Source organism: Pteropus medius, unplaced genomic scaffold, assembly GCF_902729225.1.
Source record: "Pteropus medius unplaced genomic scaffold, Ma_sr-lr_union100, whole genome shotgun sequence".
NCBI classification, from domain to species: Eukaryota; Metazoa; Chordata; class Mammalia; order Chiroptera; family Pteropodidae; genus Pteropus; species Pteropus medius.
Window position 1 is genome coordinate 12,818,851 of NW_024352787.1, and position 72,089 is coordinate 12,890,939.

At 36.5% G+C, this 72,089-nt stretch overlaps 1 protein-coding gene across 1 annotated transcript; it reads right to left on the reverse strand.

Moving 5' to 3' along the window:
* Nucleotides 1-3,683: 3,683 nt before the first annotated feature.
* NAMPT (nicotinamide phosphoribosyltransferase) lies at nucleotides 3,684-35,536 on the reverse strand. The gene is made up of 12 exons (XM_039849466.1): nucleotides 35,518-35,536; nucleotides 34,835-34,938; nucleotides 27,223-27,379; nucleotides 25,749-25,852; nucleotides 23,706-23,834; nucleotides 18,438-18,596; nucleotides 17,705-17,841; nucleotides 13,818-14,043; nucleotides 11,827-11,946; nucleotides 9,586-9,726; nucleotides 8,871-9,005; nucleotides 3,684-6,690 (listed from the first exon to the last, which is right to left on the reverse strand). Exons 2-12 carry the CDS (start codon nucleotides 34,889-34,891, stop codon nucleotides 6,580-6,582), a joined length of 1,476 nt encoding a protein of 491 aa, XP_039705400.1. The 5' UTR covers nucleotides 34,892-34,938; nucleotides 35,518-35,536; the 3' UTR covers nucleotides 3,684-6,579.
* Nucleotides 35,537-72,089: the final 36,553 nt, after the last annotated feature.

Here is a 72,089-nt window from a genome sequence, read left to right on the forward strand (position 1 = left end):
CTTAGCGAAATGTTCTACTCTTGGTAACACTTATTAAAATGTTCGGGGTATTAATATTATATGGGGTATCAAAACACTGTAGAAATGTGTTTATCTTAATGACATTTATCCAAAAAACATTTGACTGCCTAATTTGTGTTGAATGCAGAAAACAGAGATGGAGAGGGAAATCTTACTTCGGTGGTTGGTTGAAACCCCAAATGAGGAAGACGATCAGGAATATAAGTTTTGACTTGTTGCATTTGAGTAGGTACCTGGGTGGAAATGCATCACAGACAGGTAGTAAAATTCAGAGGTCTGGGCTACAGATATGAATGTATGGAAACTTTAGTAGATTGGTGATAACTGAGACCATGTGAATGGCTGAGGTCAGCCAAGATAAACAGGGAGATAAATGGGGTATGCCAACATTTAAAAGGTAAGTAAAGAGGAGCCCCAGAGAGATAATGGACTCAAGATGTTAAAAAATAGAAAACAAAATAGTTTCAAGCAATGAATTATTAGCAATGGCAAATACAGGAGAGATCCTCTGGTAAGATAAAAACTCAAGATACTCTTTTGGCAATCGAGAGGTCACCGTTTTAATGAGGAATAACAATCAGACAGGAAGTGAGGCAGTAAATGGAAAGGAAATGTACACAGCTTGAGAAGTCTGGATATGTATGCGAGAAACAGGAACATGTTTATTTGCTGAGGAGAAAGGAATAGAAAGGGGAAGTTGAAGATAAGAGTTGGTTTTTCCTCAGACTTGAAAATCTGGTAGAAATCTTCAGGCTACTCAGGAAGACTAATCAGAATTAAACTTGTGGTCCATTCATCAGGAGAGTTCATAAGCATAAGAGTTAATCCATCTTAATAAAAACTACAGAACATCATCACTAGTTTAAATAAAAGAAGTAACAGCTCAGTAGCCAATTACCAAATTAAAGTTTTAAAAAAGTAGGCCAGGATAACTATTTTTAATTGAAAATTTTTTCCAACCAAAGAATGTTTTTTGTCTAAGATAAATATAAATCATTACAAGTCAAAATTCTATTTTTCTGAAGAGATTATGCTATAAACTCGCAGAAAAGTCAGTTGGCAGGCTACACTACTTGCCAAGAGAGCAACATGAGCCCTGAAAAGTGGTAAAAACTTCAGGTCCCTTGTGAATAAACCAAATAAGTCACCAAGAGTCCTGTATACCAAAGAGGTGATGGGTCAGTCAGCCCACGTGATAGCATGCAGGCAAATTCTTGATTTTGTAGGACTCATTTTCATGTTAGTTAAAAAATTTTGGTTAAGTCAGTAACTCGAATGGTTCTAAAATTCCTTTCGAGAACGCATTTTTCTGCTCGAGTAACTTAAATATTTTTAAAAGTTTTAATGGAATGAAGAACTATGAACCAAATAAAGATGGAGTGGTCTCTGGGGAACAGAACAATTAGAGAAACTTTTGAATAAAATGATAATTTAAAATTAAGTGGTGAGAACATGAATACATGGGAGAGGTGATTGATTTTAATTGGCTGCAGAACGCTTTGGCTGGTTTCTTTAAAACATAAAATGCAGATCTTAAAACAGTCAAAACAAAACAAAAATTTTAAAATGTATTTAAAGGCTTGAACTCTTGGGCCTATATCAGGGAAAGGGGTGTTTGTAGCAAGCTAATAAAACCAAGAAATTTTTGATTTAGATTATTCCTTCCTGCCCGGTAAAGGACATCAAACCGCTGGTAATTGTATATAAAGCACTTTTTAATCAGTTTGTATTTGTCACACATACCCTTCCAAGAGGCTGAATTCCTTTTGCAGGGCTGCCTGCATCAGTGGTCTCCACTGCCTCATCCCTTTGAGGCTTACATCCCTCCTGGTCCCTTCCCTTCATTCACTGAACACTCTGGCACCTGATTTAGCTTTACTCTGCAACTTCTGCCACCTTCCTGGAAAATTTTAGTGTCCACTCGTACAACCCACTTTTTTCTTTCAGGTTCCTTGACCTTTTCTTGTCTCCAATGATCTTTACTTTAGTTAGCCACTGCAAGGTCACACCTTGGACTCTACTACACCATGAACTCGCTCCTCTCAAATCACTAAATCCAAGCATCCTGGTCTCACAAGAGCATTTCTTATCCTCTAAACCTGCTTGTTCAACTCCCAACAGATCAGAGCTATCATCAGACTGTCCATCAAACTGTCTTCTCAATGCTTTGTGGTGGCTTCATGTCCTTTCTTCCCTATCCAGTTTAGATACCATGTAGGACCATTCCTTCAACAACTCGATTATTTTAGTAACTATTCAATTATTGTCTTTTTCTTTCAAACTTATCTAGCAAAACCCCAGTGTATCTCTATTTTCTCTTTGTCTGTAACCACACATCAGGAAAACAACCCCCGCCCCGCCCCAAATCCTAATAGTCAAATCTTCACTCTAAGTTCTCAATCACCAGAGTTGGGTCCTCCACACTGTTCTACTATACCTCTGGTCTCTTTATTCTCTACAATACCTATTTTAAAACCTCCATTTTAAAAACTCCAATCCCCTCTGGTTCTGACTTTGCAGAGAAAACCAAAGGCTGCACACGCACCTCTCCTCTCCTTTCTTCTAGAATAAAAACATCCCTCTAAGAGCCAATCGCTCCACCAGTGCTTTGGATCCCTCCCTCTACCTTCTTTGGAACCCAACACCATCACTGATCTCTTTGACTCTTATCTTCAACTTCGTCTTTCCTGGGTCCTTTTCAGAGATAAAGCAGTAGCTAAATTGCTACATTCTCTTTTTCACACTCAAAATTCAGTTGCCTAAGATAGCTTCTTTCTGACATCTGCCTCCTCTACTACCTGGAAGAGAAGTCAGATCCAATAGACGGGCTTAATTCCTCACTCTATTTGATATCTTAGCAGCATTCAACACCTGTGCATAAAAACTCCTTTGGCTTTCATGACTTTATTCCTCCAGGTTTTCCTTTCACCTCTTTAGCTACTGCTTGTCAGTCTCCTCTACCTGCTCATCTTTTGCCACTTAACTTTCAAGAGTTCCTATGTTTGCCCTGGGTCCTCTTCTCTTTATAGCAGAAATTGGCACATTTAAAAAAAAATACCGTTTAGTAAATAATTTTAGGCTTTGCAAGCCACAAGGTCTCTGTTGCAACTACTCAACTCTGTCACTGTAGCATGGAAGCAGCCATAGACAATAAACAATGGGCACGGCTGTACTCCAGTAAAACTTTAAATATATAGACGGTGGGTTGGATTTTGCCTGTGGTTTGCCAGGCCACTCTATACTCTCCCTAGAGAAGTAGCCTTTCCTGGTTCTCCAGTGATCATGTATACATCAAACTCCTACCTTGATATCCTTCTGTCCCCAAGGATCTGTATATCCAACTTATGTACACTTAAATGTCTCAAAGCATCTCAAATTTTAATATAGGAATTGTGCTCTTTCCCACCAAATCTGGTCTTTCTCAAGTGTTCTCAAAGTCATCTCAAATCTTAATATAGGAATTGTGCTCTTTCCCACCAAATCTGGTCTTTCTCAAGTGTTCTCTCTCAGTAAGAGGCACTGCCATTCATATAGTTGCATAGAGTAGAAAATAAGAGTCATCTTTGATGCCTCTCCCTCTCTCATTCTTTAATTCTTTGAACTGAAGAAATACCTTAAAAAGGCAAGTCTGGAAATGCCATTATTTGAAGAACACAGTCAAATTTAAGATTTCACTAATAGAGCTAAACTTTATTTCCATGTTTATTACATGTTTATCTTTGATGTTGAATACATATGAGATTTAACACACAACTTTGGAGAAAAGCTGAAATTCTCCACTGAATGGGTTAAAAAGGAATGTAAAACTACAAAATACTTGTTTAAGTGCAGAATTCTAAATTATGGCAAACAGAACAATATATACCTTGCCGCTTTTCTCTTTCTAGTTTTCCAAGATGGATTTCATTATAAAATATTTTTTCATAATAATTAAAGGAAATAAGGGATAATCATTAAAACCATTTTGCTTTTAAGTATATAGTACAAATAAAGAGTCTTAATACAGAACTCCTATCTCCTATTTAAAATACAAACACTTCATGATATTATGAATTGAGGGGGATAAACTGTTATCAGTTGCAAATCTAATGACGTAAGCAAACCCACACATGCCATTTGCTTTTGTCTGGAATAGTTAGGCTGATTTAAGGGTGATACACAGCAGAGTTCTATTTGATATCTATGTTAACCACTGCTACTCAGAATGGGGATGGCCTAATACTAAGAGCTTAGTGATGGAAATTCAGGATTAATCAGTTCCAAGTGGCTAAGAGCTAATAAAATTAATCATTCCAGTCCCCAATCTATGACCAAGTACAAATGTACAGATTTTAGCATTCACTGAAAGCTTTATAATCCTCCTCTAAATACTTTGAAACTGCTGCAATTCATAGTACACAAAGAATATAATCTACAATATAATTCCAATGTTTAAACAAAATCAAAATTATAGATGGTTATCAAAGTTGTTATTGGTAATAAATAGTTCCTTGATTCTCTATAAGCCCCTTAGCACATTTTGTGAAGGTGTGTATTCTTTTTAATACTACTAATCTTTAGATACATTAAAAAAATTCAGCTTAAAATTACTTTCTACCAGAAATTACAGGATGAAGTTCTTACTAAAAGTGAATAATGCTTATTGTTCTCGTTAAACAAGTGTTTGAAATTATTTGCAAAAACCTATATATTTTTTAATGATGCTTATAAAAGATGTTTAATAAAGGCAACTCACCTCTCATTAGGTTACTCTACTGATAAAATATTTTCTCATGTAACTGTTTAGAGGACATGATTTATGGCTTTTCAACTTTTAAAATTTCACATTTAATGTCATCTTGTTAAAGTGTTTCTAAATTAGTCTTCCAATATCAGATTCTTAAATGAGAAAACAAAGAACAAAAGAGACAAACTCTGTATCAACTTAGCCTCCCGTCCATGAAAATCAGTATTTCTCTTAAAATTCAATGCACACTCCTTTTCTTAGAATAGGGGTCAAGAAATTTTTTCTGTAAAGGGCCAGGTAATAAAACATTTCAGGCTTTGTAGGCAGCCATGTGGTCACTATTGCAACTACTCAATTTCTCCTACTGTCCTCAGCAGCCATAGGCAAGATGTATTTACAGAAAAAGAACAGTGCAAATGTGGCCTGCAGGCCATAGTTGTCCAACCCCTGCCTTACAAGACCTAAATATAAAAGAATCATCTAAAAAAATAAAAAAACTGGTCTCCAGTTAGATGTGATGACTGACTCAGAATCTAGCAGTTAATCACTCTTTGACATTTTGATGCTGAACACCTAGAATTTAGCCAACCTTCAGTTTTTGGTTAAGATCCTTCTATTCAAACTCATGTTGTCATGCTTTTCACTAGGGATAACTTATCTTCATTTAAGAACTTGCTTCAGTATTTATTGAGGGATTCAGTTTAAAATTAATAAGTGATAACCATACAATTTAATATCCAATTTAATTTTTAAAAATCTTAATGAAAAATATAACAGAATAAAAAAATTTAAAACAAGTACACTTACTATCCATTCCAGTAATTCATTAAGTCATATTAACTATAGAATAAGAAAAATAAATTCAGAAGTGTAATTACTTTAAAATACACTACTTCCACTTCTGTCAATATTTTACATTTATGTATATATTCTATAGTGGAAGCAGAAATTCTCTCTAAAAACATCTCCTTAAAATCTTGAGGTGCATATTATAGCCACAGGCAATATCTGACATATAAAATTGCAGTACAGGCCTTTCAAATTTGGCATTTTACTGGTACAATACAATGACCAACGTATATAATCACTGTACACTGCCTAGACATTCCAGTAAGAACCATTATTTTCTTTAATGTAGAATGATTAATACATATTCTACCGGGGCAGTGAGGTTAGTAATTCTACAGGGTATGTCCTGACATAATTTTCAAATTGTACAATAACACAAACAACTTTGTTAAGGCCATGTTTTATTTGCTGATTAATGGACAAAAGGCAATGTAATTTATTTTCAAGTATTTTCTTGAAAGTCTGTGCTCATAAAAATCATGAAAAGTTGGAAAGACTGTTAAATCATTGAAACTTTAAATATATCTTACACAATCTTGTTTGTACAAAAATACAAGTTAAATATAAACATAAAGCAATCATGATAATTTTATGCAAATCTGTTTTATGTGATCTTCAGTTATATATAAAAGTTTCTTGGTTCTGTTATTTGTGAAAAGATCAATATCAGATTAAATTACTATCTAGTGGCAAAGGGCCCTAAAAAGCTGACTTTAGCATTAATCTTTTACATGGTTAAGTGCATTTCTTAATTTGAGATCACCAAACACTGAAAAAAAAGAAAAAATGAAAGAGCAGTATGTCCATAAACCAACAAATAATTTGGCTGTAATGTATCATAAAACACAAGAAAACCTCACACATCTGTACAATAAACATCATGTATTACATACACACAGGTATATACGTGCGTGCATGCACGTAAATACACACATACACGCACACACATAGGCTAGCACACAGACCCAGTCATAAAACAAAGCCTAATGAGGTGCTGCTTCCAGTTCGATATTCAGCCTTGCATTTTTTCTTACTTCATCAAATGAATAGCTTTTTGTCACTTTTCCATTCTTGAAGACAGTATGGAGAAGATCCTGCACAAATACAACAATACTAAAATTTAATAATTAGACTACCAAGCAAACTACTTAAGTAATGAATGCTTCGATGAATTAGACTGACTAGTCAAATAGAGATGTTGATGGTGTTCAAATTATGAAATGATTTTATACACAAAGAATGCTGGTAGGGCAGGCAGAGCAAGGTATAATCTAAAATGGCTACATAGAAATATTTAACTTTTATGAATGGGAATGATCAAAATATTACATTCTGAAAACAATTTTCCTTAAAAGAAAAACCGAAAAACCTAGTTGACCCATCTTTTTTTTTTTCAAGACAGAAGATGCTTGTTGCTTGGTTGCCTAGAACTATCACTATCGGTGATAAGCATGACTGATAGAGCAGTAAGGAAAGTCTGCCAGATCTTCCCTTGTTCCCAGCCAATAGACCCAATACCAGTTAAACTCATCAACCTGCAATTTAATAAATTTCCTAGTCACTGAGTTGGGCCTTAAAACAAAAAACAAACAAACAAGCACACACACGCCTCTAAAAAACAAGAAACCAAAACTAAACAGAAACATAAATAACTACTAATTCTTGACTAATGCATAGTGACTGATTTAAAAAGACCACGTATATTCGAAAAGTCACTGATACACATAATCCATCTGATCCATGCAAGGGTAACAAATATAAATTGAGAAATTAGGACTAAATTCCCTTTTGGGTCTGTTAAAGCCATTCCTCTCTCACTAAGGAATTATCTAACTCTAATTTCTCTTTGAAAAATCCATCATGCCTAAATTTTTCCATCTAGTCTGAAGACTGTGAGATACATATGGCATTATCTAATATTTTTTGTCATTGTGTTGTTTCAAATCATACTGCTCTAGCTATAACATTTTCTTGCATAAAGTTCAATACGATCTGTCAAGGAATGGTGGTTCCAATTTTTAAATCAAAATGCTTAATTATAAATTGATTACTGCTTCAAATGTTCTAGAATATCATTCACATACTCTTAAAATCAAAGCCTTTTTTTAAGTAATAGTTATGACCATGTCTAAAATGATGTCAGTCCATCTGGACTAAACTAATTCAGCAAAGTCTTGATAGGTATAAGAGTTAAGTGAAGGCTACTCAAAGAACTGCATTAACAGACCATATAAAGGGATCTAATTCTAAAAGACTGTTTAGGAACATATATATTTTTCATTAAAGATAACAGAAAAATGTTATTTCATTAATTTTGGCTCAATCTTAGAAGAATATAACAAAAGTAACAAAGAATATTTGATATGGTATAAAGAATCTAAAGTAATAAATTAGTATTTGTTTAATGTAAACTTTTCTTTGAGAACAGGAATATACATGAGTAGTTTCCCTTTAAAAATGAGATTTTTTTTCAATCTAGTAGCTTGAGAAACAGAAATTTATAACTTTGAGTTCATGAATGTAAGTATGTTTTTGTATGTTAAAGGCCATTAGCTCATATGGACTTTAGCATACTATATATTTTTCCAGTTTGGTTGACCTGAATCAGAAAACTTGGTTGAGCCTAGGGGTCAACATTTATTAGTTATGTAATCTGAATCAAGTCACGTAGTTTCTCACATTACACTACTAAGATGCCATAATTTGCCTTTTTAGCCCATAGAGTTGCTGTGAGAATCAAATGAGACTAAAAAGAAAACATCAGGATTCCATTAAGTTTTTAAAAATGGAATTATATTTAACATTTTAGAATTTGGATAGCCCTTCTTTTATCCATTAAAATTACCAGAGTTTACTATAATGTAAGAAGTTATGAGAAGTCTAAAACAGCATTCTTTAAGTATTCCTAACTATTCCTCTTCAGAAAAGATTCATTGCTAACTGGCAGTAAGATCAAATACACAGTTTGCTTAAAAGCTCATCAGTCACTATGTGGAAAAACTTTTACTTTTTTTGAACGTTACAAAGTATTTCACCCAATGTATGTACAGGTCTCATATTTATGATCTAGCCACTAATATCTTTCATCTTATTTTGGTAGTCTAGGTCAGCTGTTATATATATTTTACAATAAAATTGTTTTGTCTTTCAAGAAAAAAATTGTTCTGAAAATAATTTGAAATCAAAATACAACATAAAAGTTTCCTTTCTTAATGTGGAGAGCCAAACTACTACTGTTACAAAAACAAAAAACCCAATCAGCATGGATACATACATGACCATATTCTTCAAGGTCTCCTTTTCCTTCCTCAAGTGTAACAAAATTCCCTGCTGGTGTCCTATGTAAAGATAATCGGCCCTTTTTGGACCTTTTGTTGGGATCAGCAACTGGGTCCTTGAAGACATTAATCTGTAATACGAATTAAAAAAGAGAAAAAGAAGACTGTCAGAAATGATCACTCAACTCCATTGGAAAAAAAGTATATACATCTAGGGTGATTGCTGTTCAGCTGCCTAGCAGCTTGGGTTCTACTGTTCTAAGGCTACTGGAACATGATTCTGGTATCATGACTCCAATCTCATACTCCACCTTCCTGAAAGTCTGTTTTGATAGTGTTTACATACTTGCTTACCTTTAATATACATTGGCTAGGCTAGCTGACACTCCCTCTCAAGTAATGCCAACTTTTTGACTTCAAAGTTATATACTGAAGTAGTGGGAAATGACTGATTTGCATTATGTCTCTTACCTAATCTCTCGCCTTATTTTTCCCCCCTTTTCCAAGTCTCCTTTTTTCTCCTAAGTCATGTTATTTATTATCTAATGTCTCTTTTTTTTCCTTGTTTCTGAGTCAAAGTCAGTGGTATCCAACAATATTAATAGTTCAGTTCAAGACCATATCATCCTTTGACTATTGCGTTCAATAACCGCATTCTACCTAGATACATAAAAAAGGTACTAATACAGGAGTAAAAGTAAAAGGACATACCCCAAGGCCATTGGTTACAACATAACTACACTTGAAGGAACAATTCAAGAGATCTCTTGTTAACTTCTGTAGCAAAGCTCCACCAGAACCAAAGGAAACATTTTCAATACTCCACTTTTTTTGTTTCATGCCTTCTACAATCTACAAGATTAAAAGATAAAGAAAACAAACAAGTAAAAATTAAGTAATTTGGAAGAGGAAGCAGGTAATTTTCCATGGGCCATACTGATGAATAAACTATTCTAGAACTGTTTTATAACACAGTAAATGATGATAGAAGACTAAGGCCTATACAAAATTATATCTCACCATTGTCTCTTTTAAAAGATACACCCACCCAAAAAAAACCAGCCTGAGGGATAGTGTGAAAGCAAAGGGTTTTGTTCAAAGTTACTGAATCTGTTGTTGTTGTACTATAATTGTGGTTAGGGTTGGGGAAATGAAGTAAATGAGAGGGAGTGAGAAAAAACTGGCTACAACTATCAAAGGTTACTTTAGTAAACTTCTCTCATCTGTCTCCTAAAGTTAGTGAATCATTAAAAATTCACCATATTCCCCTCAAATACTAAGAGTCTCAACCTAACTTATTATTTCGGACACTGCAATATAAAAATTATATAAACTCTAAGAACCTTTATCTTTTAACAAACCCATATTTAGAAAACTAACCTTTGTAAACCCCAACCATCTAATTCTACTGCTATATGTGAAGAGTCAAGATGGAAAAAACACAATTTAAAGTGATTCCTTAGACTGTACATAATCCTAGTCTCGAATCTTTATTATTATACATGAACCTTTAAGTAAACTTATGTATGAGTGCATCTGCATTACACAAACTATTCAATCTCTGCTTGTTCTGTTTAAGGTTTTACCAGTGCCAAAAAATATTTGTCTCAATATTTAGCTTCCTGTTACAGTTAAAAAGAAAAGTTCAAGTTTTGAGCTGTTTTTCAACTTTTAAAACACACATACATTCTCAAAGTTTATTTAAAACAAACAAACAAACAAAAAAAAACGGAAAACCAAAAAAAAAGAGGAAAGCTGAGACCTTTGGTTTTTAGAGAGAAGTTTAAATACTGATTGAAAGACTCAAAGAGCTCACCACTGGAACAAGGAAGGGCAGTGGGAAGAGAATGGGGCTAATGGGTTTTCTGAAACTGGTACAGTACTCCGATACCAAGATAAGAAATCTTTAATTCAGCTAAGCTAAGGAGACAACAGCAATTACATATGCCAGCTGATATTTCTATACTCAGGTCTTCCTCCTCGTGTGGACTTTTCTTCTTTCTCTTCCCTTTTCAAATGAAAGCCCCTAATGTCCCAACACCAAATATCTCAGAAGAGGTTGGGGGAGTTCCCACTTTTCTTAGGCAAAGCGGTCTGGGAGAGTTGGTGAAAGAAACCTTGTTCCTGTTATTGCAAGAGATCTATGCCAGATACAACCTTTGGGAACTCTAAATATATATTACCGCAGAAATAATGTTTGTTATATGCAGTAATTCTTACTTTTAAACAAATCTTTGGAAAACAAACTATTTATAGTATTGACCTTACTCTAACCACACCAAACTCAAACAGAAAAATCCTTTGATACTTGTATCATAAAAGTGGATACCATCAGAGACTAGTATATATTAAAATGTCAGTGGTTTACAATAGGAGACAATCCAAATTATGACATCAGTGATATCCTTAAATTTTATGGCGTACTTTGGGTATTAGTTAAAATGAAATTATAGCTCTTCAGAAGCTTATTTGAAAACAGAAGAGGCAAAAGTTTTAATATTATACTCTATTTGGTTAAATTTAACAGTAATGCTTAATTTAGAAGAGCTGACAAATCATTTTATAATTTTTGAAAAAGTATATATTGGGTTTGAGTTTCACATTGTTATAGATAGAGTACGTGAAACTCCATATTGAACAGGATCAAGACTTTGTTTTATATACAAGGAACATTCCTTCACTTGCATTTTCTTGTTTCATAGTGATATTTCTTTAGGCTCATGATGTAAGGTGGTCAGTAAGGACTGGAAATAGTAAATGTGGTTTGGTTGGTACTTAAATGCTTTAAGTTACTATTATTTATAAAATTTAAGCAATTAACAGAAAAGACATATACCATTATAAACACTTACAAAAAAATGATAATTAACTGAAATTATTAATGTGCTGTTTATCAAACTACACCTTAATTACCTGATTACCTTATTGGAACATTTAATATAAAACACATACCTCTTGTAAGGTATTAATATCTACTCCATCTCCTTGAATAACTCGAAGATAAGGTGGCAGCAATTTGTAGCCTTTTGAGTTCTCAGTAACAGGAAACTTCTTACCTAAAATATCCAAAACCTGTACAGAAAAATACATATCGAACACAAAATAACTAAAACTGAAAGTGTAAAAGCTTTCCAAAGTTAAAAAAATGACTGCTAGACAATGTTGAGAATATAAAATTAATCATACTTAAAAATACTTAAAAAATTTTACAACAATGTATAAGCCTTCTCAAATTTAGTCTCAATTCCTTTTGATTATGCTAGAAACCAGCATACTATTTTCTATCAATTCAATCTACATGATAAAGTGGCTTAAAACATAAGATTTTTCTCTTACATCTTTCTTATTATATAGATTCAGGAAAAAACCTTTAACTTAAGAGCTTAAAGCAGCAAATATAATACTTTATAGAAAGCATCATTTAACAAACTCATGATTATACTTTTGATTTGAATTTATTCTGCTTGTGCCCAACAGTTTTGTTTGGTTTAATTCTGATATAACTAATATAAATCCATTTGAATTACCAAGTTCAGAGAAATGATATGCAGAAATGAAGCATATATAATCCAGTTTCTCTGAAATTCTCCTCACTTAAAGATGACACCCATTTTTTTAAAACCAAATTGGATAATATGCAAATCATACCACTCATTAACTACTGAAAGTTTTGTAGCAGCTGAAATACCTAAACATTGATTTAAAATTTCTCAGAAATCTTGGTCAGAGATACAAAAGACTCATTAGACAAATTTTCTTCCCAATAATCACTCCTTTTTCCTAAATAAATTGGTTTATGGTTCTAACAATGAGAATATTCCACAGAAATGACTCAGTTTATTCTTAAAACTAGGTTTATACATTTTTATTAGGTAACAGGAAAAACATGAAACCTGTTAAGTTTGCTAAAACCAAACCTGTTGATCTTTCAGGCCAAGACTTTCAGATTGGCCTATTACTAATTAGGATAGAAAACGACCTCCCTTGATTCTACACGCCTCCCACCACTGCCTTTTTAGAACGCAAACCAGTGGGTTTCATTGACTTTTTTCTGAACTGCTGAAAGAAAAGACTTACTTCTAGCTCTTCTCAACATTTAATGTTCAATAAATACATTCCTTAAATTCCTTAGAGATGATCTCCAGAGCTTAAGGGATAATTTATCATCTAATCATTAGCTAGAAAACAGTGTAGTAAAGTGGGAAGGTGATCGCTAGAAACATCTTCAATGGAGACTTAGCTTATTCCATCTACAGTGGAGACTTAGTTTATGTTCTGTAACCTTGAGCAAGTTACTTTAACCTCTCTAAGCCTGTTTCTTTGTCTATATAAAAGAGAATATTTGTCAGAGGATTTTCATAGTGATTAAAAGTTAAGCACCTAACACAGTGTTTTCCTAGTAGTAAAGATCAAATAACCTGCTCTTATTAGTGTTTTTCAAAAAAGGCAAACCAAGTCCTGAACACTAAAAAAATGCGACATTGCTACATTAAGGATCAACAGTATCTCTAAAGAATCAGTATTTGAAAAGTATTTTCAAATTATTTTTATTCCACATCACCTTGCACATATATATTTTTTTGCACTAAAAACGTCAAAGGTATAACAATGATTTGTGATAATGGAAAAGAAACCATAAACTGCTAACCAAATCACAGGACTGGTTAAAATGGTAATGCTATTAATTAATTTTGAAAGTAGAACATATCTATTCAACAGTACTTAACTATCTGACAGTGGATGTAAGCTTAACTCTGGGTATCCCTTCTGTTATTAATGTATGACCTTGGGCAAATCTATTACTCTCTCTGTGCTGCAACTTTAAAATAAGTGGACTGGTCCAGATAGTTCTGTAATGGTGTATGTATAAATGCAATTAAAAGTAGTGTTGATGCAGCTGGTCTACAGGCATTTTAATAATCAAATTACGTATTAAAATTTACCTTTAATAAAGTGTCAAGAGGATTTCCAGAATCAGGTCTGATTATTAGTGGTGCCTCTGTACTTCTTGATACTATTAAATGTCTCAGATCTTCACCCCATATTTTCTCACACGCATTATAAATGTCATAGCTATCGCTGACCACAGATACAGGCACTGATGAAAACTGTGTTACTATATGTTCAAAAGCATCTTTTTCATGGTCTTTCCCCCATGCTGTTATGGTACTAGAAAACAAAATGAAAATAAAGATTTACTTAGGCAGACACATTATCTGTTCCTAAATGATATCTCATGTTTTCTATACTACATCATCAACATTGCAGAGAAAGTGAGTGATTTAATGAATGCAGATCAGAAGCTTAGTTGAACATGTGGGCCAAACCACCCCTTGACCAATTTTTTAAAATTCCTCTCCAATAGTTATTTTAGCTTTTAAGTCATATTGAACCAACTACAGTTTCCCCCATCTTTTTGGTATCCCTGAATCTACCCATTTAAAATCAGTGAACTAAAAAAGTACCTGCACTCTATTCACTATGCCTAGATGTTAGAAAAAATGAACACATGCTCCCATTATTTGCTAGGCGATGTAATTACTTGGCTCCCTTCTGTGAATTTTCGAAACCATATACCAATAACAGTAGGGACATACATTTGCTGTTCTTTTACTTTTCAAAATCTTATACTTAAAGACAATTACTCATACTATACCATACATACATACATACAGTTGACTAACTCTTAACCTGTTATATCTTCAAATGTCCAGTAATAGGTAGTATTTTATTTCATTTACAGATTATCCACTACCAATTAATATTTGCCCAGGGAATAAGAATCTTAATATCTAGTTAGAGCAAAGCATAATTAAGATGGGAAACAGAGTGTGAGAATTTCTATAGGGCAAGAATGGTTATAGTCATTTTTACAATGTTCTCAATACAATTCTTATTGAACAGATGAATATATGTAACTTAAGTACTTGCTGGTTAGCTAATGTATGATTTTTAAAATTCTTAAACAGAACACTAATAATGAATTTGAAAATTGCTACTATTTCCTCATGCCGAGCAATTTTCCTTTCTCTCTGATTTTCTAGTCTGCCTCTACCCCATTTTCCTAAGTAAAATAATGTAAAGACAATTCATTTATTTATTATAGAACCCCATGTGACTATAAGTTTATCTCAAAACTAATTGAAGAGCCATACTAATTTATGTTTGAAACTGTCATTTTATTTTTTTCTAAAAGACTGGAGTAAACAACTTTCCCACACTGTCAATGGTATGCTGGGAATAGCAGAGTTATGTACAATTCAGGGTTATAAAGACTTAGCTACCCAGATACCTCTCTTGTCTAAAAAGGCAAGATAGCCTATTTATATAAAACTCATTTTATAGTGAATATCCTTCTAAACAGTTACAGAGGCAGCTAGTAGCTATGATGCCAACTCTCTATCAAGAAATGCTACTGTCCTCTTTATTGTGGAGAGAATTAAGCTCAAATATCAGTACTGGAGAGCTTTGTAATGGAAGAAAAAACTCCTATAGTTACAGGTCATTCCGGTTGTTACATCAATTCTTCTAGTATAGTATTTGGTATATGGAGAACATAAATATCTGTTCAATGAATTCTATTCATGCTATTATTACAATTTACAGCACCAAATTAAATGTGATATCTTTCCAAAGTCTGAGGGAAGAGTTATGATACTAAATACTTCTAAGTCCAGATTCATATATTCCTTAAGAAAATATTTATAACAATGATGGCAGTGCTCTAAATTTTAGAGTTCTCTTAAAGTTATTTTAGATGTCAGTTCATTTATCCTCAATGACTTTCTGATGTTGGAGATGTAAAATCTTAGCTCCTCCTTTTGTCTGGTTGGATGAAGGAACTGAAGAACAGAGAGATAAGTGACTTGCCCAAGGCCACCCAAGTATGTCAGCTCTAAGGTTACTCAGGTTTCCCAACCTGTCAGTCCAAAGTTCTACTGACAATACTATGCTATTGTTTTAAGACTTTTCTATTTAAGATCATCTGAAATATTCTTATATATCAAGGAGTTGAAATTTACAAATATAGTAAATATTATGTGACTATAAATATAATATGGATTTTCACTGTTTTAACATGAAAGCCCTAAGATATTATCTTTATTCTCAGATTTATAATACCATACTCTTATTACTCTGATACAAAACCATTGGTCAAGAGTCTGTTATATGGATACTACGTTGTTTTTAAAAGATATACATATATCGATATGTAAAATAAAAATACTGCAACTTTAAAACCTTTAGCTAATGAAAAATATTCCCAGTTTCACTACTCTTAAATGTGAAAGTATTCAACAAGGCCCTATTAATACACCAATGCTCATAAATGTTACCTGAAAATCTAATCTCTACTGGGCCCCAGTTCAAATCATCAAGTTCTAGGCTAGCAATTTCATCTCCCAAGCCACCGATCATGTTTATCCACTTCTTTCCATTCATTGACCACTTGGCTCTAACCTTGTTATCTCTCTAAACTGCTGCAATAGCTTTCTATAAAGCCTTCTACCTTCTTGTTTCTCTTTTTTCCAATTTAGAGGATATTCTACCAAAATAATCTTAAAATATTTCTCTAAAATATTTCACTTCTTTGCTCAGACTTCAGTGCCCCCTCCCACTTAAAAATGGAATTAGAATAACCATGAATTTGAGGGCCTTTACTAGCCTGTCTTCTCGGTCTACCCTATGTTGCCTACAAAAATCTGTTTCACTCCTGATTCTCTAAACACATTCACACACTCTTTCATTCTTGCTCTTTCAGGACAAATACCTGATACATGTTAGGCATGCAATAAATAGAGAATGAGTGATTTCCCCCATCACTACCATTAAATTTTACCATTCCTTCAAGAAGTCAAGATTTCACATACCATCTCTATAAAACCTTTCTTGATCTTGCCAGTGGAATAATACAAACCAATGATCCTTCCTTTCCTTTCCTTGCACCACTAAAACACTTTAATTGTACCTCTTTAAAAGTAGTTAATCGACAGAGCAGAATGTTGCTAGTGCACTATTTTTATTCTGAAGATAGGGTCAGTTTTTTATCTTTCTATCTCTTGTAGCACTCAGATTGCCTTGAATAAAAGCTCAGCTTTATTCTATAATCACTGCTGGTTTTGGCACGCTGCAATATTCAAGTATGCGTAGAACCTGATAAACCTCCTCAAATAGTAAATAAATTTTGTTTTAAGAACCAGAAATAAACTTTGGCATACATTTTTCAAACTCCGCTAACTTTCAACAAAGTTAACTCTAGGACTTGAGCAGCTGCTGCTTAGATTATAACTGCCTTCTAGCTTAACTTGAGATGGTTTAGTAAGATCAGATACGAAAGCCTAAGAAAAACCTGAACTGTCTTCCTTTTATCAAAAGGGCTTACTTGGTCATCTACAATTGAGGGTACTGGGTCCAGATGACAATTTCTAGGGCAAAGATAGGTGAGGTCATATAGAAGAGCAGGGAAAGGGAAAAAAGTTAACCAGATTTTACAATGAGTGCTCCTAGACTTAATTTAACAAATAAAATCTATCTGCATATGGCAATAAAAAAGTCCTTAACGTAAAATCTATATGGCAATATAAGAGTTGAAAAAAAGCTGTTAAATTGTTTCTATCAGGATAGTTAAAAGTTTTCTACCTCTCTGATACTAATTTTTGCACAAAGTGTAATACTGAATTTGTATTACTTAGATTCATGAGGATTTACTGGAATATGTGGCTTTGTAGTTAAGCAAAATATCACCGAATTACAAATACAAGAGTGAAAAAACTTAGTAGTTTTAGAAAACAAATGTTTAGATAATAGGAGGATGAAAACAGAATTTTACCTGTGTTCTGCTGCTGGAACAGAATAGCCTGGAACAGGATCTTTTGTTCCATAGTATTTTTTAATTAAAGCAATTCCTGCTACTGTATCTGTTCCTTTGAAGTTAACCAAATGAGCAGATGCTCCTACACCAGCAGTCTGAAAAATAAACCATGCATTGAAATTAAAAAAAGAAAAACCCATTATTTGAAGTACAGAGCATAGCTCCCAAAGGAATTATTGTTTTGTTATTCTTAGACAGTTAACTAATTTCAGAGATAATAATTTCTATGATAAAGATCTAGTTTTTCCTAAATATTTTACAACTTTAACTCTTATCTCCTCAAAGAGAACTATTTAATATTGACGCACCCTCACTTCTCATCACCCTCTTTTCTCTTACTCTGCCTTGTGCTTCTCTGTAGCATTATATGACATTTGCTATATTATGTCTGTCTGTCCATCTGTCTATTAGTCCATTCATCCAATATATAAAGGATAAGAACATTTGTTGAAAGCTATATTCCATGTACTTTGAAGAAAGGCTGACACATAGTAGATACTTAATACACTGACTGAATCTCTGGAATTTCAAAATGTAGCCTACATAGAAGACCAATAATTTCCCAGAAAGTTTATAATTGTAATCCCATTATTTCCCAAAACATTTATAATGGTAATATATTGAGGACAATCCACATTTTATTTATAAGGTTCCACATTTTATTTATGAGTTTCATTTCACAGTTTTTTACCTCTTGGGAAGAGACTCCTCTGTAGCCAAAATCATGCAACTTGTATTCCAGACCATCTAAGTTACCAGATGTTTCTAACAAATATTTGGCCAATATTTTCTTCTGTTCTCTAGAGTTTGTGGCCACGGTGATTGGATACCAGGACTGAACAAGAATAGTCTGTAATAATAAAATTAATCACATATATTAATACAAAAAATATTGGGTTCTTTCTGAGGAAAACCTAGCTTTCTCTGGAGATACGTCCTGGACTTCCATACTATTGAAAATACCATTTAGATATTTCAACTGTGTAACAGGATGCCTACACATGCATTCCAGATACAGTGCATAGCTCGGCTCTCAAACCAGCAACATGAAGGAAAAACATACCAGGTCCTTACCAGTAAAAAATATCAAATAACTTAATTTCTATCCAAAGCTCCAAAGAAACAAATAAAATTTAGAAAGACAATCTATGAAGAAGGACCAACTTTTAAAAAGATTTTCAATCTGTCATGGACCAACAGTTTTATAAAATACACTCACACTTGGATGGTGAGGCAATTACCATAAAGTCTTCTAAATGCTTATCCTTGATTTCTGTATTTAATGTGAATCTACATCAAATAGTTCATGGACCAGCAGTGGTCCATGGACTACACCTTGAATAGTATAGGTCTAAAGTTATTCATTTACTCTTCTAGATAGTCTTTGATCTAATTTTTCTTTGGAGCTAATATGACTATTGGTAGGTTATATACTTGAGATACTTTTGCTTAGCACTAGAGAATTTTATTCACTGAGTTATGCTTTAAGTCCTTGACTTTTATCAAACATCATTATAAGAAGGCCACACAAAACATTTCTGTGTATGTTGTAAAATTGCGAGGCCACTGTCTATTTTATAACTTAGTACCTATAAGTTCCCAAATGAGGAAATGGAAGAACTGCTAGGTTCCTACTTTCTGATCAAACTGTCCTTCTGTTTCCTTTTTTCCCCCCTGACTGCCAGGAAACTCCAAAGTTAGGTCTGATGTTTAATAATGGCAACCATGTTAATTATCATGGCTTGGGAATGCATTCCTTCTTCAAAGATCATAATTTTCTATTTTTATTTTATAAACCAGATAGGCTGTTATTAGAAGCAACCTCAAATTTGTTTTAGAGGGAGCTACTAAGATGACAATAGTGTCTGAGCTCAATCGAAAAGGTATTTAATATTTTAAATTTATAAAATGAGCTTATACTGAATACTAGTGTTCAATAAATAAAATAAGTAAAAACAGAGAGACTATTTAACTTTGGACTTCCCAACTCGGTCACCAAAGAAAATGAAAACTGTAGCACTAGATTCCTATGACTGATTAAATATGGCCCCAAATCTTTGCAGCTCCTCTCATCAAGAGAGTGTTTCTTCATTCCTTGATTCTGGGCTGTCCTTATGATTTGTTTTTAACCAATAGAAGGTGGCAGAGACCATATTGTATGACTTTCGGACTTCTGTTTCAAGAGATTTTGCAGTTTCTATTCGTGTTCTCCTAAAACCTTGAGACTACCATGTTGTGAAGGATCCTAAGTTATAAAGTGAGGCCCCAGACACAGGAGTAAGGCCATTTTAGTATGTCCTGTCCTAGCTGAACCCTCAGCTGAATGCAGATGCCAAGGTCTAAGCAAGACCAGAAGAGAATCAGCCAGTCAAACACAGAATCATGAGAAATACTAGTTGTTTTACTTTAGGGTAGTTTGTTATATAACAATAGAAATCTGATGCAACTCCTAACTTAAACTCTATAACCAATCACCTCTAATCTCTAAACATTCTGCTTCTGAACTTACTCTATTGCTCAATGCCTCCATTGCTCAATGCCCATGATTATCCTACCTCTAAATCTTCAGCTTCTCTGACTTACTCTTCATATCATCACTGGTTATCATTTCAAGTGAGAATTTTGTTCAGGTTGTGTCATTCTTTAAAATCCTTTAATGACTATCTACTGTCCATAGAGAAAAAAGCCAATTCATATAGAAATTTGCTTTGTTTAGCCTCTAAAGGTTTATCTCCTACTATATTTTCCACTTTTGTGCTGCAGTCCCCTTTGGGCATTTGCTATTCTAAGAATACTGTGCCATTTCCTCAGCTCTTCCTTTCCTTATTAAAGTTTATTTGTTTTTTCCATTTTATGTTTCCTTAGACAGAGTCACCTATTTTTCTGCTAATTCAGCATTCTTACTTATGTTAGTAGTTAGTTAAGAATGAATTGCTCCTTCTCCAAAGGTCCTTAAATAAAACATATCTTATTCTAATTTCTGTGCCCAGCATTTTTTGTATATAGCTGGTACTCAATCAATGTTCATTTGCTGAATTAATTTCAATCAACGCTAACATTTTAATTTAACTTAGATTGATATTATCTAGGAGTATGAGGTAGATAAAACATAATGTGAACAACTCTAGTTGAGTTATAAAGGTAGAAGATTGACCTTACCCCTCGAAAAATGCCAGGGAAGGAGAGAAATAACTATCAGACACAGTGATCCTTCACATCACCATTTCCTTTCCATAGTCCAACAAAATCAGCTTAAATTATACTCTTAATAAAATCAGTCCCCTTTAAAAAAGATCACTGTAGGTGTAAGCAAGGGAAAAAAAAGGCAAGTTAGTTTGGGTTAATCCAAGGTCTAATAAAGTAGGCCTTGTTGGAAACTCTTCCAAAACAGCAATTTGCTCATATAAATCAAGATTAAATTTTTAGCTGAAAACTAAAACTAGAGTAAATGAATCTGCAAATTTCATTTAAGATGTATTTATAATAACGTTACTGTGCAGGATAAAGAATTTTATGGTGTGGTACAGTAGTAAGGGGACTGGCCTACCCTGTTAACTAGTCCGTTCACCTCTTAGGGCTCAATTTCCTCATCTGTGAAATGAGGACATTTGATTAATGTAATAGTGTTTAAAGTCATCTTTTCTAACAGCATAAAGTTTTGTTGTTGTTGTTGTTGTTTTTGTTGGAAGAGACGGCTAACTGTAGCCCAATATGCTCATTCCTTAGTCCCGCATAAGTCTGAGACACCTCTGTAGAACCTTTAGGCTCTCTTAAATATGTCTTAAAATCTGATTTGAGGACTAAAATTTATTCTAGCACTACTATTGAAATTGATAAAGCTATTCAATAATTTTCGTGGGTTTTAAAATTCAGTATATGGTGAATAACAATAAAAAAATGTTATTAGTAACTTTGAACATACACTGGGAGATAGAATTGGAAGGAGCACTATTTAGTACTATTATTTAAAATGTTTTAAATCAAGGATGGCCTGAAAAACATCTTCAAGTTTGTAAATAACAAGTTTATTGGATTTGGTAACAGATTTCACATACAAGGTGGTAAGCTTGGATTGGGGATGAGTAAGAGTAGGACAAATCTCCTATAACCCCACATAAAATCCCACAAAGGATACAAAGTTACTATGAAGATGTCTCTTCTGGAAACCCAGCATTGAGAGCAAATACAGTGTCTTATAAAACATGGATCTATTAGAAACTATGATAAGGAATTGTGTCAGACCATTAATTTTTGTGCCAAGGTAAAAATGCCTGAAATTATTTAAAATAATATACCTTAGAATAGAAGGTAAACCTGATATAAGTTGTTTCAGGTTATAAGCAAATAAAAACAAGGAACTATGTACTTTTTCTTTTCTTCAAAATCTAACAGTCTCATACTGGATTTCATGTTTAATAATTTTTAAATTAAAAATGATATTTGTATATTTGCTAACATACCACTGCTCTAATATCTCTATATAAAATTTTGTACTTTATGGTTTTTTAGTGAAATAAACCAAAATAATAATTTTAAAACGGATTTTTTTAAAGGCTAGTGTTTTTTTACTTTCTGAAGAAGACAAAAACTATTTATTATGTACATACAGCAAGATAGACTGGGAATGAGTTCTCTATGTCCATAAATATTTGCTTTATGGAAGTTCAATTAGACATGAGGGAAGAGCACTTATTGATTAAATTCTTAACTAAAAAGAAACAAGCAAAAAAAGATTATCCATAGATGATGATTTTCACAATAAGATTTATGTATTTAGGGTCTTCTGTCATTGAAAGTAAAAAGATAGACTAGATGATGTGGTTAAGAACTCATTTACTGTTGTGTTTTCATAATACCATCTCCTCGAAATCAAATATTTGCCAGTACAAACACTATAACAATTGTGAAAAACTAATAAGATATATTTTCTCTTACTTTGAGTTCACAGTTAATTCAAAGTTTTAAAACATAGCAATCAACTTTTTTAGTTAATTGTACATTTTTTTTCGGAGACTATTAGCTTATTATTAGTTGATGGCCCATTAAGAGTCTAATAAGAAAGTTTTAAATTCCTTGTCAACTTAGCAAAAATGAATTTCAAACATATTCTTGGACCTCTTACTTTTTCTAAATTTTGTTCAGTCTTTACAATGAACCTCAAATGTATTATTTTACAATATAACAAAAAAAGTTTAATGAATAAACGAATAAGATAAAGAGTCAATTCTAAACATCTCTCAAACTGAAAGTTGGTATTTCTATGGTCACTTTCTAAAATATTTCCTCTTATAGATAAAAGCTAAATTAAGCTGTTGAAGGGCTAGATTATTAATATCAAAACTATGAGCATATGAAAACATAACTGCTTAAGTATAGATGCAAGGAAAAACAAAAAGGCTTTAACATAAACTCAGATTCTATAATGTAGCTTCCTTTTGTGCTTAGGAATTAAAATAATAAGCAAATCTTGAATGTATTTAGATGAGAAACATCAGGTGGTACAGCGTAGGTCCTTAGTTGATAAGAATGAAGAAATCAGCTATTAAAAATTTGAACAAAATTCCTTTAGTCTAACTGGAATAGAATGGCCATAAAATGAAATGTTTTAAGTTACTAAAAATGTACCTGTGGTGTTTTTCTAATTTTTGCTCTACGATAATATATAGTAAGGATTGCAACAAATAAAAAAGACGCCAACTGACCTTTAACAGTAATAACTAATAATTTGATTTAAATAAAATTTCAGAACATGAGATTTCACTGAAAGAAACCTTTAAGATTATTTAGTACAACTGTTATTTTATAGATGAGGAAATTGAGGACTTGAAAGGTTTATTAAATTGTAGATTACGTAGCTTTATTAGTAATTAAATTAGCAATTTTTAAACTAGAATCCCAGTTGAATGTTTTTTATATCTTCGATTAATGTTAAATCAGAATTAAAAACAAAACAATTTACCTCAATCCAATTTGTAAGCCAGTAACACTCTGGATCTGTGTTTTCCACTGTGAAGAGAACATTTCCTCTGGGAATGACAGAGCCCTCAGGAACAGCTTTTACCTCTATTGGAAGATGCCCATCATATTTCTGGTAAGAGACAATAATGAATTTATTTATTTAAAAGATGATATGCAGTTACCTGTTTTAATAAGGTTCTTTATAGTTTATAGAAGCCAATCTTATTGTGTTAGAAACTGCAATTGCAGATGTTAATCATCTAGTCAGAATATCCTTAAGCTCCTGAAATAAAATTAGCTAACAGCTTAGGCACTGTTATTAATTTTTAAATTTTATGTTGTCAGAGTGCTTCTACTATGAACATTTATCACTATAAGATAGAGATAATTTCAAGTGCATCAAAAAAGGTTGTTCCCCTCCACTCTTTCAAAAAATAAGAGTTTATTCCAACATATTCCAAAAACACAATCTTTCTTTTAAGTAGGTCATTTTCATAAAAGGCTAAAGAGTGAAAGATAAAACAAGAGACTACTATTAAAGAACAAAACGCGCAACAAACAAAAGAGAAAAGAATGATAGATCCCTGCTATTAGAAGAAACTTAAATAGTTTTCTCTTTATTCTGGTAGTAGACCTGAAACCATTTTGGTAGTAGACAGACTGAATCATTAAAGTATACTTTCTAGAGCTTTGCCATTCAATATCCAAGCACAACAATTCTCTTAGGCTGAGAATATATTTGCTACATTGTAAGCTACTAGATGTTTAATTACACCTTCCCTCTTTTAAAGCTAAAAGGTGTGGCTAACTTTTGGCTAGGAAGGCAAGTTGTTTCGGAAATCCTCAGTTTATTTATATAATTTGGGACAAAGTAACTAGGTAAAAGAACAATGTGTTTAATGAGAAGAACTGAAGGCCTCATGATATAACAGAAAAAATACTGCCTTAGGGACTTAAAAGTAGGTAGGAGACCTTGGACGAGTCATTTAACATCTCAAGGTCTCAGACCCTATGCTTGTAAAATGGGGTTAGACAAGAGTTATCTCTAGAGAACCTGTGAATCCCTAAGATTCTCTGAACATAAAATCAAAAGATTTATCACCCTGGCCACTGAAAATTATATTAATAAGCATAGCACCTAACTTATCTATTACTATTATTCTCATAGCAACCAAATGAGATAAGTGCAGGAGTTATACTCAACATATTTTACTAACCTTACTATGGAAAAACTACAGCATGAGAGTGCTTACCTGACTTCTTCAAAGACCCATAAGCACCAAATAGTAAAACTCAATGTTACAATATAGGCATGAAAGTTAAGGTATTTCTAATTATTTTATGTTTAATAGTCTACAATGGAAAAGATACTCATTCTTAGATGTAAATTAATTAACTAACACTTAACACTGCAAGATGCCAATAGATCCAATTCCCAATCTATCTTTGTAATAAAGAAAACCACTAGAGGACATTCAACCCTTTAACTTAATTACTACGTCTTTGGATGCCCAAAAATGTAAGCAGTAGATCCAAACATGCTAGATATGAATATTACAGTGCAACAAAGAATAAAAATCAACTTCATGGATCTGCACCAAACCATTTTAACTACTGAATAAGGGAAATTTCCTAGAACTATTGTGTGTGCGTGTGTGTAGTGATAGACTCACAATATCTATTTTCTTAGATAATCTATAGTAAAAAAAATAGACCTAAATTTTGAAATTGCCAAATAAACATGCCCCTTTTTAATTAGTGTATTTTCAAAGAAAGGACTAAATCACCTTTCTTAAATTACAATTTATTATAACAAATTACTTAGAACTGCTTTAGATTCTAGATACTAATGATCTGCCACGCCCCCCCAATGTAAATGTTATCCTTATCTTTACACTAGAATGTCAAAAACAGTTATATTTGGGTCACAGACAGAAAAGAGCTGTAATTATACATCTCGCCTTCTATTCAAATTCTTCTGCAAGAAATTTTGAACTAAAAGCAAACCCGAAATAATGGATCAAAACATGAAACCATTATTTACCTCAAGAATGTAGTTCCATCCCTTTTCATTAAAGACATCATCTTGGAAATGCTCTTTGTACACCTCTTTGGCTTCCTGGATCTTCTCTTTGGTCACTACTTTACCTAAAAGGATAAACATCTGTTTACATTTCAAAAAGCATTCTGTGAATTGCTGAGTTGTCACAGGATTAATATCTCTAGCTATTTCACCCAGTCTCTGGATAAAAAATAAGAAGTGAGAGGTAAATAACTCACTCAGAATCAAAAGCAGAGCCAGAAAAGAAATTTGCACTTTTAATCATCACTCTAAGCATGTTAATTTCTTATTTGAAAAGTAAATGTGTAGAAATTATTACATGTATATTTTTTTAAAAAATCACAATAATAAATTAATTTCTAAGAAGACATTTTTTCTATCGCTATTAATTTCTATACTTTTCAAATTTGAGAGAGTAAGCCTTTGATACAGATGATTTTCCAGGTGAATCTTCTCACTCACTCTATTTATAAAGGATGCCTTAGGGCTGAAAATCCAATAATTTCCACAATGACTACATTTTGTCCCCCAAATATACTTTTAGTAAACTTTCTTCATCTGTAAAATGAGGATAACAATAGTAGAGTACCTGCTTATAGAATGGTTGTGAGGACTAAATGAGTTAAGACATATGAAGCACTTAAATTAATGCTGGCTTATAACAGGCAGTCAACATATTTTAGCTAAAATTAATAATAACTAATATGAAGTCTTTTATCTGTAGGACTTAAGTGTGACTAGGAAACTCATTCAAAATATCTTGGGTAGTCTTGCTTCAAAGAAGTACTTTTGATATCCAAGTAGGTTTTCAATAGTATAACATATCCAAACTATCTGATCGTAAAACTGCCAAGATTATGGTGATTAGCTGTATTTAATTCTGATGATTCTTATTTGAAAAGGTTAGAGATAAAATTTCCCCCAATATAGAGAACTCTGTTCTCTAATTTGCTTTCAATTAAGAAAGCAAAGAAACTTACTCTGGGGAATTTTCTGCTTTAATATGCTTTACCACGCATTTGAGACTAAGTTCATAGTTATAGATAGTTTTGAAAAAAGGCCTTAAGGTAAAACTGACTAGCATAAAATATTTTAATTATAATTGCTACCATAATTCGAAACGAGTTCCCAGGTTAATAACAAATTCTTTATTTTGAATTAAATGACTGAAGTCTATTAACAAACCATATTAGCCACAAATATTAGTGACTTTTCTAAACTTATTCTCGAACTTATTAGTTTTAGAATTTTTTCCTCATATTTAGAACAGCAAGCACATACTTCAAATTATAAGATTTAATGCATTCGAATTAGGAGATTTTTAAAAAATTCCAAAAGAACTTCTAAAGTCATTAAAGTAATTAAATATCAAAATTAAACCATTCAGAAAGTTCCTTCAAATAACAGAATATAACAATTTAAAAGCAGTGTTTTAAATATCCGGGACAAATAATACCTTTTAAGTACTTATTAAGAATGTACTGCAGCCCATAAAATACCGTTTCCTCATATTTCACCTTCTTTATTTTGGAGTTTTCTGTCTTCTTTTCACGGCATTCAAAGTAAGAATAAACTTTGCTTGTGTTGGGTGGGTATTGTTTATAGTGAGTAACCTATATAAAAAAGAGATATTTGAGTTAGAAAACACAAGAATAGGCTATGAATCACAACAGAAAGGGTTGGAAATTATTGAAAGCCAGAGAAACTATACTTATTTGCAATTGATTAGCTTCTTTTCTTGGCTATGAAAAATAAAAAATAAGTATATTTATTAAGATACTTTAAAGAGTTCAGTATCTTAAACTCAAAACCACAGGAGAGCATTAAATTTTAGAAAAGAGCAGACTGAACTTAAGAAGTGCAAGGCTTCTAAGCCATATACCTGGAACAAAAGTACAAAGACAGATATCTCACTTGATCTGGGGGAAAAGTCTTCATTGGGGAAAGAGAGATGCAACTAGCTGCCTGGTGGGCACACACACAATATAAAAGAATGAACTGAAAGAAGAATTTGGTACTGTTACTATCTAAATGTGGTATGTTTGTTAAGTCAATAGTAGTGATTTCCCATGGCTCTACTTCTTCATCTGTATAATGAGGTAGTGAGAATGATGTCTTCCAGTCTTCATAGTGACACTGAAAACCTGAATGAATGCATAAGCAGCAGCAGCAAAAAATTAAAAAAAAAAAAAAAAATCTTGTTTTGTAATCTTTCTTTTGCTCAAATGACCTCTGAGTTGGTAAATAAATACAATGCAACATCAAATCCTTATATATTTAAAAATATGAAGAGGTATTATCACATATTTCCATGAATTTGGGTAAGAGTTACTGTTCAAAATTTATGCTTTTGTTTTAAGAAAAAGTGTTCATTAAAATTTCAATTTTATTATATCTTAATGTGGTTAAAAAAGTAACTTGAAGAATAATGTGTATTTGCCCAACTGAAAGAGTAGGAATAATAATGCCCTTAAGCTTAAAAGTACTGGGTGGTGAATAAGGGTAACGGTGCAATACATCTTTGCAGATCAAGTTTCATGGATGACCACTGCAAACATAAACCATTTTTCCTGTTTAGCGCTGATCTGAAGTTTGGGAAAACCAACATTTTCCTTGTTTGGCTGCATAATTTTAATCCTAGTAAAACTTGGTTTTAACTTAAAGCACAAAAATTCTAAGATGAATATACCCTGTAGAGAGAGCAAAAAATCGCAAATATTCAAAATAATTTAGTTGCCTCTCTAATAGAAGCAACTTTGCAACTCTATAAAAATAGCACCCTCATGTTGCCTACAAGCAATGCTGAGGGTGAATCTTAATATTAATACGTGGTCTCACTGCTAAGTCAGGCAACAGATTAGAACTTTCTGTTGTACCAGAGCCTCATCAAAATTTAGTAATATATGCTAATGTCTTTTTGGTTAGAACCCAGGGACTGATACCACTGTAAGTTTAAGAAGATTTAAGAAGTAGATATATAAAATAACTAATACAAAATCCAGAGCAATTAAATCAGGCAATTCACTACAATGCAAATATATAGACATAAATCTATATCTCAATGATATCCTAGTAATAAATGATTACAATTTCAACTATTTAAGAAACTAATTATAAAGATACTGCCACCTAATACATAGCGACACTGAAAACCTGAATGAATACAGTTCCAGTTCTGGACAATAATTAAATGTGTTTATAATTTTGAAGCTTTACTTTAGCTATGTTCTTCAATAATGGTACTTGAAACCTGTGCATAAATATTCAGAATACCACCTCTGAAAATAAATGCTATTAAAAACACAAAATTGTCTAGGCTGCTAAATTAGAAATAAAGTATGATTTCTAAAATCTTCTTTGAAGAAACTTAAGGGAACTGTTTTAGAATTTAGCTAAAGCATCTAAGTTGTCTAGGCAAACTCTCCAGCAATTAACCATGAAACATAATTTACTATTAATCATCTACTAACACCCAATAGTTTTACAAAACAATAATAGTATGTTCAGATATTTATATTGGTGTATAACATTGTTTTAAGGGAAAACTTTAAATGGAGCTTCTTAGTAAATACTATTCTAAAAATACAGCCAACAGATGTTTTATAGTAATTTTAGTTTTGCTAAGTTTTCTATTTCTCTTCATTTTATTTTCTGCTAAACTGTTCGCTCTGAACCCCTTGGAACCTTAACCAGAAATTGAGAAGATATAGTAGAAACTGAAATCAATAAATTATTATTTTATAAATAGTTCATTCATTCACAAATATACACTCTGTACCCACTATGTATCAGGCACTGTTTCAGATTCTGAGGACTTGGAAGTAAATAGACTGAAGTGGTTTCTATTTTCATGGAACTAATGAGAGCTGAAAGATCAGAGAATACACAAATGAGCAAGACCTAAACAACGAAGAGATAGGAGATGACGTAAAGGATAGAACAGAATAAAGGTCAGAGTGGTGAGTGCTTAGAGAATGGGGAGGAGGAGGTACATGGTACAAGTCAGAGAGAAATGCAGAGACAAGATCATGTAAGGCTTACAGGTTACAACAAGGAGCTTGAATTTTATGTCGACTGCAGTGGGAAGCCATTAGTATGTTTTAAGCTGGAGGGACTATGATCTGATTCACATTTACAAGGATCAGCATGGTGGTAAAGTAGAGAATGGATTACAGGGTGACCAGAGTGGATGCAGGAACATATGGTAGGAGGCTACAGCCAAAGACTAGGTTAGGTGAGACAACTGGCTCAATATCTTTGGAGGTAAAAGAGAATTAGGGTGATGAGATCTGGAGAATTAGGAGGGGGAAGAATTAAGTTTGTCTCCTAGATTTTTGGCTTGAGCACCTGGGTGAATAAAGATGCCATTTACAGTGATGGGGAAGGCCTTGGAAGGAATGAATAAGGAAATTAAGAGCTCAAATATGTTAGGTAATACTAACAAAAAGTTTCATAGTATTCAAAATTACAGAGCACTATAAAAAGGGAGCTCTTAAATCATGATTTTTTTTTTTTAACCACTGCTTTGGTTTCTATCACTGTAGAAAATGGTTCTACAATAAATTTAAAATTATTTACAAGATTTTTCATACTATCTTCAGCAAACCTTACCCCTAGAAATGTTTCCTAAACTGGCATGGCCTTCCTGCAGCTAACAGAGCACTGCCAGCACATAAATAAATGAGTGGTAAAGAACATGGGCACACAAGAAAATGTAGCTCTTTTGGTAAAACTTAATTTTAGTTATGTGATTAATTTACTTCATGAAAAGAGAAGCCTTTAAAAATTGGAATCCCAAGGCTAAATATCCTTGTCCCAAGTATGACATTTAAAGTATGAGAAATATTTGTTGTACAAAATCTTTCTGTGAGAGCAGTCTAATTTTCTCCTGAGCTTCTCTAGATTTCCTATAAGGCTGAACAGATCTTACCAAGAGCTTTCCTCTCACAATGGGATCACATGACCAAAGGCAATTACTACTACCCCACTTTTTCAGTTATAATTTTATTTTTAACTGCTAAGAAATAATCACAAGTCAACATTTTAACAACATCATGTGCATAAAAGAGCACATGGGATAACATAACCAAGGTCACAGAGTAAGTTATGTTATCTACATATCTAAGGGCACTCTAAAGAGGATCCACTCAGCCTTACGCTGGCTAAGACTTTCTGCCTCTTCAAAGCCAATATGTTAGAAACAGCAAAAAATAAAACGAAAATCTTTCTTCTTTTCAATATTATTTAAGACTTCTCAAGCGCTGGAAATACTTCTATTTCTCCAGAAAATAATACATTGCTATTTGGCTTTAAAGCAATAACAATGTAAAAAACAGGCTTAAGGATTTTTGGATATTATTTTAGAGAAGGGGAGAAATTGTAAAGCCATCAATAATCATTACATTGCCTCTTCCCTTAAACCTCCTGACACAGAGTTCCTGGCAACTTGTATCTTTCCCTGACACTTCAAAAAGAGATTTCATCATCTGACGAAGAAGACATCAGCTTCTGCTATTTAATGTTTTGCAATATTACTGACCTAAATTAATTTTCCTATGAAGTGTATTTATGATTTAAATATAGGATTTTATTTCTGTTGCCTAAATTTTTCCTATAACTCAAAATAAAACTTACTGGAAAAATTACATCATAAGAATGCATAAATAGTCTCTGACATACAAACTACAGCAGTACTTCACTCCTCACAAGGCTCAGGCTGCGCACTGTGACAATATTTAAGTGTCCATTTAGAAGCAGTGAAAGGGAAGCAACTATGACAAATAGTAAGGCAGACACTGGGTAGCCCAAGTCCCAGGCAGGACTAACTCGGCCATAAGAGGATTCTCATATTTCCTCAACTCTTTTCCTTCAAAAAGCCAAAGCTTTTAAGATTTGTTATTCTGCCACTGACAAGGAAGCAAAATCTTTTTTAAAAAAGTTGTCTTGGGTGCCTAATCACCATAAATTATACAGCCTTTCATAAATTCTCTAAAATCAACTTTCACCCATTTGGATTGTAAGAGACATCTCTTGTCTTTTAGAATACTTAATAGGTCTACCATATTTATTAAATGAATGATAAAGTGCAAAGTTTTAGATAACTAGTTTACAAATTACCTTTTGAGAAGCAACCCACACTGGACAGCATAGTTCCTAACTAATATTTGATGTGGTTTAAAGTGTAAATTGCTTAGAGATTACTTTTGTGCACTATATATTTTTTTCAACTACAGCTCAATTGGCGTTTTATTTTAATCTGCTAATAGGTAAAATGTTCAGAAATGTTAAAACAATTCTCTGCTGTAGTTTGTTACATTTTCTACATAGGAGCAAGAGAAAGGAAGAATGGAATAGAAAAGCATCTTTTAATGATCTAGTTATTTGGATATTGACCAATGGCTATCTCACAGGTAAGTGAAAAAAAAATATCCTGCCTCCTTTACAAAAAATTCCAAATGCTTTTCAAGCACTTCAATGGCTGAAGCCAGTCCAAATGCACCTTTCCCTAGCCGGATTAGCAAAACATAAATACAATCCAGTAATAATTTTGCTTTAAGCCATTTTGAAAATGACAGAAGATTATTAACATTTAAGTGTCTTTTTTATTTGTACCAAGAACACGGGATGAAAATGGAACACCCACACTTACTTGTTGTCCTAGCTCCTTATTATGTATCATAAGGAATGATTACAGAAATGGATATATATTTTAAATGCTCCTCCTTTGGTCCAAATTGTCCTAAACCCTTTCGAGAGGATACAAGTAAAAACAAAACACTCATGTTGTCATGGACTTGGACACTGTCCCACCTTGCAAAAAACCTTTTTGTAGTCCTTAGACAACCAAAGATCCCTCCTACAGTTTTAGAAAGAAATCAACAATATGCTGCTCTCTTCCAGTTAAAGCCACTAGGTTCTTTAATTGGTCCATTGTTTGTAAGTGCTGATAAGAATATGTAATATACTCATGAAATTTCCAAATAAAAGTTTCATTACTTGTAACCTCAAGATTATAATTTCTGTCTCTTCTTCACCCAAGAATAGAAAAAGGCAAAAATGGAATACGGCCTATAAGGACCACTAAAAATATAAGGAAAATGAAACTTAAAGACTAAAAATGTAAGTGTGGAATACACAATTTATTTTACTGTACAGCTGTAAACCATTGGTATAAAGGCATATCAACCTGAATGAATCCTCATGAAGAGATTTTTTGGGGGGAAAAAAGTTTCATATTAGAAAGGGGATAAACATACAAGTATGACTTGAAAAGGGATAGGAATAAACGTTAAACAGATGGGAATTCTAATGGAGCAGTTAAGTATGCCCTACTAGATTAGAAAACTTTAAAGTAACTCACTTTCCTAATTAAAGCATACCAGGAAATTAACGTTGAAGCAATTTTACATTCCTTATGTATAATGGCTAGAGGAATTACAAACCAAAAGAACTTGTATTTATTTTATTTTTAAAAGTTAGACCAAACATCCATCTACATTTCCCATTTCAATTAAATCATGTTGCTACTTGAAAAAATTTTGAAAGTTAAAGATTTAGTTAAAAAAATTTAGTTAAGAAAAAACTATGAATGAAACCACTCTAAAATCACTATTAAAGATACTCAAAACACTATGATTGAACTAAGAGAACACAGAGGAAGTTTCTGGGACATGTAAATCATATCTGATAATACCATAATCTGGCAATAGTGTATATTTCTACTTTAAATTTCCATTTAAGAGACCACTCGTTAGTGAAACTTGGTTCTACTTTAAATAATAATCCATCTAAATTATTCTAATTGGGAAGAAATGGACAAAACAAGTAAAACGAGACTCTCCAAGATACTTGTAATATTTAAGAAAAGAAAAAGAAAAAAAATCACAGCACAAAACAAAAACATGAGAACAATGTTTTACCACTGTATTCCAAACCATCATGTTGCTTAAGTAAAAACTAAAATTTATTTCGCACAAGGATTTCTGGTTCACATTTCATCTTTTAAGTGTCCTGGTTTACCAAGCTTAGCAAAGTAAATCATATAATTCAGTCATATAATTTGAAAACTAGAGGAAAGAACTATCACATTTTTTTCTCATCATTCTTTCCTAATGGGTGTTTCAAATAAAATAGGGCAGATATACATGCAAGTGTCCAATGTGCATATGAACACAATGTTGTGCCATTTCTCTCTCCTATAAGTTCTCCAAGGTTAAAACTATAGTTCATTTAACTCCTCGAGTTTCACTTTCCTTTTCATAGAAATCCTGTAGTGGCCCTAATGGAATAAGGGCAGATTAGCCTTTGCAACACGGAACATAAGTGACCACTAGGAGCAAAGCAGTTTGAAACGGAGCCCAGTGGAGTGGTACCGGGGAATCCAGCACCGCTACCGGGGACAGATAAGTGTTCTCCGTACCCGGGCCACAGGCAGAGGACCGTGGCTGGCTAATCCGGCACCCCTACCAGGACCTCGCCCACACCTTCCTAGAGAAGAGACGTTATCTTCCCAGCAAGAGCTGAGTGCACCCGACTCAGCTCCGTGGAGGAAAACCCCATTTCTCAAACCCTGCGCCCTCTCTCCAGCGCCGAGCCCCAGGGGTAGTTGTTACCTAACTGACCCGCTCCTCGGCCGACTCCTCGCCCGGGCCAGTCCAGCCCGGCCGGGGGCCAAAAGGGCGCGCTCCCGGGGAAGGCGTGCGCTCGGCCGCTAACGCCCAAACCCGCCCGGCCCCGGGCCCGCTGAGCCAGGCGGAGCCCCGACCCCCTAGCCCCGTGCTGCAGGCGAAACCGCCCGCAGGCGACGCCGGCTCAGCCCGCCTCAGCCCCTCGCCGCGCCCCCCACTACGCACCGCCAGGCCCCGCCTCCTGCCGTCCATCCGTCCATCCCTCCTCCATCCACCTCCTCGCCACTGCAGCGCCAGTTTCACCTGCCCGGTGCGGCTGCCCGCGCCTTCTCTCGGGGCTGCCCCGCACCAACCTCAGACCACCCCCAGCCCCCCGCAACCTCGCGCCGTCCCCAACGCGCCCTCTCCTCCTCCCTCACCTGCCCCGCCCCGAGCCTCTACCTTGTAGGAGTCGGTAGCCAGGAGAATGTTGAACTCGGCTTCTGCTGCAACATTCATCTCGGACCAGAACGTGGGGGCCGCGTGCCGGGGGCTGCCAGCCGCCACTGCGAGGAAGGCGAAAAATGGGCTTCACCGCCCGCTGTTGCTTAAGTCACTGCTCGGCCGGAGGGGGAGGGGTAGAGGAGGAGGAAAGCAGAGCGGGGAGGAGGGGCCTGAGGAGGGCGGGCCCGGGAGCTCTGACGCAGCGCGGATAGCGGCGGCTCACGCGCTAGCAGTCTGGGGACTCTGATAGCCTACTCACCTCGGCTCTCCCGTCTCCGCCCCCTCCCCTTCCCCTCCATCCCTCTGGCGGGGACGCGAGGGGCGGGGCAAGGTCGCGCGTGCGCAGCGCGCAGGGGGCGGGGCTGGGCCGGGAGGACGTGAGGCACGCGCTCTTTCTCAGAGACGCCCACCCCGGGAACCCGGGCACTCGCTTTGGTTTCATTTCCCCGCCCGGCCCGGCGGGGCTGGGCAGGGGCATTTCCTACCTCGATGAGCGGGTTTGCCCGCCCCGCGGGCACCTTCCTTCTCTCTACCCAGTCCTGGCTCGTCTTCTGAGTCCTCCTGAAGTCACGCCACCCGGCTGGGGCCCAAGGAACCTCCTCCCTCTGCGGGCTACCCGTCCTCGTTGCGCAGTTACTCACCTTTGTCTCCGGTTGGATTAAGGATCGAGCTTTTGGCTCCCTCCTCCTTGTCACTCCTGATCTTCCTAACCCTCTCTTTAAAATCTGAAGACCTACGGTGGGGAATAAGGTCTGGGGTCCCCGTTAATCTGACATGTCGAGTCCGCTTTCTTCCGGCTCTGTGGCTCAGCTCTTTGATCCTTTGAGGGGCGTCTTGGTTTATACCGCGCGGAAAGGCAGGGGTTGGTTTCATTCTGCACAGATGAGACTACAAGACATAATTGAATCTAATATTGCCAAGAAGTAAACGGCAACGGCCCACGTATTTGACAGGGTGCAAAACTGATTTATCGTGCTTAGAATTGTTAAATCTTGGGAAACGGGTTGTCAACTTCCAAAAACTGCAAGTGAAACCACGTCGATGACTTCACCCAAATGACGACTATCCAATCGCGCAGTTCTCATACGTGGTTGCATTTAAAACTAAGATTCCATTTGTCCTCATGGTTAATAGCTGCTGTTGCTGTTATAATTTTAAATTTAGGTTTTACAAGATACGAGTAATTGTAAAGAAAGCAGTTTCATGAAAACTGGTATAGGAACTTTATAGACTATGTCCTTTAAGTTATTGGACGTATCATTTTATGGTGGGGGTGGGGCTACGACTTGAGGGGTATTCATCACAAGAAAACAGACCTCTTCAATTAAAAGTAACCGGTCCAAACTAGGTTTGGGAGTCAGTACAGATTCCTGACAATTCTATGTACAGAATCCATCTGTACATAGATTGAATAGTCAAAATTCATAGAAGTGGTGAGATAATTTTTGGCACTTTCTAAGGTAGTAACTAATATGTTTAGAATTATTTTCAGCAACGTTTAAAATAAAAGAGGCTTTTTTTTGGTTGACCCTGTGTTTACTGGGAAATTCACTTTTAAAAACATTTAAATAAATAAATTATTTTTTTTATTTTGGGAGATTTTGTTTGTTCAAGCGATGCAGTTCAGAGAAGGAAAATGATCTTTTTTGCTCCTTTTAATTTGGTGGGGTTTTTTTATTCATTTAAAATTTTCATAACCTACTTTACTTAAATGACAATTTTTTTGTTTGTTTCGTTTCCTGGAATTCATGTATGTATAACTGACCATTGTTCTAAGCTGCCTAATACAGGGGCAGGGAGTATTCTGATTACAAAATGGGCTTTGTTTATGATACCATTTTTGTTTTTAGAAAGGAAAATAAACTTTGATCTTACAGTATTTGAGTCGAACTTGAAGTTTTAAGATGAGAAAGTTTAATATCAGTGTGAATAAAGTGTCAATATTACATCGACATTGCTTATTAAATGTAGAAATATTCATTAAGGCCTGTACACATATTAGTGACTTAAACCCAGACAGCAATTTCCAGAGGAAAAGAGGAAAATGAAGTCATGTTACCAATAGAAAATCACCATTTGCCTAAGATAGAATTAGATATACTCTGTATGTAACTACATGTTTAAGCAGGACCAATTTTGAATTAGGGTTTAAAACTATGAAGTTAACACCCACCAAATACAAAGTCAAGATTTCAATTTGAAATGACCTTCCTCGAAAGACAATTTAATAGCTAGTATTTAGTATATCTAGTAGCATGTAAAAAATCTGAGACTTTCTCATGGGTCCTCGCAGCATGATAAATCATGTCTAGTACAAAGACTCAAACGGGCCCTGTCACTTCATTTAAGACCCTGGGTTAATCTATCATTCCTACCAAATAGCCAGTCAAGCAGGGTGAATTGGGCATCCAGCTCCTTGTTTATATCCCGTAGAGTGCTATATAATGTATGCCTGCAACCTATACATTAGATCAGGCAAAGTGGATGTTACTGCACCATTCTTATTTCCACATTCCCTTCCGGACAGCCTTTGGTGCACTTTTGTATTTCTAAGTTGCCTCAAAATTCAAATCTTACCTGATTTCACCTCAGGAAAAAACACTGAAATGATAGATGTGGACTCACCCATCTGCAACTCCTGACGATGGTCAATGGTGGTATCCATCACCCTTTATGACTTCCTCTATCCTTACCAAGCAACAACAATTGTTACAAAGACAAACGTAAAAGAAGAACTTTTTAATTTAGTAAGACCTTTTTCTTATTCAAATTTCCATGGCCCTTTGGGGACCTCCCAGAGTTCTAATTTCCTAAGGAAAAGGCCTCATCTACAGAAAGACACAGGTCTTCATCAATCCTATTATCAGTGCTACCCACACCTGAAGCATTCTTTATGACTCAGTCTGCCGGGTCCTCTACAGTCACATTAAGACACAGAAAGCTGCTGAGTCTTAATCTAAAAGCACTAGAGTGATAGAATAACTGTAACCCTACCTACAGGACAAATTAGTGCATGTACATGGATTGTTCATAGGCATTGCATTGCAAAATGTTCTTGTATACTTTCTGTGGTGTCCTTGTGGTCTGACTGTGTTATGCTATCCTAACTAAATATTTGCCCGGGCAATCCTGGCTTCAGTATCTATCTAATGTTAAACTCTCTTGAAATCTCATATCTTGCATGGCCAGTCTCAGTTTCCAACTTTTATTAATCATATTTTTGGTTTCCATTATATCTAAACTTTTTTTTTAAATTTCAACCAAATAAAATGGGAAATAAAGGTAGAAAGCAAAAAGAAAAGTTTTGAATTCATGTTTAAAAGTAAGGTAAATGTGGATGTACATGTTTTGATGCTATGTGTGGGGATTTAGGTGTTATAAATTTTGCTGGTGGTTATTTTGTTTAAGACTCAATGGCCAAAATCAATGACTGATAGAATGAGACGGAAGTATGAGATTGTCAAGATCTTTTAATGCAGTGTTTTCCCATTTTGCTCAGCAGTTATTTCAAAGGTTTACCTCCCTACTCCAACTCCTTGCCTCCGAACAAGTCCCTCACTCTCAGCAGATGATAGAATCCCCTATGTTAGTATGAAAAACCAAGAGGAAACTTCTAAACAATAAAAACGATGAGAGCTGAGATCTGGTCTTATTTAAAAATCTATTCTTAGAGCCAAGTATAGGGCCAAGCACATAGAAGGGGTTCAGTAAATATTTATTGAATGAATGAAGGAGCAACTTCTATCATCAACAAAAGCAGGATGGGCCTTGTGGTAGATGGCTTTGTTTGCCCATATTCAAAGCCCCTCTCTATTGTATTATTTGCCTATATTCATTGTCTCTCTCTACTGTATCATTTACTCATATTCATCATCCCTCTCTTATGTCTCTCTTCTGTTGGCCTCAGACATGATCATGGGAGTTGCTTTAGCCATGAAATGTTAACTGAGGTGATGAGCATCACTTCCCAGCAGAACCTTTAAGAGCTCATGCATGGTTTGTCATTCTCTCTTTTCCTTCTGCTGCAAACTGCAGTTCCAGATAGGGGCTGGTCCACATGCTTAAATCCTGAAATGTGGACAACACAAAACTGAATCAGAGCCAGCTGGCACAGGATATGTCATGTGAATGAGAAATAAACCTTTCTTGTTGTAAGCCATGGAGATTTTGGAAGTTGTTACCACAGCATAACCAGGTTTATCCTGACAGATATAGCTCTCCCCCTACATGTTTTTATTTTTTCTCCAGGCTCAGGAAAAGAAGTGTCTCTCCTTCTGCCCCAAGTTAATCTCTCACACCTGTCAGCCAGGTCCATCCCACACCTTCCCCTCCCCTTCCTTACCCATCTCCTTAAGTCCTGTTCATTGGTCATCACCCCTCTCATTTCTAGACCTTCAGACACCCCCTTTGTCTTGATTTCTTCTTGTTGTATAAACATAACTGAATTTCATCTTAAACAATAAAACCAAAAAACTCCCTTTTCCAGTTATCACATTTCACAGATATTGGCTAGTAACACCAGAAAAAAAGTTTCTTCATTTAACCATTATCCTTTTTGATTTTCCATCTGACAGCAGGGTAAGAGTGTTTTCTCTAAAGGAAGTCTGAAGCACAGTCTACCTGCTATGGAACTTGGCTGTAGGTCCCCAAAGAAACTACCTGTTAACTACCTTAAAATTTTTCTGGGCTTGAGCTAGATACCCCTTTCTTTTTCAGTGGTGAATTTCCTGTTCCCCTATAGCACCTATTAGTCAGAAATAAGGAAACATTTTGTATTCCATCTTTGTCTAGGGGTGTTGATCATATCATCCTGGGACCAACTATCAGTCTCAAAGAGCTTTCCCCATTTTTTCATGAGAAGCCAAGGTGCTCCTCATACATAGAGGGAATCTTTGTGGTCTGCTGTGAAATTTAGAGTTCTCAAGTTGGGCATGGGGACTGGATGCCTCAAAGACACTGGTCCAGAAATAGTTCTAGTAGGTCACTCAAAGCTGATCAAGCTACAGAAGACCATGGAACACTAAATAAACTTACAAGCAACACATTGGTTTCTTCAAGCGAAAATTTAGAGAATTACAATGGGAAATAAACCTGACTCGACAGTGAGATCCTGTTATCTATATAGCAGGTTCCTTCTGAAAACCAGTTTACATAGCAACAATTTGTTTGACAGATACAGAAAAAACACTGAATGTTAGATGCTCTCAAAAGATATCTCCATTAAGCCATCTAAGCATTGAATATTAGCTTTCTTTATTCTGGGGATATTTCTGTCAAGGTTAGGGCTGTTGGTCTCCTAGAATCAAAACGCCTTCCTCTTGGATAGTATCAGAAAACAGTGACAAATTCCACAGGTTGCAGTTGGGTGTGCCAGGCAAGTTACAATGTAGTTTCATTTTACATTAGAGACATTTGAGCCACATTCTTGACATGGGGATTGGTCATCCTCCAGCTCTACCAATAACACATTTGTAAGCTGTCTGTACTTTTTGGTGTTATGATTTCTGTTTTTACCTTCAGAAGATGATCTTTTTCTAATTCTAGCCCCACATTCTGCATATTCTCATACAATTCTTCATGTGCCAACAATATTCAAATTTTAAGAATGACTTTAAAGCTGAGTACCAGAACCATCACATTTACTAAGAATTCACAAGGTTCTTCACAGTGAAATTATTCAAACTAATTATTCATGTGTGTGATGTGCTGAAATGTGATGACTTACATAATATGGGAGGGCATAAGTACTTCATGGGCCCTAAATTCTAATTAGTATATGAATATATGTTAAAAATCAAAGAAGAAATACATTTATACAGAATTACACATTTAGAAGTTTGTATTATTTTTAATCTTGTAACAAAGTCTGTGCTGACAGGTAAAAAATGGGTAGCTGGAAAATTATGCAATAAATTTGATGATATAATTTAATCATTATGCATGCCATATTAATTTTTTAATTAAACAGTATTGAATGCATGAGTTATCTTGAATATAGAATTCAGAAGTATATATAGGGTTAAAAGTATAAGTTGATTTTTATGTTCTGGCTTGCTATAAATTTCTGTTTTTTAAATATGAACGGGTGTTGACTTTTCTAAAATACTATTTTGGTATCTACTGACAAATTATGTGGCTTTTCTCCTTTAATCTTTCAGTGTAATAAATTACATGGGATGATTTCCTAATATTAAATGGAACTTATTTACTTAGAATAAACCCTATTTCCTCATGTTGTGTTATTCTTTAATTATATTGCTATATTCAATTTGTTAATATACTTTTGCAGGTGTGTTCAGAAATGACATTAGCCTAGAGTTTTGTTTTTCTTTTTCTTATACTATATCTTTGTCTGGTTTTAGTATTAGAATTATACTAATCTCAAAGATGAGTTGAAAAGCTTTGCATCTTTTCCTGTCTTCTGGAAAAGTTTATGCAACATGAGAATTTCTTGTTAGGAGTCCTTCTGTGAAAGGACTGGTGCATTTATTTTGTTTGTTTCTTTATTTTTAATAACTTTTTTATTATTGAAAATTTCAAACATATACAAACATAGAAGTATGACATAATGAAACTTGATGTACCTATCACCCAGCATCAATAATCATCAACTTAGAGTCAATCTTGTTAAATCTATTATTTTAAATATTACTTTGAAGCAAATTCTAGATACTACACCATTTCATGTGTTTCAATATGAATCTCTAAGAGATAAATACTCTTTTTAAAATTTTTATTATTATTTTATATTAGTTTCAGGTGTACAGTACATTTGTTAGACATTTATATAATTTATGAAGTGATTCCCTCAATAGCACCTATCTGTCACTACACACAGCCATTACAATAATATTGACTGTATTTCCTACTGGGGTCCCCCACCCTCCCTCTGGCCATGGACCAGATTTGGTCCGTGGCCTGTTAGGAACCTGGTCTCACAGCAGGTGTGAGTGGCAGGGTAGAGAAGCTTCATCTGTATTTGCTGTTATATCATAGTGCTAGCACCACCACCTCAGCTCTACCTCAGAGCATCAGGCATTAGGTTCTCATAGGAGCCTGGGGCCCTGGTGACAAAAAGATTGGGGACTGCTGCCTATGCTATACTCTAAATTACTGTGACTGTTTTGTAACTATTAATTTGTACTTCTTCATCCTTTCACCTTTTTTCACCCAGTCCTGCAACCTCCCACTCCTATGGCAGTCACCGGTTTTTTCTCTGTGTCTGTGAGTCTGTTTTCCTTTAGCTTGTTCGTTTCTCTTGTTCTTTGGATTCCGCATATAAGTGAAACCATAGAGTATTTGTCTTTCTCTGTCTGACTTATTTCACTCAGCCTAATACCCTCTAGGTCTATCCATGGAGTTGCAAATGGTAAGATTTCATCATTTTAATTGCTGAGTAATATTCCATTGTATATATGTACCATAACTTCTTTATCCAATCGTCTGTTGATGGGAATTTAGGTTGCTTCTATACCTTGACTATTGTGAGTAGTGCTACTGTGAACATAAGAGTGCATAGATGTTTATGAGCTAGTATTTTGGTTTTGTTTGGATAAATACCAAAAAGAGCAATTGCTTGGTCAAAAGGTAGTTCTATTTTTAATTTTTTGAGGAACCTCCAAACTGTTTTCCATAGTGGCTGTATTAATTTGCAATCCCACTAACTGTATACAAGGGTTCCCTTTTCTCCACATCCCCACCAACACTGGTTGTTTTTTGATTTATTGATGACAGTCAATATGACAGATGTGAGGTAACATCTCATTGTGGTTTTAATTTGTATTTCTCTGATGATTAGTGACCCTGAATATCTTTTCATACATCTATTGACCGTCCGTATGTCCTCTTTGGAGAAATATCTGTTCAGGTCTTCTTAATTTTTTAATTGGATTGTTTGTTTTTTGTTGTCGTTGAGTTGTATGAGTACTTTATAAATTTTGGATATTAACTCCTTGTCAGATGTATCATAGGCAAATATCTCCTCCAATTCAGTAGGTTGTCTTTTCATTTTATTAATGGTTTCCTTTGCTGTGCAAAAACTTTTTAGTTTGATATAGTCCCATTGTTTACTTTTCTTTTGTTTCTCATTTCTGAGGAGATATATCAGAAAAAGTTACTAATAGCAATAACAGAGAGTTTACTGCCGATGTTTTCTTCTAGAAGTTTTATGGTTTCAGGTCTTACATTTAATTCTTTAATCCATTTTGAGTTTATTCTTGTAGATGATGTAAGAAGGTGGTCTGGTTTCATTTTTTTGCATGTATCTGTCCAGTTTCCTCAACACCATTTGTTGAAGAGACTGTTTTTACCCCATTGTGTATTCTTGCCTCCTTTGTCATAGATGAAATGACCATATAGGTGTGGGTTTATTTTGGTGCTCTGTATTCTGTTCCATTGATCTATGTGTCTGTTTTAATACCAGGAAGAATCAACATCGTTAAAATGGTGACTATAGCAATCTATAGATTCAAAGCAATCCCTGTCAGAATATCGATGGCATTTTTCAGAGAACTAGAACAAATAATCCTAAAATTTCTATGGAACCATAAAAGATCCAGATTAGCCAAGGCAATCTTGAGAAAGAACAGTTGGAAGTAGCATACTACTTGATATCAAACTATGCTACTAGTCTATAGTAATCAAAACAGCATGGTACTGGCATAAAAACAGACACATAAATACTCTTTATTAAAACATATCCACAGTACTGTTATCAAAAAAAATAATAATTACTTAAATAAAATCAGTGCTCAAATTTCTAATTGCTTCATAAATCATCTTTTACAATTTCTTTAGAAAACCTCACTGAGTTTTTGTTTAGTAACCCTGCAGTCTTTATGTTGGGTTTCCATGAGAATCGTACAGGTTTCTTAAACGGAGCAGCCTGTGTTACTTGGAACAATTTTCCTCAACAAGCCTCAAGCTACTTCTTGCGCCCATGCATGTAGGGAAAGCTTCAGCCCAGAGTAGGTGCATATTAACACAAGCAAGTATCAGTGGCCCCGGCAGGGCTTGACCTCAGGAAAGTCTACTTTTAGGTCTCCAAAGGGCATAGTCCCAATTGTTTGCACCCCTGGATTGGATTTTGGCCTTTGGCCAGCATTGTTTCATGCACAAGTTTCACATCTAGCACTGATATGGGCACACAGGGTTGAGAGCTTGGGTATCTGGAAGCTCTCACCAGCCTTCCTTGTTCCTGGTTCCCCCTTCACTTAAGGCCCTTCCTTGGTATATTTTGGGGACAGAGGCAATTCTGGTGCTAGGGGAACCTTGGAGACTGGCTCAGGACCCATTGTGGCACTTGGTTGGGTGGCAGCCTCCTTAGTTGCTTGGTCTGCCAGTCGATTTTCCCTACTGACAGGGTCAGTTCCTCTCTGGTAGCCCTTGCAGTGAATGACTGCCACCTGAGAAGGCTTCCAGACTGCTTCTAACAGTTGAAGGATTTCTTCTTTGTTCTGGATTTCTTTTCCTCCTGCCATTAGTAGTCCCCTCTCTTTATAAATGGCTCCATGTACATGCAAAGTAGTAAAGGCATACCTTGAGTTGGTATAGATATTGGCCCGTTTCCCTTCAGCCTGCCTCACCGCCTGGATGAGTGCACATAGCTCGGCCCTCTGTGCCTACCAGCCCTGTAGCAGAGCCTCAGCTCTGATCACCTCATCTATAGTTGTTATTGCATAGCTGGCTTTGCGCTGTCCTTCATGGATGAAGCTGCTCCCCTCGGTGAACAATACCAGTTATGGGCTCTGAAGAGGAATGTCAGTCAGGTACGAAGAGGTTAAAGTCCCGTGTCACATCCGTAGTCCTAATGCTGGGGCACTGGTCAAAAGTCTCTTTATTTCTCTGAAAGTCTTTTCTTGTCTGGAGCCCCATTCCAGGGGGTCTTTACCGGATCCAGCTGTAGCCTGGTACAGTGGCTTGGCAAATTCAGAGAAACATGGTATCCAGATCCAGCAGAATCCAGCAGCCTTTAGGAATTCATGACCCCTTTCTGAATGTTTGATCAAGGTATTGAACAAATGGCTTGTTTCCTTTCATGTCCAAGTGGCTGATATCCTTCTGAGATGATGAACCTAAGGTATCTAACCTCCTGTTTGCAGATTTGAGCCTTCCTACATGAAGTCTCGTATCCCATGGTAGAGAGTAGGGACAACAAGGCTCTAGCACCTTTCTAGCAGTCTTCTTGGATGGAGTTAGCCAGCAAAAGGTCATCTACATACTGCAGTAGAGTGCCTCCGGGGAATTCAGCAAGATCTGTGGCCAGTGCTTCGCCAAACAGGGTGGGTGAGTTCTTGAAGCCCTGTGGCAGTTGAATTCAAGTCAGTTGTGTCTTTCTCCCAGCGTGTGGGTTCTCCCACTCAAAGGCAAACAAAGGCTGGCTGGCTGGCGATAACCAGAAGCAGAAAAAGGCGTCTTTGAAATTGAGGCAGGTGAAACAGCTTGGGCAGGTAAGAGACTCAGGAGGGTGTACAGGTTTGGGACCACTGGATGGATGGTGCCCACTGCATTGTTGACAACGCGGAGGTCCTGGACGGGGTGGTAGTTGTTCCCTCCAGGCTTCTTAACCGGAAAGAGTGGAGTGTTCCAAGGTGACTGACACTCAACTAGAATGCCAGTATCGTGCAAATGCTGGATGTGGTCCCGAATTCCCAAGTGTGCTTCCTGTGGCACTAAATATTGCCTTTGTGTGACAAGAGTGGCTCCTGGCCTCAGGTCTACCTCGCTGGGTGTGTGATCTTTGGCCGGACCTGGAGCCCCCCTTTCCACCCAGACAGCAGGGAACACTTCTAGTAGGCTGGTTGGATTTGTTTGTTTTCTTTCCAGAGAATGGAGGCGCCATTCATCTTCCCTGGGCTCAGTCACAGCCATCATTAGAGCAGGTTGGCTCCCCAGGGTGAGATTGGTAGGCTTTCTGGGGGCAAAGGTGATCTGTGCTCCAAGTTTCGTTAATAAGTCTCTACCCAGAAGGGGAATGGGGCACTCTGGTAGGTACAGGAACTCATGAGTCACTAGGTGGCCCCCTAACCAACATGAGCGGGCTTTGCAGAACGAGCAGGCAGCTTGGTCCCCCGTATCCTCTACGACAGTTGTTTGGTCTGTGAGAGGAGCCACAAGTGTGATCACCACAGAGTGTTCAGCCCCAGAGTCTACGATAAAGGTCATTGATTGGCCCCCTACTTCTAATGAGACCATAGGCTCCTAGGGACCCAGGATCAGGGAGCCCGGTCACCCCTAGTCTCACTCTTTTCTGGCCAGGCCAATAAGGTCTTGGACAACTAGCCCAGGTTGGTATTTTCCTTTATGGAGTTGATTGAACTTCTTTGACCCTTCAGACGCCATCCTGCAGTCGGGGCATTCATTTTTCCAATGGCCGGTCTCTTTGTAGTGCTTATTGGTTGCGGTGTATTGATGGTCACCTTTTGGTCTCCCCCTTCTATGGGGGAGCAGTCTGTTGTACCAGGCCTGGTTTCTCTAATGCGGCTGCCAGCAGGGACACCTTTTGTTTAATCTGCTTGTCAGCTATCTTTTGGGCCTCTTGGTCGCAGTTCACGAACACCTTGTGTGCGACCTCCAGTAGCTGGGTGGTGTTCATCCCAGCAAATCCCTCTAATTTCTGAAGCTTGTGGCAGATATCAGTGTAAGATTGAGCGACGAATGACGCATTGACCATGTCTCATGCTTTGGGGTCAAAAGTGGTATATGCCTGGAATGCCTTGCATAGTCTCTCATAGAACTCTGTGGGTGACTCATCTGGCTTCTGGAGTATTTCTGCCATTTTGGACATGTTTGTCAGCTTTTTGGCTGCATCTTTCACCCCCTGCAGTATGGCCTGCCAGTACCTATCGAGAGACTCTCTTCCGTTCAGGACTATGAAGTCCCAGTTGGGCCTGGTGTCAGGCGCAGCCACCAAGGCCCATACTGCAGAGTCTAGTGCACCATCTGGTGCTTGTCCTTGGAGCCACCCCCATGCTTCTGACAGAATTCGGTGTTGAAGAGAGTTAGGAGGAGTTGGCGACAGCCATCCCAGGTAGGCTGATGAGTTTGGAAGATGGACTTGAGCAGGTCAATCATCACCTGGGATTTCTCCAAATAGGACAGGGTGTGCTGCTTCCAATTGAGAAAGTTGATTGTGCTGAAAGGCTGATAGTAGAGGACAGGGTAGTCCGGCTGGAGTGTGCCGTCTTCGCTAACCTCAAAAAGGCCTCGTGTCTCTCAGAGAGGCATCTGGAGGGCTGCAGGCTGCTGGGCTGGCTGTGTGGCCAAGCGAAGACACCATGGACTCAGGCTTGGCGACTGCTCAAGCTGTTGGGGCGGCAAAGGCACCTATGGGTGTCCTGTAGAGTGGCTGTGCAGGTACTGGTGGAGCTGTTGGGATATACGGCGGTGGAAAAAGAGATTCTTCCTCAGAGTCTCCTTGGTGGATGACTCTTGCTGGCTCTTCCTTGTCCTTTCCTTGAGTCAGTTGGGCTACAGGTGCCTTACTCTGTCCCTGCCTATTTGAGCAAAATTGGCCCCATGGGGCACTACAGTAATGATTTGCAACCATGAGTCTCTATATGGAAACTGGTCTGGATGTCCAGGGGTCCCTGTCACTACCCAGTACACAGCTCTAACAGTCGGGAGGTCCAGGGTCCCTTCCGAAGGCTATCTTACCTCAAAGGCAGGCCATTTAAGCTCACAAAAAAGTAGAAAGTTTTCCTGGGGTCAGCTTGGCCCCGGAATCCACTGGGAAACCTTTCTTAAAATTTTTCAACATACAATTTAAGACAGTTGGCTTAGAGGAATCTCCACACATATTGCCTTAGGAAGCTTCCTAATGGAGTGGGGAAATGGACCTTGAAATTTCAAGAAAATAATTTGACAGCTGAATCAGTAATCAATTGTTCCCCCTCCCTGTGTATCCCACTGTGTGTTGGCGCAAACACAAACGGGTGGGTGCTTGCTCCAAAGAGGAGACCACTCAGGTGCTCATCTGGCCGTGTCCTGAAGATGCTTAGGTGACGCTTGGCTGAAGTTAGCTTTGTGACTTCTGATTAGACACTAGTCCAATGCTGCCCTGGACCATATGCTGTGCATCACAGAATCACAGACGAGCCCACTTAGACTCTGTAGCCTTTAGGGGAACTTATGGGTGCCCAGCTGTGGAGCCACAGATTCATACCTGACTGAGTCAAATCAGCTAGGTCACTCATTCACGCACGTATTCACACAACAGAGGTTAAAACCTTGCCTCTCCCCATTTGGAAGGCTCTGACCTTTGTCCTCCCCCTTCCTCCCCCGCCTTAGGAAGACCCTGATGTCTTCTCCCATTGGGAAGACCCTGACTTGTGTCTTCTGACTGAAAACTTTAGGAGGTGATCAAGCTCCTCTTTCGTTCAAAGACGGGACCTGACTGAGGTGTTGAGCCCCGAAGCCTTGGTCCATCCCTCCTTTGACTGGTCAGGGCTCAGCCATTTGGAGAGTTGGAGCACTAGCCAGAAAGAGAACTCAGAATACTGTCAGGTGGTGCGCCTCCTCATTCATCTTGGCACCCCTCCGGCCTGATCCGTCAAAGCAACTGGTCTAGCAGCTGAAAGGGCTGGCGTGGTTGGAATCTTGCTGGGTTCTCCAGAAATGTTGCAGAAAATCAGACTAGCGAGAAACCAAGCACCACTTGGAGAGTTGGAGAACTCAGGTTTATTACGCCGGTGGTCCCAAAAGAGATAGCACTCTGAAGATCTGGGCCCCGATCAGGGGTAACCTACTTTTACAGGGCTTATCCGCAATGCAACTGTTATCTAAATAGAACAAACACAGGGGAGGGTGAGTCTTCAGTTGATCTCGAGGTCACCCTGCCCTTCGGCCTATGAAGCAATCATGTCTACAGAAGCAGAATGAAGAGCTGATTACAAGGTTAGCCATTTGAGTGGAAAATTCCTCTTCACTTTGAATGTACTACTTAAGTTTAGGTAATTATTTCTCAGTTTAAAAGCAGTTTCTAATTTTAGTTTGAATTTTCTCTTTAAGAGTTGTTCAGAAATATTTAAAAATGTTTATAACTATCTTGTTAATTTCTAATTTCAGTTCATTGAAATCAGAGAATCAAGACTGTGATTTCTACTTTCAAGAATTTTTTGAAATTTGAGGTACATTTTTGACTTATGTTCAATTTTTGTAGGTATCCCATTGGTGTTTGAAGACAATGTGTATGCTTTTTTTTTGGAGAGAAGTTAAATACATATTAGATCAAGTTTGCTAATTATATTATTAAAATTCTTTCTCAAGTTCTATTTACTTGATCTATCAATTTCTGATATATATATATATATCTCAGAAATATATGTACAAAAGCCTAGCACATATTTGTACATTTGTCAATTTCTTTTCATATTAATAATATTTTCAAGTTTATACTTTAGAAGTTTTATATTGCCATATTTGCTTTCTTCTTGTTAGCATTTACCTTGGATATCATTTTTCCAAAACTTTGTTTCAATTGTTCAGGATCATTTTGTTTTTGATATGTCTCTTATAAAAAGCATGTGACTGGATTATATATATATATATATATATATATATATATATATATATATATATATAAGCATATGACTGGATTATATATATTATTATATATATAATATACCACGTTGTCTTCAAACACCAATTATATATATATATAATATATATAATATATAAAACATATATAACATATATAATATATATATAATATATATATAAAGAAAAAAGACATTTTGAACATGTCACAATTCTACAGGACTGGGGAACTACCACTGCTGCCCACTACTCAGTACGGTGTGGGGAAAACCCTGCTGAAAGGGGAGGATCACCTCTGGTCCTGCTCTTTTTATTGCAGTCTTTTGTATTCTTGTCCAATCGTATTCCTTATATTTGTGATCCTGAGTTTGGGGCGGGGCACAGCAAACTATGACCCTCAGACCAAACTCATCACAATGCCTATTTTTATAAATAAAGTTTTATTGGAATACAGCCGTGTTCGCCCATTTACATATTCATGGCTGCTTTCACCCAGCGTTGGCAGAGTTGAGTAATTGCTACAGAGACTGCATAACTCACATAGTACAAAACCATGGCTAGGACTAAGGTGAAAAAAGAGAAGCACCTAGGGTGCAATGTTAAAGAGATGCTCCTTTTAAATGTTGACCCTGCACTTGCATGACCCTGAGTATGAGCATCTTCTTAAATTTTGCTTATCGACCATTTCTCTAGCCTCACTCTATTTCCCATCTTGCCTAAAATATTTACTATGTGGCTCTTAGCAGAAATTGTTTCCCTGGCTGAGAGAATCTCTGACATTTTTTGTATTTCTGAAATAGTCTTCTCTTGTACACGATATGGACCATAGTTTTCTATTTCCTGTTCTCTCTGCCGAATATCTTTGATCATATATACTTTTCTTTTTGTGGTTATTTTTTAAATACATTTTTTTCTAGGTATTTTGGGTAGGAAGGGAGGTACGTCTATTTTACAGAGAAATCTAATGACAATTCAGGCTAAAATATAACATTTTAATATAAACTGCTGTCCTCTTGTTCTCCCCCCAGTTTTCTCATAGAATCTATTCTTGGGACGTTCATCTTTTCGGATTAAATCTGACAGCCCGCAGAGGACATAGCATGAAGTTATATATCCTTTCCCAACTACTTCTTTTGGTCCAGTTCCTAAAAGGTTCATAAATATGTCACTGAAAATTTTATTCATATTGATTTTTTTCTCCTCTGAGTCTTTTAATAGTTATTATGTGAAGCATAGAATTAATATCTTTCTTTACTTCTTATTGCCTGCTTTGTACAGTAAAATATTATTACTGACATTATTTAGTCAGCATCTGCTTTGTGCCAACTTTTGTTCTAGGTGCTGGGGCTAATGGTGATGGAAAACCAGTGCTGTTTCTGCTGTCATGGAGTTTACAGTCTAGTTGGGGAGACAGAGATTGATCAGATTTTGAATGATGAACCATAGTAAGCAGTGTAAAAGATTCAAGAGACTGCAATAATGTCTAAAATGTGTCCTGACCAGGAATGTATTTCTGGGAATGCTTCCCTGAAGTGATTTTTGAGTTGAAATCTTCTGAAGGAGTAGAAAATAATTAGGTGAATTTGAGGAGAAGAAAAGACTATTTGGAAGAGAGAACGCTTTATGCAAATGCTTGAGGCAGTACTGAACATGATATATTCTGGGAACTGAGAGAAGGCCAAAGTGACCAGAGGTCTGATAGTCACTCCTATGAGTATTGAGAAGTAAGGCTGGAAAAGGTGGGGCAGTGTTTACATTACATATACAAAGTGAAGTTTGGTTCTAATCTTTAGAACAAATAGAATCTATTGACAGTCTTTTAAGCTGGGGAATGACATGACCATATTAAGTTAGATTAAACAAAAATAAGTTTACCAACAAAGTAGAAAATTGAATGAAAGATGTAAGGTGGGCAGTTAAGAGGCTATTATAGCGGTCTGGGTGAAAGTTAGTGGTAGCTTGGACAATGGTGGTTAAGAGAAGATTGATTAATTCAAGAGATATTTGGAAGATAACGTGAAGAACTCTTTGTGATGATTTGGGAGGATGAGCAAGTGGTGGGTGGCAAGGACAACTCTCAAGCTTTGCGCTTGCTCCGTTGAATGAATTTGGTGCTATTTACCGAAATAAAAAACATCATACATGAACTAAGTTGGAGGGATAGATCATGTTTCAATTTGGGATGTTTGAGTGTTAAGTGCCTCTGATACGTGCAAAGGTTTTACGCAGCTCTCTAGGTCCAAGGAAAGGTCCAGGATAGATGCATATTTAAGATATATGATATTTAAGCTATGGATATGTTTTTGATTGCCTAAGGAGGTAGTCTAGAGAGCCTGCAACTGAGCCTTGAGGAACTTACAGGCAGCATAGAAGAGGATGATCTAACAGAGAGGATGATGAAGTAGCAGCTACAAACAAAAGACGAAAACCAGAAAAGCATGGTTTCAAGGAAGCTAATGGGTAAGTGTGTTTAAAGAAGGAATTGGCTGATTTAAGAAGAGGACTAAAATTTTGAATCTGGTGGCAAGAAAATTATTAGTGATCTTTATAAAAATAGTTTCATAGTTTAGTAAAGGAGGAATCTAGATAAGAATATGCTGAGAAGAAATCGGTGGAAGGTGAAGAAACTGTGTTGGAAAATGTAACCAATCTCTTTGATGAGGTTGGTGGTAAAAGTGAGTCTCCTGAAAGGGAAGTAAATTTAAAATATTTTATTTTTCCTTTCCTTTCCTTTCCTTTCCTTTCCTTTCCTTTCCTTTCCTTTCCTTTCTTCCTTTCCTTTCATTTCCTTTCCTTTCTTTTCTTTCCTTTTCTTTCCCTTTCCTTTCCCTTTCCTTTCCTTTCCTTTCCTTTCCTTTCCTTTCCTTTCAACTTTCCTTTCCCTTTCCTTTTCAATTTTCCCTCCCTTCCGCTTCCCTTCCCTTCCTTCCTTCCCTTCCCTTCCCTTCCCTTCCTCCCTTCCTTCCCTTCCTTCCATTCCCTTCCCTTCCCTTCACTTCCCTTCCCCTTCCCTTCCCTTCCCTTCCCTTCCCTTCCTTTCCTTTCTCTTTTCCTTTTCCTCTCCTATATTTTCTTTTCTTGTTTTCATTCTTTTTTAATGTAAGAAAATGGTATATCTAAAGGGATAGGATTCAGAAGAGACTGATAAGTTAAAGATCCTGAAAAGAAAAGAGATAATAAAAAAACTAAAGGCTTCTAAAAAAGACAATGTGGGATCCAGAACACAGTGAGCCTGGAGGCCTTGGAAAGTCATTGACCTCACAGTCTCATGTTTCCCTAGTGCTTAGGACAGTTATATCTTCTAAAGTACTATTTAGGTAGATGTATGTTGATGACTGTTTTTTTTTTTCTTATTGTTTTTAGCTCAATGAATGATAATGAAATGGAGCAGGACCATTTAGGTCAATTGCTCTTGACATAGCATTATTCTAACATTGTGCATACAGCCTTTTTCCTTTTAAAATACATTTGTGGCATGCACTTTTTAGAGAATGAGGTCCTTCATATCAAGGACTCTTTGCCAATGTTGTTTTATATCTCCCATAGCTCTCTTTGTGGGATTTAATGTTTTGCTTAAAGTCTGGTTCGGAGTGCAGATAAATGGGAAAAATGAGGGACAGGCAGTTCTTACTTCCCATCATTGCTGCTGACTCATTTGGCACCACTAGTACTTCATATCTCTCTGTTATCATGCAGGCAGTGGTTTCTGTAGGTCCAAAAGGTGAAAACCAACAGTATATAAGCAGTTGGAGTAAAACACATGATATTCAAGAGTTTATCTTACTTCAAGGTGATTAAATACATGGTTTTCAGGGTACATTACATCTAAATATGAGCTAATCTGTATCAGAAGGTTGGTATCCCATTTTTTATTAGTCACATTAATTAGATAAGCCATTCTAGAATTAAGTGGAAAACTTTAGCATTTAAAAAAAAAGTTGTCACTCTTTTGGGGGGAGTGCATTTACTTGGTGATAGTATTTAGCTAAATGAGGGTGAAATACTAAGAGAAAGACAGTGTAGGATAAAAGAAAAGGTAGAACTAATCCAGTAATATAATTACTTACACTTCTTATACTCATTTTTTTACAAAAGAAATCTCAAAATTACATTTTCCCCCAGCAGATCTAGAAAGCAATAATCCAAATTAAAAGGGAAGGTCAATGTTCTTCAAGAAGAAGAAAAATGTAATGACCTCCAAGTAACAGCATGAGTAAGAAGCTGGAATGCATTTATAACATGGAGAAAAAGAGAAGTATTTCTTCTCTATAATACAAATTCAAAGTAATAAAAAATAATAGAAAAACAAAATGCTATACAAGAAAGACAGAGTCCAAACACGCAATCTAAAACATGTAATGTTTTTCAATAGTTGGTGGAAAGGAAGACAATTCATTTAGCTTTGATTCCAGAATATTCTTCATTGAGTAGCACAGGGGTTATGATGTTGGTATTATATAGAAGGAACACCTGGCCATGACTGTGCTTCTTTTATACAAAAGTTCACACAGCTCATTCCTTCAGCTACAGCTCTCCCTGGAAATTCTGGTAACTATTCTTTTTCTGGGATTGCCAACCAAAGGGAATCAACATAGCTTGCTGGTTTCTCTTAATCCTGCCCACATTTTTGTAAAGTACTCTCTCTTCAATTAAACTCTCTTCAAACACCTCTTTTGAGAGTATCTCCTTGTACCCTGACATCAAGAGAGAGATGGTAAAACGATACAGCAAATTCCATTTAAGTTCCACCCAGTGATGGTTGCAGGCCATGAGATGAGTTAAGAGACACAAGTCTCCTTTTTACTCTGTCTGTTTCAGTCCCATGTCCATATGCCTCTCATAATGTGCTCATCTTGTGGCAAGTATGATTCTAGTGTTTGTTAGTTAAGTATAAATGGCTCCTAAATGCAAATGTATTACCTTGGGCTTAAGTGAATAAACAGAAATTAATTCCTATAGCCACTATTAACTCATTAGAATCGCTGTACAAGTTACTAAAAAGCTCCTCTCTTGCATCTTGGTGAACAGATCAGTCTAGATCTGTTCCCACTCATCACTCTGGAGACCTTGTGTGGACAAGGCACAGCTTCCACCACCAAATACAGTAGCCCTGTATGCCTGTGTGCTAGCGGAAGAACTGGTTATGTTGGACTTAGTGGGAAACCATTCAGAGGTTCATAGGAAGATAAAATAAAATGCTGAACTTTAGATAGCCCCCAAACCACAGAATAACCTTAAAAATCAATCTGGTCTTCTCATGTTAGGTTATGAAAAGGAACTCGTCAGGTGTTTCGATGTGATACCAACACATTTCAACAGAAGTCCAAGTCCAGGCATTAGGCTCATTGACTGATGATTGAATTTTCCTTTTCTTATGAAAATACCTCTCTTAGTGTTCAAAATCAGATCAAATGGTAAAAAGCACTGCCTCTCCTTCCTTCCTGCTTCAGATCCACTTCCATTCTGGCATCCTTTCTCTCGCTTGCCAAGGTCCCACTATGTCTGCTTCACTCACTTACTCATGGGCAACCACACTGCACACATTAAAGTTTCTCCCCACCCTGCTTCGAAATGGGTATGTTAATTGTGTGACTCAGTTGTGAAATAGGTAGTACAGACTTAGAATTTTCTTACTCTGGGTCTTTTACTCCTTTGTTGGTTCTCTCTCCCCCATTTCAAAGTTCCAAGAACTTTTTACTTGGAAGCAACCCCACTCCCCACAAAGGATTTTTTTTTCAATTATTTATATCTGATCTGAATCTCCATTCAACAATAAATCTTTGCATTAAATACATAGGGTTTGCTTTGTGGTACTTTGGTGTGGTTATGGTACAATTGTGTGATTACCATTTTTAACCCAGAGTGGGTGTGGCTAGACACCACTGCTACATTCTCATCTTTCTCAACTTAGAGAAATTAAAGGACTCATTTCTATCAAGCACTAACCTAGTGCTTGCCATTAAGTATACTGATTGGTCATATGCCAAGCACTGTGTGGGGTACTTTATATATGCTGTTCACATTATCTCCATTTTAAAATAAGAGTCTAAACCTGTTTCTTCTTCTCAATGTTACTATTTCCTTTCTTCTCTTTTGTACATAGACTTTTTTCAGGTTTGTTTTTAGGACAAGGGTCGTTCTAAATAATAATAATAAGAACAATAACTTATTTATTGAGCACTTATTGTATACAAGGCATTATAGCAAATATTCTACAATAATTACCTAATTTACTCTTTATACAAATTTTTTTGGGGTGGAGACTACCTTAAAGAACAGAAAGATGAGATACTTTTCCTAAATTACACATTTAGCAAATGGTAGAGTGAGGTATGAAGCTGGAACCATCTGACTCTAGCTCTTCGACACTAGTCTCTTCTTAGTTTCTATGTGAATACTCAACACAGTGATGAGCAAGTTCACCGAAACTTTAATAAGAAATAAAGTAACATGGTAAGTTATAAAACATATCATGAAAATCACTCTGTGTTGGAATAAAACATCTGTGGAACCGGAAAAGAAAAATTTTAAGTTTTGCAAATAGTACTTAGTAAAAATTGGAAAACACAGCATCACAATTTTATCTGAGCTGAAAGTACACAAAGTATGTAAAATCTAGCAATGCCTTTGGTCTGTGTTGTAGTCCCTTCTGTTGGTCACTTCCCGTGGGAAAATATTAACAAAGTCTTCTATAGCATCTCCTTAAAAATGGTTTACTGAGTAGATTTTTGAAGTTATATATAGGAACACTGGAGACTAATTAATTGGTTGCTTGCCTTATGTAATTCTTATTTTTCTTGCCAGGCACAACTCTGATGTTCATAAACCTAACTTTGTGCAACCTCCACCAAAGAGAGGCTGGCCTCATACACTCAGGAAGTAGAGCGTCTTAAATTGAAAGAGCCTTTCATTCTATACATTTTATGCTAGTCTTTTCTTTCAATTTCTCTTTCTCCAAAGTTTCTTTTCTTTTCTTAAAAAGTTCCTTAAACTTACTACTCAATTCTTCTTTTGTTCTTCTTGAATCCTCATTCACTTCCTCAAAAATAAATTAGAGTCATTCTCCAAGGGTTCTTCCCTGGTCCTATGTCTTTAATTCCATTTTAAGTCAGCAGCTGCTTGTGTAAATTACCTTATCTAGACTCTGACTTCCTAGAACAAGCTCTTTACTTACTTATTTTTTTCACATTTAAAATTTTTTATTTTAAATTATTGTTGACATACAATATTATTACTTTCTCCTCTCTCTCTCTCTCTCTCATTTCTCACATATCTTTTTTTATTATATGTCAATTTATCTTTTTCAATCTTCTTGGTCCATTCTTTCTGGTCTTTTCAATGCTTCTGTCCATTTGTTGGCAAGACTGAGTAACTGATTTCTGCCTCTCATTTTCTGTACAATCCAAATTAAAGAAAGTATTGATTTTAAGCCCAATCTCCTTTCCCTCTCTTTCTTCTTCCCCCAAGGTTAAAGGTTTGGCTCCTGTTGGCTTATGGAACCTTGTTGTTTCCTGTGTGATTACAGAACAGTGGTTATCAGATTGACCTGGGAATTTTTTCATATTAATATACCTTACTTTCCCATTTCTTCTACCCTTATTTTTATATTTCCAGAGTGGTGCGGTATAGGGGATAGAGAGCAGACATGAGTTTTTTGACAAAAGTCCTCATGTGATTTTCCTGCTATGACTTTCTTCTTCTCCGGTCCTGCTTCCGATTGAATTATTCCACTCTATAAACTTCCACTTCCTGGGTCTGAAATAGATACATTTTTTAAGGCGGTATCCTGCCAGTTGATGAATGGGCCATCAGTTTAGTAAGTGGTGAATGGAGTACTTCTGAGGCCAAGATGTTAGTGGCACATGGAAGGGATCAAAAGCTCCTTTTCTATCTGCTGCAGAGTAACTTACTTGCTTGATGAAAGAGTTAGAGTTGAGCCAAGATTCATTTTATTATAATTAAGAGTAATTTCATATACTACAATAGAACTTGCTCAAATTTTGAAGAACTTTTTAAAAATAATTGCTATTCTGAGTTTATAGCAGACCAAGCCTCTGCCTCACATATTTAGTCTGCCCCATATTCTCCAAGAACTGGATGTCTACTGAGTCTAAAGAAAAACACTGAAAGAAGTATTCTTCAAGCAATGTCTAGAGGTTGCTGGTTTGGCTGACTTGGACTCAGAGCTTTGGATAGAAGTAAAAAAAAAAAAGAAAGACACTGTCCATCTCTGGTAGGTTGAAGGAATTATTGTACCTGATGAGGCATCAAATCAACTACCTCCTCCAGAAGAACAAGAACAAGAATAACTTGATTTTTGTATTTGATGAAGAGATGCAACAAATAGAAGGATGAAAAAACACATTTACTGACTGGTCTGTAATAATTTAGATTGTGAAGTTGATGACCAGGATTTAAATAAGATTTTGATTATAACTGAGACATCGCCTTACCTGAGAAAACATTCTGGTTGGGATCAAACAGGCAACCACAAAAATTATATCTGAACTTGCTAAAGTTATTGATGATAATATATATTACTATGAATAAAATTTATGCATGAAAGAGGATGAAGACACTCACACAGCCATAAAGAAGTTGACAAGATGATCTAGAATTCATGTGGAAGTTCAAGGGATCCAGAATAGCCAAAATAATCTTGAAAAAGAAGATACTCCTGATTTTCAGACTTACCACAGAGCTACAATAATAAAGACAATGTGGCACTGGCATAGATATAGATATTTAAATCAATGGAATAGAATTGAGAGTCCAGAAATAAAACATGTGGTCAGTTGATTTTTGAAAAGGGTGCCAAGACCACTTAATGGGAAAAGAATAAGCTTTCAACAAATGATGTTGAGACAGTTGAATAGCCACATGCAAAAGATTAAAGTTGAACTCTTACCTCACATAATATACAACTATTAACTCAAAATGGATTAAAGATTTAAATGCAATAGCCTAAAACTCTAAAACTCTTATAAGAAAACATAGGCATAAATCATCGTGAACTGGTATTAAGAGATTGTTTCTTATATGACACCAAAACCACAAGTGACAAAAGAGAAAATCGTATATTGGCTTTTACCAAACATTAAAAATTTTGTATTTCAAAGGACACCATCAAGAAAGTGAAAAGACAACCCATAGAACAGAAGAAAATATTTGCAAATCATATATCTGATAAAGGGCATGTATCTGGAATACATAAAGAACACTTACAATGCAATAATAAAAAGACAAATTAGTCAATTGAAAATGGGCAAAGAATATGAATAGATATCTCTCAAAAGAAGATATACAAATGGCCAACAGCACAGAAAAAGATGATTGAAATCATTACTCACCAAGAAAATGCAAATAAAAACCACAATGAGATAAAACCTCATACCCACTAGGATGGCTATAATCAAAATGACAAGGATGGAGAAAGTGTTAAACATTTACACCCCGCAGGTGGGAATGTAAAATAGTGCAACCACTTTGGAAAACTGTTGAGCAGTTCCTCAAAAGGTTAAATAAAGATTTGCTATATGACCCAGCCATTCCAGTATATACCCAAGAAAAATGAAAACATATGTCCAAACAAAAAGTTATACACGACTGTTCATAGAAGCATTGCAACAGTGAAAAGAACTCAAATGTTCATCAACTGATAAATTGATAAATAAAATGTAGTATATCCATATAACACAATATTACTTGGCAATAAAAAATAGAAGTACTGAGATGAAGGGAATAACCACCTGAGAATGACACCAGCACAGAGCGAAGTAAGCAAAGCCAAGAGGTCAAGAGAGGTGATTCCTGCTGACATTATCAAGCACCCAAGAAGGAAAATCTTTTACAGAAATTCCCTTGTACTTTCTCTAATATCTCACTGGCCCAAACTGGATAACGAGTTCTTGTCTCAATCAATCACTAGTGGGAAGTTAGGGGGGAGTGATTGCTGTAATTGGCTCAGCATAACTGTGATTTCTTCAAATTGAGCATTCACAAGTAGAAGGCAGTGTGCTGTGTGAGCAACCAATACTATTCTACCATAAAGGAGAACTAGACAAGGTAGCTGAGGGTTCAAAGCCAAGGGAACAGAAGAGCAAGAGGAGCACAATATGAAAAGTTGTTTTAATTAAATCTAAGCACTACAACACTACATGCTTCTCAAACCAGAGTATGCACAGCCCCAGTTCTGTGCAGGGAGGATGTAAAACAAAAATACCCGATACATATTTCTGAAGCATCAAGTTTTTTTACAAGATTTGGAAGAACCAAGTACTTAATAAGAACCAATCTCTTCTACAAACACAAACATGGAAAAAAAGAAGAGCGGGGGAGGGGAGAAGGGCTCAGGAAAAACAGTCCAGTCTCTGAAGTTTCACCCAGGTGGGGGCTGAGTGGTGGGCCTGCAGCTAGGGTGGCCTCTCCTCTTGTCTCCCAGGGGGCTTCAGGCTTTCTCCAGCTCACCAGATATTTTCAGTATGATACTTCTGAATGCCACGGTGATGCCAAGTACCCTCCTGATGTGAATCCCATACAGAGAACGCCATGACAGTTTGCACAACTCCATCATCTGCTGGACCAAGTACTCTTGCCCTGAAGTTCTTGTACTGCTGCCACCTGCAGTTGTTTGCATCCAGCCTCTGGTGGCTCTCTCCCACCACGTGGCCAGGTTGTCTAGAGCTCAACATCTTTGAGTTCACCATTTAAAATGCAGGGAGCCCGGCTTAACCTTCCCGGAGTCTTTGGTTGTTGTCCTTCTTTGGCATGAACTCCAACTTGTTCCGTTTGACATAATCCTTCTTGGATGGCCTAAAGCAGAGTTTTCTCAAAATAGTCCAAGAACCTCTTAACCACCTCTTGCCAGCCCTGGCTGATTCCTTTTGGAGTTTCACTACTGCTACTGGTGGTGCTGTGGGTAGAGGGGGAGTCTCCAGGGCCACCCTGGGATGCTAGGCTAGGGGTGGTGGTCCTCTACTCCAGGCTGGCTAGGGGAACTGGCAGGCTCTTTGCCTTTCTGTTCTGACTCTTGGTCCTCAGGCTGCTGATTTGCCTAGCAGAATCTGGAGAACTATGGCTGAACCTCCTGAGTTGGGGAGGGACTATGGCTGTTGAGGTCAGGAAAACGGAAGGGATTTCCTACCATAATGTGGGACTCCACTTCAGGTATCTTGGCCACCACCCTGTTGTACCTCTTGAATTTTAATGCATCCTGGATCTGGTCCCACTCAAACCCTGGGTTCATCACCTTCTTTGTCACCCAAGGGTCCATGTAGTCACAGGGAGGCTCATTGTAAGGTCTGAATTCATCTTCCTGGCCCACGCTTAGCCACGGTTCCCACATGATTTATTTTAAAATTCTCTGTCTCTGGGGTCGAGGGTCATCAATTTCTTTGATAACTTTTTCAACTCGAAAGATATGAAAAACGGCACGTGGTTATTTCCACTGCTGCAGCTTCCAGAAGCTCTTTCTCACAAAGGCAGGGTCCCAGTGACCATCTTATATAAAAGTACATCTAGGCTCCATGTATCTATCACAAGGCCATCATATTTTTGGCCAAGTAAGACTTCTGGGGTGGCATAAGAAGGACTGCCACAGAATGTGCTCAAACTTATTACTGCTAAATTGAGTGCTGAATCCAAAGTCTGCAATTTTGATGTTCATTTGAGCATAAAGAGCATGTTCTATGGCTTCAGGTCCCTGTGGACAATGCCCCTCTGGTGGCAGTACTGCACAGTGGATACCAACTGCCCAAAAGTGCCTCGGGCCTCATTGTTGGTCATGAGGCTATGGTCTTGCAGATAATCAAACACATCCCCTCCACTAAGGTGTTCCATAAGGAGAAATAATGTTTTGCTGGTGTCAGTCACCAATAATTTGACTATATTTGGCTGATTCAAGACCTTCGTGCAGTGAACTTCCTGCAGTGGAAGTCTCTTGAGGTTGGAGGAGCCCGGCTGATTTGTGGTTTTGACAGCTACTTCTGTCCTAGTCAGAACATGCCAACCCCCCCTCACCTTCATGAAGCTGCCCTGGCCAATGATGTTCAGGAGCTTGTAACGGCCAATACGGGGCTCCTGATCAGCAGAGATGGCTGCAAGTTCATGTGACAGGGTGACTTGCTAACTACACTAACTGACAATACTAACAATGTTAACTATGCTTACTAACTATGCTAATAAACATAATAACTATACTAATTATGCTAAATAAATATACTAAGTATACCAACAACTCTAACTATACCAACTGTACTAGCAATGCTAACTAAAAATACTAGGTAATATATTTAAAGAAAAAATGAGAAACACAAAGAAAATAATGAAAAAATAAAGAAAAAAGAAAAATATTGAGAAAATTAAAAGAAAAGAATGAGGAAAAAGAGAACAAAAGAAAAATAAGAAAAAAGAAAAAGAAAACAAAAGTAAAAAAAAAAATGAGGAAAAAAGAGAAAACAAGCTAAGAGGCCCAAGTCTGACAGGTCACCACAAATCAGCTTTCTGGGCTATAAAAACAAAAACCTCAGCCCATTCAGGGCCTTGTGTAGTTTTTGTAATTCCAACACAATGATGCTTTATGAAGTTAGAGCACGAAATGGACAAATCATGGCTGAGGGCAAACAACAGTGGTTTTCTTAGTTTTTGGTCTCAAGACTCCTTTACTCTGAAAAACAAAAAAAGGACTCCAAAGAGCTTTTTGTTTATGTGGGATATTAAAATTTGATATTTACTTATTAGAAATTAAAAAGAAAGAAATACTAATACATGCCACAACATGGAAACATTATGTTACATTAATGTTGAACCAGTCACAAGGGCCAAATATTAGATGTCTAAAATAAGAATAGCTACAGAGACATAGAGCTGGTGAAGCAGGAAAGGGGAAATTGGAAATAGCTGCTAATTGATATGAAGTTTATTTTTTTTTCTTTATGATAGTGAAAATGTTCTAAAATTGATCGTGATGGTGATTGCAGAGTTCAGTTTATATACTAAAACTACCGAATTGTGTACTTTAAATGGGTGAACTGTATTACATGTGAATTATATCTTAATAAAGCTGTTTATAAAATGAAAGAAATTGCTGCTGTTTGTATAGAATAAATTTCTTAAAAATCAGATCTGAACACATTTTTCTTTATAGAATCTCAAGCCACTAGTATTTCACTGTCAAGGAGGCTGAAAGTGAAATACTAGTAAATACTACACTAGAATGCTGGAAAAAGCTTTTTAAAAAGGGTAAATTAAACAATATAATTGAAAATGACCTCTCTCTGATTTCACAAAATATTTCTGTTCTCAGCAGCAAGATTTTTCTTTCTCAATTTTCTTATTTATGTTTTGTAATGTATAAGAAATCAGAAGAAAAGAGAGAAAGGAGAGTGGAAATGCTATTCCATTATGGCTTGGGGCAAAGAAAATGAACTTTAGCATTACACAGACCTGTGTTCAAATCCTGACTCAGCTCATTGTAGGACAACAAATTACAATGTTACTTAGCTAATTGCAGGGCTACCACTGAGGAAAACTGGTGAAATCTCTTTTCTCATACGTAGTCCAGGTATAACTGGGTATTTGTTTCTTCGGCTAGCTATTATCCATTGACCCTTCTTTTGATACCAGTATCCAGAAATTTCTTTCAGGGAAGTATCTTTCTCAATTCCTGTACTGTTGGTGTATTTAAATTCATTCCTAGTTTTCCATATATGTGCATCTAGCCTGGCTGATCAGCACATTCTACGGTTCAGGGATGGAGACAAATCAAATTTAGCCAATGGGATTAAGTTTAAGACCTTTGTTTGAATTGTTGAAGTGGAGTTATCTTAGTTGGATTGAATATGACAGGGTAAATGTCTGGAGCTACTCAACCTCTTTGCCTGAGAGTGTGGCCTGCATGGTGATGATACAGGTGCAGAGGGCCTCAGCCTTGGGCACATCATATTTGGCCCTCATTAAAAGCACATTCTCATCAGCCCTGGACTTTTTAGTTATATAAGTTGATACATTTGCTTTTAAGCTTAAACAAAGATAAATTGGTTTTTCGATTACCTATATCTAAATGAATCCTAAAAGTAACATTACCTCTGTTCTAGTTACTATGGCTGTGTAACAAACAACCCCTAAACTTCATGCTTTAGAACAAAAACATTTCATGGTTTAATACAAGAAAACATTTATTTTGCCACAGCCTGGGCAAGAATTGGAGGGGGTAGCTTATTTCTGCTGTGTTCAATGCTTGCTTTGGGCTGTGTTTGCTGTTATGAGCATGGAAGAAGTAGAGGAAGATGGTTTGAAGAGAGGGAAAAAGAAAGAATTGGAGATGAGATGGAAAGCTATTGACAGCATTCCAGTCCCTGGCTTTACCTAGTGTCGCCCTTGCTTTCCATGAACCACCAATCTTCTTTCGGTATTTGCTGTTTTTAGTTAGTTTTCTGTTACTTGCAACCAGAGTCTAATAAATACAGAGGGGTGTGACAGCAACTACCTGCTCTGTGATCTACTCGGTGAGGCTCTGAGGTCTAGCAACATTCCCTACAGCATTTTATCTTCTCTGCCAGTTAGAAGCTTATACTCTTAAAAACTTAATCTCGCATCATGTTTCTAACAGCAATTCTTAATTGAAATGATTTTTCTTTCATAAATGTTGAATTGTAGTGGACTATCATTGACACTTATGTCAATATTTTTGAGGTTTTTAATTTGTATCTCTTTTAAGTATTTTCCCTTCTCTTATTCAAGCAAACCTACATCAATATTCAGAGAAAACTACAATTTCCTGACTCTTCTTGTGTATGCAAAAACCTGAGCCCATAAAGGAGGTGATGCTAAGTGCTTTTAGGTAATTCATCAAAGCAAAGTGTGAACTCCCTCCCCACAGTATCCAGGAACAGAGGAAACTTTATTTACCATGCAGAGCTCCTGGGAGGTGACAAGATCCCAGAAAAAAATGTGGAAGTGGTATGTATGGGCAGATAGGTAGCCACAAACAGCTTTGCTGAGATTTGCATGCTCCAGGGAGGCAAGGAAGCAGCAGAAAGATGCCCATGACCCTATTCACATCATGGAAGTCAGACAGTAGAGGGCTGGACTGAAAATGGATAGGAATCGGGCATTACAGCTCCGACCTGGGAGAATGTCGCCCAAGAATGTACCTATAGATGTCTCAGTGGACACTAGTAGAGACAGAGAACTGGAAGACAAGATGCCACCACCTCCATCACCCGACCTGATGCCCTAGCTTCAGTGGAGCCTCCTGGAATGTAAGACTAGATTAATAAGAATAAGTTTCCATCATCCTAGCAGAATGTAAGCCAGACAAAGAAATTAAGTGAATGATAAAAAAATAAAGCTATATTTTGTACTCACTTGAATTTCTGGACTGAGATTCATACATGGATATCTGTTATTATATTATACTTTATTTTATATTTAGGATAAATAATGTATTTCCAAACACAAGTATAGTCAATTAAAATCTGTAATGATAATCTAAGAAATTGTTCTGTTCATAATAACTCTTGAACACTCTATTGCGTCAAGCATTGTGCTAAGGATTTTAAATTCACTATTATATTCAATATTATAACTTAAAATGGTAGAAATTCTATCATCAGTATTTTATAGATAAGAAAAGGAAGTCATTGAGAGGATAAAAAACTTACCAACTTAGGCATTATAAAGGATTTCATTCTATTTATGGTGATCGCTTCTTTAAAGGGACTATTTAAATGGAATGGATAGCTATGCCAGCATAAGAGTTCTCTAGGGATTCCAAGGTAACTACAGTGTATAAAGCCAAGATTATCATTAAGTAGCTCAAAAAGTAAATTGTTCATTAGCATAGAAAGTTACTCATTGAGGGCCAATTTGAACCAGAAACTGTGCCAGGAACTTGGGTTAACAATATCATTCTCTCCTTCAAACAAACTTGTCTATGTTGGAGTTGTTCAAAGGTTTGTAAAGAGATGATCCAGATTTAATTTCTCAAGCACACTAGCCATTAAATCAGAAAACCAGTTTTAAGAAATTGAAAGCCAAAAATCAGTTCAGCCTCAGACAAGCAGGGCACCACTATCTTACTTCTACTGGTGGCACAATCAAGTCCCTGAGTGATCAAGGAGAGCAATGGAGGATAATTATCTTGTCTTTTAATGCAGTACTTTTCACACTACCATACTGTCCCTCATTTCCTCCAGAAGAGAATTATTTCTTTTATGAAAAACTCTCAAGAGTGTTCCTATTACATGAGGAGACAAAAAGCAGAGAATGGAGATTTTTTACTACTTTATACAGATATTTTGTTAAATCATCACAATTAATTAATCAGGGTTCTCCAGAGAAACAGAACCAATAGGAATATATCTATATCTATATCATCTATATCTATATCTATGTCTATGTCTATGTCTATGCCTATATCTGTATCTATATCTATATCTATATATTATTTATGAAGAAATCTATTTTAAAAAATTGGCTCATGTAATTGTGGGAGTTGGCAAATCTGAAATCTATAGGGCAGATTACAGTAGAGAAATTCAGGTTGATGAAGTTTCGAGTTCAAAACACACAAGGCAGGCTATGCATGCAGGAAACCCATGCAGGGTTTCTAATCTGGAGGCCAAAACCCTTCTTCTTCTGGAAACCTCAGTATTTGCTCTTCCGGTCTTCAACTGAATGGATGAAGCCCATCCACATTATGGGAGAGTAATCTGCTGTACTCAGTCTAATGGTTTAAATGTTAATCATATCTAAAAAATGTCTTCACAGCAACATCTAGACTGGTGTTTGACCAGGCCAACTACAATCACTGACTCATGAAGCTGGAAAGGCTCTTCCAGTTCAGGGTTGCTCCAAACACAAAATTGGAATTTTTAGTAAATGTGCCACCAAAAAGTTTCCAGGGGCCAACATATTTTTTTTTGCTTCAAACAATCACAAACTCATTTATTGATTATAAAAGCCTTTCTTATGTTCAATATAGTGGGAACACTCCAAGGAGAGTCTATAATTTGCTTTGTTTTATATAATCATATAATTATTTTTTTGTGTGTGAGTGAAAGTCATCTCTTTGATTCAGTTTTTCTTGATGTAGATACATTGATTAAAATCAGTCTCTCTCTCTGTTTTTTTTTTTTTTTGCTGAGGAAACTAAAACACAGAGAGGTGATGGGCCTCTGGTTACAGAGAGTTGGTAACAATTACAGACTTAAGTTTGTTTACTACAGTTGTCTTGCCAAATGCAAAATATAAATAACTGGGCCGGTAGTAAGTGATGAAAATTGGGGCCATTCCTAGGGAGGTATTTAACCTGGGCCAGGCTAATTGATTCTTTACGTTGCTAGCATTTCCGTATAGCTAAAGGTAGGCCTGATTAATTATTAGATGGTAGATACATTCATGGTAGGAGTGGCAGCCCAGCTGCCTTTTTCCCCCCATTTTTACTGAAATATAATAGACATTATTTACTCATATTTACATTGTACAATTCAATGAGATTTTTTCAATTATAGTTGGCATACAATAATGTACCAGTTTGTCGTATAACATAGTGATCAGAGATCCACATAACTTGCAAAGTGATCACCCTGCTAAATCTAGTACCCTACTTCCCCTTTACATATTTATTACAACATTATTAACCATCTACTCCATACTACACTTTACATCTCCATGTCTATTTTGCAACTGTCCATTTATATCTCTTAATCCCTTTGCCTTTTTTTGTCGCCTACAAGCCTTCTCCCATCTTAAAGAAGGGACTTCTTAAAGAAGTCCCTCCAACATTTCCTGTAATACTGGCTTGCTGTTGATAAATTCTTTTAATTTTTTTTTTTTGTCTGAGAAGTTCTTTATCTATCCTTTAACTCTAAATGACAGCTTTGCTGGATAAGGTATTCTTGGTTGTATATTCTGGGTTTCATCACGTCGAATATTTTGTGCCAACCCCTTCTGTCCTGCATAGTTTCTTTTGAGAAATCAGCTGCCAGTCTTATGGGTACTCCCTTGTAGGTAACTAACTGCTTTTCTCTTGCTGCTTTTAAGATTCTCTCTTTGTATTTAACCTTTGGCATTTTAATGATGATGTGTCTTGGTGTGGGCCTCTTTGGGTTCCTCTTTCTTGGAATTCTCTGAGCTTCCTGGGTTTTTATGTCTATTTCCTTTACCAGGTTAGGGAAGTTTTCCATCATTATTTCTTCAAATAGCTCTTCAACATCTTTTTTTTTCCCCAGTACCCCTGTGACATAGATATTTTTACATTTAATAGTGTCCCATGTGCTCCTTAAATTATTATTATAGTCTTGCTTTCTTTTTTCTTGCCATTCTGATTGAGTGTCCTTGTCTTCCCCATCCTCTATATCGATGTTTCATCCTCTTCTTCCTCCACTCTGTTGATTCCCTCTAATATACTCTTCATCTTAGATAATGTGTTCTTCATTTCCAACTGGTTCTCTTTTATAATTTTCATTTCCATTTTTATTTTTTTTGTCTCTTTGTTAAAGTTCTCACTGAATTCATCTACACTTCCCCTAAGTTCATTGAGCACCTTTATAACCAATGTTTTGAACTCTGCATCTGTTAGATTGCTTGTCTTCATTATTTCTTGATCTCTGTTCTGTTCTGTTCTCTCATATGATTTCTATTTCTTTGTCTTCTCATTTTGGTTGCCTTTCAGTATCTGTTTCTATGTAGTAAGCAAAACTCTTAAGTCTCCCGGTCTTATTAGTGTGGCTTTGTGTAATAGGTGTCCAGTGGCACAGTCCTGACAGGAGTTCAGCTGCAGGCCAAATTTAGCTCTAGCCTGTTCCCTTCTGGGGCCACCTGTTAAGATTCAGCAAGCAATCCACAGATGCTGTGCTTATAGTTGCCTCAAAAGGCTACACCAGAAACCAAGGGTAGCTGCCACCAGTGTGAGTCTAGGTGCTGCTCAGCAAGGGGCACCTGACTAAGTGAGGACACAGCTGGATGTGGCTTGGGTGGGGCCATGAGTTGGGGGAGGCAGGGTTTCAGGGAATACACTGGGTGAAGCAACCTCTGTCGTCCAATTTGATGATGTCTCTGTGATGGCAGCACTGAGTCTGCTCACTGGGAGTGGCGAGGGCTTAACAGAGGAACAATGGATACCGCCGACACTTCTGTACAAACCAAATCTCCCCTTGGCCCTCGCTCCGACAACTCGGCATCTCCCTGTAAGTCCCTTGTGCCCCCTGCTCAGCTGAACCGGTGCTGGTGCTCAGAGAGAGCAGGTCCTTCACTGAAAAGTCTGCTCGCAGACACAGCCCCTTAAAGAGGCATCTGCAACTTCTGGCTGCCGCTTCTTTGGCCTCTGTCCCACTCAGCCGCTGGGGACCAGATAGCCTTGTGTCCTCACCCCCATCCTGCCTTCTGCCATTGTAGAGTGACTTCTTAGTTCTCTCTCTAGTTGTGTGGCTTGTTCATCTTGATCCCATGCGATTGTTCTTATTGTTTGCTCCTTGTTTCTGTTACAACTTTAATTTGGTCACCAGAGGGATGAACAGAGCCTCTATCATCTATGCCATTTTTTCCTCCCAGTTGGCTTTGTTTTGATGATGATTGTGTGGATTACCATCTGGTAGAATGCTCTTTTTTTTGCCCTGAGACCAGTTTCTCTAGTGACAGCCCCGTTGCCAGCAGGAGGTAATGGGAGGTGGGATTGAGTGGATTAATTTTGAGGTTTGAGGCATTTGCCTCCATTTACCATACTTTGAGCATAAAGATGGTAGAAATTCCCACCTAGATGAAAAAAATTATAAGAAAAGTTATGAATCAGTAATGGCATGTCGCTCAAAGAGGAAGCTATCAGAATTAAAATTAATAGAGAAATATCTCCAAAAGATTTTCCCCAGGAGAGTAAAAGACCCTTCTTATATTGATTCTTTTTCTTTGGTTATTGGCTTGGGCAGAGGATTTAAAAGCTTAATTTTGGATTTATTATATTATCTTCCAGGAATAGACATTGCCCAATGTATGAATTTCTTAGATCTATTTTAATCTTCACATTAAAGCTTCCTGGAAACTCTTTGGTGATCTCACGTTAGATAACAACATATAACCCTGTTCATATTTTCTTCTATGACAGAAGCATCAAATATAGGTGCCAGTATCTAATTTATTATGTTATGTGCCCCAATGCCCTCAAAAACCTGTAGATAGAACTAAGACATATACTAAAACAATGAAATTATTCCACAAATTCAGACCAATGATATAAATGGTCTGAAATGTTTTGTGGTAGTCCTTCAAAAACTAACTTTGAAAATTAAGAGATAATTACTTACGCATCCCCCCTTTCTCTTTATAATTGTTATGTACATATAACTTGCCTCCTGTTAATTGTCCTCAAATTTTCTCTAGGGTAAAAGGGTCTATATATTTAATATCCATAGTATAAATCAGTTCTCGATATACATCTCGCCCCTGCCCTTGACCTGAGGCAGTCATGGTTTCTGAAAAATGCAGCACAATAGATATCATAGGCATATACATTTTCTTTAAACCTGGTGTCTTAGTTTGTGTTACCTCACAGCAGAGACTGCAGCAGGGATTCTTGCGCAAGTGATTTGCTAAGGGAGTGATTCTCTGGTGAACTCTGTAAGGGAATGAGGGGAGGAGGATAACACAGAGGAGGAAGCTAAGTAAGGTGTGATTGCAGCTGAAGTCTAGCCTTAGTCTGATCACATGGGGTGCTCTAGAGCAAGAATAGCACCACAGAATTGACAGACATTAAGGCTAGGGGGCTTTTGTACTCTTGTATCTATAGGTTAATGCCTGGAGGTTGCCCTGTCAATTTTGGGTGGGGAGTACCACAGTAGTTCTCTGAAGAAGGATGAAGCAGCTGGAGAATGGTGTATTGGTCCAGTAAAGGGGATCTGAATAGGTCACCAAACACATCTATTATTTCTAGGCAGACTTATTGTCATAAATCCATACTTCTCTTCTTATTCTGCTGACCTTAGCTCAATACCTAGAAAGAACTATAACTACATCATATGTTCCACTCTCTTGACTTTAGAAAAAAGAGCCAGCTCTTGGCATTCAGCTTCCTCTTATACTCTGACTCATGTAACCCAGACATCAACTGAAGTTCCTAACTTTGAAACCCAAAATTTATCCTTACGTCTTCAACCATTTCATCTTCTTTAGTTTTATCAACTCTTTATTCCATTGACAAGAGTTTCTACTTACTACTATGGTGGTCCTGGGAGGACTGTGTATTAGTTATCTATTGCTGTGTAATAAATTACCCTAAAACTTAGTGGCTTAAAACAACAATAAACACTTATTTTCTGATAATTTCAGTGGCCTTGGATGGATTTTTTTTTTTTTTGCTCAGGATTTTGATATATTTTTTTATTTTGATGGATTTTCTTCATATATTGGCTGGGGATGCAATCATTGAAAGCTCGATTGGGGATGGCCTGGTCATCATTCAAAGGTGGCCTGGTCACATGGCAGGCAAGTTGGTGCTGGCTGTTGGTAGGAGGCCTCCATTACTCCCCATGTGGTCCTCTTCACGAGGCTGCTTGAATGTCCTCACAGCATAGTAGCTAACTTCCCCAGAAAGAGATCCAAGAGAACAAGGCAAAAGCCATAATGACTTTTATGGCCTGTCCTCAGAATTTGCACATAGATGTGTTCACAGTCCAGCTCTAATTCAGTGTGAGAGGAGACTGCATAGGGTGTGAGTAGAAAGAGGCAAGGATTACTGAGGACCATCCTTGATTATATATTCTTATAATCCCTTTCAATATTTTCCTGCCTTCCTAATCTGCCTGTTTGGCAAGAATATGGTGACTCATTACCTCTCTACCCATAACTTCTTCATTTCATAACCTTGATTTTTCTCAAGACTTGACTAGAATTATGTAGAATGTGAAACCAAAGTATCTTTAATGAATTTCAGCAGTTTCTAAGCTTTCAGAGTTCTCTACAAACTTAGTAGGGGTTAGTGGACAAGCCCATACTCAATTTATCTCTAATCGGTATAATTATATACTCTTCAGTTATGTCTACTTCCAGCCTTCATCTTTATAAAGCATATCTGTCTCCCTACTGCTACTCTTTTGTTCTTTTCCTGGGTCTTTAACCATGTACTCTAATGCTTCACCTACTCAGCCACAAAGATTCCAAAATGAATTCTCCTTCCACCAAGGTGGCAACCCTGAGTGAGGCATGGTTGTATCTTAGTCCGAGTTATAATTACAAAATTAGGCAGCTTGGCAGGGAAAAGCTAGAACTGAACACCAGAGGCACCTGATCTCTAAAGAAACCAAGACTTTTAACCAAAAGCTACCTTCTGTGATGTAGATATCAAGGGAGAGTGATTTTTGCTTTCACAGTGACTGAATTTCATAGCCTTTTTTTTTTTTTTCATTCTGACTGTACAAAAAGACCACACAAAGGTTATATAACTTGGGCTTTTTTTTTTTAAATTTATTTTTTTTATTATTTTTTTATTTTTTACATCTCTGTGGGATTTGGGACATTAATGAGAATTTGGCTAAGCCTGACAACTCTGCCATCTGTGGGTCTCATTCTCTTTCCACATCTGTTCTGAGAAAAACTGTTTCACTAATATAGGAAATACTTCTAACCCTGCCAGCTTTCTTACAAAGTGCATGTCATTGATTGCTAGAGGAAATAGGAGAAAGAGTAT

Excerpts from the sequence above, each read along its gene's own strand:
- NAMPT (XM_039849466.1), bottom strand. The coding sequence starts at position 34,891 with ATGAATGTTGCAGCAGAAGCCGAGTTCAACATTCTCCTGGCTACCGAC. Across the intron at positions 18,597-23,705 it reads GGCTTACAAATTGGATTGAG|ACTATTCTTGTTCAGTCCTG; the intron begins GTAAATTGTTTT and ends TTATTATTACAG. Across the intron at positions 11,947-13,817 it reads CTCTTGACACTTTATTAAAG|GTTTTGGATATTTTAGGTAA; the intron begins GTAAATTTTAAT and ends TTTTCTGTACAG.